Source organism: Carassius carassius, chromosome 7 (assembly GCF_963082965.1).
Source record: "Carassius carassius chromosome 7, fCarCar2.1, whole genome shotgun sequence".
In the NCBI taxonomy this organism is placed as follows: domain Eukaryota; kingdom Metazoa; phylum Chordata; class Actinopteri; order Cypriniformes; family Cyprinidae; genus Carassius; species Carassius carassius.
The window spans coordinates 12,378,021-12,438,968 of NC_081761.1; the positions used below are offsets into that span (position 1 = coordinate 12,378,021).

At 36.4% G+C, this 60,948-nt stretch overlaps 4 protein-coding genes across 5 annotated transcripts; 3 read left to right on the plus strand and 1 right to left on the minus strand.

Moving 5' to 3' along the window:
• The first annotated feature begins 7,343 nt into the window (after positions 1-7,343).
• Positions 7,344-9,574, plus strand: LOC132143042 (clarin-2). Its single transcript, XM_059553206.1, has 3 exons — positions 7,344-7,883; positions 8,607-8,786; positions 8,941-9,574. The coding sequence occupies exons 1-3, from the start codon at positions 7,631-7,633 to the stop codon at positions 9,207-9,209; spliced, it is 702 nt and encodes a 233-aa protein (XP_059409189.1). The 5' UTR covers positions 7,344-7,630; the 3' UTR covers positions 9,210-9,574.
• Positions 9,575-15,545: 5,971 nt separating this feature from the next.
• LOC132143043 (exocyst complex component 1-like) lies at positions 15,546-17,184 on the plus strand. Its single transcript, XM_059553207.1, has 3 exons — positions 15,546-15,708; positions 16,056-16,219; positions 16,388-17,184. Exons 1-3 carry the CDS (start codon positions 15,588-15,590, stop codon positions 16,652-16,654), a joined length of 552 nt encoding a protein of 183 aa, XP_059409190.1. The 5' UTR covers positions 15,546-15,587; the 3' UTR covers positions 16,655-17,184.
• Positions 17,185-17,865: 681 nt separating this feature from the next.
• On the plus strand, positions 17,866-31,914 carry LOC132143549 (structural maintenance of chromosomes protein 2-like). Its single transcript, XM_059553870.1, has 24 exons — positions 17,866-18,145; positions 18,474-18,623; positions 18,708-18,830; positions 19,054-19,092; positions 19,273-19,383; positions 19,496-19,540; positions 19,874-20,107; positions 21,396-21,545; positions 23,369-23,602; positions 24,231-24,390; positions 24,568-24,685; positions 24,790-24,928; positions 25,013-25,132; positions 25,233-25,437; positions 26,225-26,360; positions 26,459-26,583; positions 26,735-26,928; positions 28,715-28,858; positions 29,175-29,369; positions 29,445-29,645; positions 30,707-30,823; positions 30,929-31,089; positions 31,288-31,435; positions 31,521-31,914. The coding sequence occupies exons 1-24, from the start codon at positions 17,978-17,980 to the stop codon at positions 31,701-31,703; spliced, it is 3,600 nt and encodes a 1,199-aa protein (XP_059409853.1). The 5' UTR covers positions 17,866-17,977; the 3' UTR covers positions 31,704-31,914.
• A 714-nt stretch (positions 31,915-32,628) lies between these two features.
• LOC132143554 (proteasome adapter and scaffold protein ECM29-like) lies at positions 32,629-56,055 on the minus strand. 2 transcript variants are annotated; one of them, XM_059553884.1, is made up of 49 exons: positions 55,940-56,055; positions 55,034-55,164; positions 54,024-54,140; positions 53,771-53,889; positions 48,713-48,859; positions 48,458-48,629; positions 48,159-48,298; positions 47,996-48,074; positions 47,796-47,915; positions 47,573-47,658; positions 47,327-47,402; positions 47,174-47,223; positions 46,984-47,050; positions 46,767-46,895; positions 46,469-46,572; positions 46,260-46,383; positions 45,890-45,970; positions 45,573-45,792; positions 45,294-45,385; positions 44,521-44,655; positions 44,272-44,413; positions 43,939-44,111; positions 43,680-43,781; positions 42,433-42,556; positions 42,161-42,306; positions 42,012-42,066; positions 41,778-41,892; positions 41,447-41,515; positions 41,175-41,292; positions 40,910-41,077; positions 40,727-40,806; positions 40,538-40,643; positions 40,386-40,433; positions 40,178-40,296; positions 39,933-40,083; positions 38,579-38,644; positions 38,360-38,449; positions 38,214-38,280; positions 38,035-38,126; positions 37,882-37,948; positions 37,454-37,645; positions 36,158-36,369; positions 35,942-35,985; positions 34,927-35,119; positions 34,639-34,777; positions 34,459-34,564; positions 34,171-34,259; positions 33,836-33,907; positions 32,629-33,626 (listed from the first exon to the last, which is right to left on the minus strand). In XM_059553884.1, exons 1-49 carry the CDS (start codon positions 55,959-55,961, stop codon positions 33,487-33,489), a joined length of 5,496 nt encoding a protein of 1,831 aa, XP_059409867.1. In that variant the 5' UTR covers positions 55,962-56,055; the 3' UTR covers positions 32,629-33,486. The 2 variants fall into 2 exon arrangements, with proteins under 2 accessions (XP_059409867.1, XP_059409868.1); XM_059553885.1 differs by lacking the exon at positions 40,910-41,077.
• Between the last annotated feature and the right edge of the window lie 4,893 nt (positions 56,056-60,948).

A 60,948-nucleotide genomic window follows, 5' to 3' on the forward strand; every position in this document is an offset into this window, starting at 1 on the left:
AGTTGGAGAAAATGATCCACGAATGCTGCAATTTTCTCTGTTAGAGACCCAATGGCTGCCACAATGGGCCGTCCTGGGGGTACATTTTTGTAGGTTTTATGGATTTTGGGGAGAGTGTACAAAACTGGAGTGACAGGAAAGTCTACTACCATGAAAGCATGTTCTTGTTTTGTAATTTCTCCAATTTGTAGGAGGGAATCCAACTTCCCCCTTATACGCTGTTTGAACTCCTGTGTGGGATTACGATTTAGTTTATTATAGAAGATCGTATTGCTCAACTGTCTCTGAATTTCCATATCATATGCTGTCCGGTCCATGATGACAATAGCACCACCCTTATCTGCACTTTGGATCACCACTGACTTATCGTTTTTTATAGAGTTCAATTCCATCCTCTGATCCTTAGACAAGTTATTGGCTACCCTGTAATCCCTCTTTTTGCCTAATAGGAGGGAAACATCCTTCTCCACTAGTCTGCAGTAAGTATCTATTGATGCATTTCTTTTATGAGGGGGAATAAAGGTGCTTTTACCTCTAAAAGGAGTCCTTGGTCCAGCAGAAAGCCTGGAGCTTAATTCACTCTCCCGTTCTTTTACCATTTTGTCATGGACTACATTTCCCATCCTATTATGATCTATGTGTCATTCATTAGTTTGGTGCTCTCTATGTAAGTCGTGTGTTTTAATCAGTCAGTGTAAGTTGTAAGTATTTGTTGTTTTCATTCCTGCTCACTGTCAGGATTGTTTCCTGTTCCTGGTTGGATTATCTTTGTCTGTTTTTCTTTAATAAATTTTTGCTGCATTTTGGTCCTCGCCTTATCTCACCCTTGCCACCATCATAACACTTTGGTATCCTGTCCTGAAGATACTCTTAAAATATAGTCTTGAAGGTACTGATGTTTTAGTGCAGCGCCACTTCGTGGCATGATGCTATTTCAAAATATATTTATAGCTTTTGATCAGTTTTATCTATTGTCATGACAGATTCCTTGGATCTCTTTGAGAACATTGGAACCAGTTGTGCCATAATCAGTCAAATCATCTGCCATTTTTATTTTCTTTGAAAAACGACTTTTTTGAAACTCCTCATGAATCAGTGGTCTGATTTTCACCAAATTCAACTCAGATCATCATCAGACCATGCTGGCAATTTGTTATTGAAACTTTGAACTTCAGTTTCATTTTCCACATTAATGCATTTGATGGTATGATGCTAAACTGCATCAGCTATATCTCTGCAAAGATTTTATATATTAACACCAAACTTTATGTGTCATTGTAACCTTGCAATGACCACACCACATCAATTTGGTTGCAGCCATTACAACATCACAACAATTATACCATATTACTGGAGAATGTATTTATGATTTTTCAGCAATCTTAACAAAAATTATTTTAAAATGTCTTTAATAACTTATTGTTGCAGTTGCTCTGATGCTATGCTTAGCTCCTCATTTTGCCTCTGTTGGGCTTGGCACCCTAATAGCTGAGACTACAACATTTAAGTATTTGTATTAGAGAGTACAGTGTAATTTAGTTTTTTGTTTGTTTGTTTGGCCACAGAGTACAGTGAATTGTGTTTGTGTGTGTGTGTGTGTGTGTGTGTCCACAGATTACACTAGATTTGACTACAACTGTTACAAATAGAGTTTTGTTTTGTCCACTACAGTGCAGCAAAAGGTCATTCCATTAGTCCATTAGTTATGGGCAGCTCTGGTCCTGTAGATCTTAGCCCCATCCTTGAAGTCTCTTAAAATTCTTATCAAAGTCTTCAGGATTACTTGAAATGAACAGGAAAATGTGTTTGATTAGGGTTGGAGCTAAATTTTCCAGGACAGTGGACCTCCAGGACCAGAGCTGACCATCCCTGATGTATACTGTAGTGAACACATAGCATTTCTTTCATAACACAATGTTCACAATCTGTAAATCAGTTGAACATCTTAATGTCTTGTGATGCATAGGTTTGCTTGTTTAATAAATCAATAAACAGCAAACTCTGATGGTATCTTTTAGAGGGCAATGTCATTCTATAGACAGACATGACAGGAATGCATGTTTAACTTATTTGTGAGAATTCTAAGTCAGTCTGAAAATTATGGAATAGTCCTGACTGTTTTCCAGAAAAAAAAGAGATTAAGAAATGTTAAGATCCTAAACTGAGTGTCTAATCGAAATGATGAAAATGATTAACTGGGTTACAGAGTATTTTAAATCTTATTAATCTTACTGGTGTTGTGAAGAAAGCAAAAACAGAATGAGAAAGAAGAAAGAGAAAATGTGAGGCAGAGAACTGAAGAGAAAGATCGGATTTAGTAAAAGAGAATGCAGACAGATTTAAAATAATGAAGTTAGACTGAGCAGAAAATGATAAATACTTTAAAAGAAATATGGATGGACAATTATATATTAGTAGAGCAGAAAGAATGATCAAGATTCCATAGAAAAACATGTTTACATTAATAAAGGCAGCTGTCATAACTCAAGTCCAATCATAACTGCATTATAAACATTTAAAACATTCCAGAATGCATTAAGTCTATAAGCCTGTCCAAAACCACAATAGTAGTCATTTGATATTCACAGTTGCCTCAGTGAGCATCGCTGCAGTTTAGCTGGTCAATATTCTTCTTCCATTCTTCAATCAATATGACAAGACTCTTTGACCACAAGGAACATATATTGTATATGTGCCTGACACTAAAGCTAACATTTTGTTTGAACAGCAAATTTGTGTTCTTCACAAGATGTTTTCATCAATACATTTCAGTATGGATGGAAGACGTGTTTTGAGACGGAAAGATCTGTGTAACTGTTCTTTCTCTCAGCATCAGTCATATTGAATAGAATTGTTAGTACTGCCTATAATATCATAACATCTGTTAAATCTTAAAATCCTTAGCATTTTAAAGAGAAATCATTAAGACAAATCAAGCGGGTTTACTGACACCCTATTTTGTTTTGTGTTTGTTTATGTGAGTATTTAAAATAATATAAGAGATAAAAGGGGAATGAGTGAATAAAATTGCATTAGGATTAAATAGTCACATAATAATATTTAGGAAGATGAATATGCATACTAATCATGATATGGTTGGATGTCCCCAATCCCCAAAAGTTTTTATAATTTCATCAGAACATAATCATTTGTAAGATTTAGTCAGTTGGAACAGTTAATTAAACTGAAGTCAGTTGAGGTTTACTGATCTGTGTCTCTGGAAAATAATCATCTATGCAATTGTATTATGCTAAATATGCTGATTTTGTTTCATCTACTTGTTAAGAATTTTGGGTAAATATATTTGTGCAGTAATTATATATATATATATATTGTCACGATTATTAGATGGAGTGCCCATGAACTTCATTAGAGGGCACTCCACTCAGGACCATTCCACCCATCAACCACCAGATGTCACTTGGACACTAGCACCTCTCATACTGTTGCACCACACCCGAACTACATTACCCATGAGTCACTGCATCACAATCACCCTGCCACACCTGCACCTCATTCATCAGCCAATTTCCTTGCCACACCTGCACCTCATTTACACACACACATAAAAGCAGCACATTCACTCTCACTCACGGCGAGGTCTTGTTTAGCCAGTCTGACATTTCCGAGCGTTTTTCCCTGTGTTTGTTTTTCCTGTGTTTTGACCTTGGGACTGTGTATCCCGACTCTGATTCTCTGCTGCCTGTCCCGATCTCTGCTTGTTTTTGGTTTCGACTCTGGTTATCCCTGACACACCTGACGCCATTCCTGATTTCTGCCTGTTTGACCATTCTTTAATAAAGCGCTGCATTTGGATCCGAACGCCTCCGACTCCTTGTTACAGAAGACTTCGCCACTCAGGATCCAGCAGCTTTTTGTGTGGACACTGGTCAGGTATGGAGATGGCAAGCCTATTAGCCCTCAAGCAGGGCACTGGATCACTCGAGGACTATGTACAAGAGTACTTAGGCCTCACCTTTTTCTCTGATCTGCCGGATTTTGTGCTGATTGACTTTTTTTGTGATGGGCTAAATGAACCACTAAGGTCACGAGTGATCAGTGAGGGTCCCCGCTCATCTCTTAGTCAGTTTCTGGACTATGCACTGCTGATTGTTGGCTCAACATTCACTGTGGGTGTCGCAGAGGCACACGACCCTGGACTCACTCACGTCATGGCCGCCAGCCCAGCGCCGCTGCACAAGATGGCCGCCAGCCCAGCGCCGCTGCACAAGATGGCCGCCAGCCCAGCGCCGCTGCACAAGATGGCCGCCAGCCCAGCGCCGCTGCACAAGATGGCCGCCAGCCCAGCGCCGCTGCACAAGATGGCCGCCAGCCCAGCGCCACTGCACAAGATGGCCGCCAGCCCAACACCGCTGCACAAGATGGCCGCCTCAGTTGAATTTCCAGAGTCAAGTCAGGTCCCCGTCGACTTTCCAGAGTCAGGTCAAGTCTCCACTGACCGTCCAGAACAAGAGTCCAATCAGGTCACTGTTGACCATCCAGAGTCAGGTCAAGTCTTCGCTGACCTTCCAGAGTCAGGGTTAGTTCCTGTTGGCCTTCCAGAGTCGAGTCAGTTGACCGTTGAATTTTCAGAGTCGAGTCAGGTTCCAGTGAACTCTCCAGAGTCGAGTCAGGTTCCAGTGAACTCTCCAGAGTCGAGTCAGGTTCCAGTGAACTCTCCAGAGTCGAGTCAGGTTCCAGTGAACTCTCCAGAGTCGAGTCAGGTTCCAGTGAACTCTCCAGAGTCAGGGCTAGTCACCATGGACTCTCCAGAGTCAGGGCTAGTCACCATGGACTCTCCAGAGTCAGGGCTAGTCACCATGGACTCTCCAGAGTCAGGGCTAGTCACCATGGACTCTCCAGAGTCAGGGCTAGTCACCATGGACTCTCCAGAGTCAGGGCTAGTCACCATGGACTCTCCAGAGTCAGGGCTAGTCACCATGGACTCTCCAGAGTCAGGGCTAGTCACCATGGACTCTCCAGAGTCAGGGCTAGTCACCATGGACTCTCCAGAGTCAGGGCTAGTCACCATGGACTCTCCAGAGTCAGGGCTAGTCACCATGGACTCTCCAGAGTCAGGGCTAGTCACCATGGACTCTCCAGAGTCAGGGCTAGTCACCATGGACTCTCCAGAGTCAGGGCTAGTCACCATGGACTCTCCAGAGCCAGGGCTAGTCACCATGGACTCTCCAGAGCCAGGGCTAGTCACCATGGACTCTCCAGAGCCAGGGCTAGTCACCATGGACTCTCCAGAGCCAGGGCTAGTCACCATGGACTCTCCAGAGCCAGGGCTAGTCACCATGGACTCTCCAGAGCCAGGGCTAGTCACCATGGACTCTCCAGAGCCAGGGCTAGTCACCATGGACTCTCCAGAGCCAGGGCTAGTCACCATGGACTCTCCAGAGCCAGGGCTAGTCACCATGGACTCTCCAGAGCCAGGGCTAGTCACCATGGACTCTCCAGAGTCAGGGCTAGTCACCATCATCAGTCTGTCTGGAATAACATGAAGAAACAGAACAAACTGAGACAGACTTCATCCAGAGGAACTGTGGCAATGTCTCCAAGATGCTTCAAGAGCCTACCTACCTGCCTGGATTCTTGTAACCTACGTACCTGCAAAGCTACCAGAAAAACTATGTGGAAGTGCACCTAGGACAAAAGCTGCTTTAAATGCAAAGGATGGTCACACCAAATGTTGATTTAATTTAGTTAATTAATAAATAGAATCTATTTCTGACATTATTTTGACAGCATCCTCATTTTACAGCATTTTTTTTTACAAGTGCCTAAAACATTTGACAGTACTGTAGCTTTCCAGGTAGGTCTCTTGAAGCATCTTGGAGATGTTGCCACATTTCTTCTGGATTGAGTCTGTCTCAGTTTGTTCTGTTTCTTCATGTTATTTCAGACAGACTGGATGAAGATGAGATCAGATCTTTCTCTGGAGCAAACAAAATCTCACTGGATTATTACAATTTATGGCAAAATGAACGTTTGTAAATGTAAACTGACATTTCCTACTGACACAATACAGGAAAAGATAGAAATAACTAACTTAATTTTTTATTGGTGAAAATACTAGTGACCTAAGACTTTCACACAGTATTGTATATATTGAATTAAAAATTAGACTTTTGTGGTAATATAGGTTTTCATTCAAATATATAGGCTTTGTTTGGCTTATATGGCTATAGGCTTTATTTATTATGTAATTTCACATATTTTTATATTATTTGGATGTAATATTGATGTGGCATAATGCAGACAAGCAGAGCGATGCAGTGAACAGCAGTGAACAAATTAACATCCCTGTGCTTTTAAAATAAATACCAACAATTTGTAAATGCCACTTGGTCAATAAAATTCTATGAACTGAAATCTCTCTCTCTCTCTCTTCTTCAACTGCTCCTGCTAGATGTCACCACAGCAGAATTATCAACACAACCATTTTGGCACAGCTTTTACACATGCCCTTCCTGACACAAACCAGCACTAAGAGTGCACTAACAAGTGAAACCCCAGTGCCAAGACACAATAAATTTGAGGACCAGTGCTAACCGTTGTATAATCAACTTATGTAGAAATAACTATAGGTAATTAATGCTACAATTTAATTAGCCTAGTACTTTTATTTGTTCGTTTGTTTTTGTTTTATTTATGTTTTGTGTAATTGTCACAAGTGTATTTGAGTGGCACTGAGCTCAACTCAATGAAACAGTACGATATCTCCATCTTGTGGATTAAATTAGCACCGTTTACAGCGCATCAGAATTCTTGAACGGGTTGAGCTGTCCATGGTTCTGAACCAAAGCGGGCTGCTGTCCATGGTTCTGAAGTCTGTTTCAGGTTCATCCTAAGGGCAAAATAAAGGCGTGGTTCTTTTATGCGACCCCCAGTTCTGCACCAAATAAAACAGAATCGAAGCAGGTTGATATTTCCAAGACATTTGCCAATTTCATGCTACAGTGACTTAAATCGTTTCTATCAAACCCTCCTTTTTCTTTCTTTGTTTTAATGCTCAATGACCCAGTATAGTCTCGGCAGAAGTGACATTTAAAAATTTTAACCACTAATTTTTATGACCTATAAGATTCTGATGTTAAGACGCCGGCAATGTCTGATTAACTGTTATAGCAATAAATAACATACAATAAAAATTCGGGTTACAGTACCTTGATTTATGAGTGTGAGTACAAGACTTGACAATTCGCTTGCACTAGATGAACTGTGTGTGTGTGTGTGTGTGTGTGTGTGTGTGTGTGTGTGTGTGTGTGTGTGCACGCGCGGACACCTCTGGCAACCAAACCAAGCGAAGGCAAGTAAACTGTATAAGGTTTCGTTAGGTGGTAAAGGAGATCCAGCTGACCGCTTTATATCTGGTTTCCTGTTTTTTCCCTATCGCTGTCTACCTCGCGTTCCTTCAGTTGAGTTTAGTATTGGGGTGTTTAGCTTATATTGTGGCACTTACCGCAAATATACTGCAAACCGGTAGGCTGTTTGTGATGAAGTTTTAAACTCCATCGTACGTTACCGCAGAGTTGGCTCGCGGTAGTGGAGAGAGGCGGACGCCGCGAGGTGTCGTGTTACTTTGCGTCTTGCTTTTTATAGGAGGAATGGGGTGAGAAGTGAAATGCCAACTCTCTGGAAACAGATCGTGTTCTCCTTCGCTTCTGTACTCAGCATCGGTTCTGTGGTACTTCTGGTTGTGGCGCTGGCCACGGAACGCTGGATCACCGGAACCACACTGTGTCAGACAGGAGTGGATCTGGTGAACGCGTCTAGTCCAGAGTTCGAGCAGTTCACGGGACACATTTACTACGGGCTCTTTCAGGGAGGGAAAACACGAAGATGCGGGCTCGGGATCCGCCGCTCCAAAATATACAGTAAGAGCACTAACGTGTAGAATAGTTAAACATTCATTGTGTACCTATATTATACCAAAACACAGTTGTATAATGCACTGTATGGTTAGAACAGGTACAGTAGCTATAGCCTATGCCTCTGTTTTGTTGTTTATGTCATTGTTTTTAGACATTTCTTAAACTTTGGTATTTATGTGTTTATGTTTGTTTGTGTTTTTTTTTTTTTTTTTGGTTTGCCATAACAAAGCTCTCTGACATACTACAGGCCTGTACTCTACTGTTTATAAGTCTGAGGTCAGGAATATTTTTTAAAGATCTTAATTTAGGTATTATATGTGTCATACAACTGATCAAAACATACTGTAAATTTATGTTACATTAATATTACAAGATTTCCATTTCAACTAGTATTGACATGTTTTTTGAATGAATTGAATGAATGGATTAAAAAATATTATTTTAAAATATATTAAAAATATTTACAATTGTATTAAACAATATTATAACAGTATTACATTTTGATTAACAATTTTGATTAAAAAATACAGCTTAAATGAACATTAGAAAAAAATCATAAAATCTTACCAACCTCACACCTTTGAACAGTGGTGCATGCATATACATAGTACAGTTTACATATCTCTTTACATATATTATTAATCTATGCTTTTATAAAAAAGTATAATTTCCAATTTTGTGAGATCTAATCTCTGCCTCTCTGTCTCTTTTTTACAAATTCTGCAGTTTTCCCAAAGCTCATCAAAAAAATCAACAGTGCTCTTCACATGATCATTATTTTCTTCCTTTTCATTGCTATTAGCTTTGCAGTACTCAGTTTAGCTTTCTGTATATATAATGCCAGAAAAGTTCCTTACCAGTCTATTAAAGGACCTTTTGGCCTCTACATCTGGAATTTCATTGCAGGTAAATCAACATAACACATAATCTAAAATACAATGTTCTGCCCATGCCTTTGGACAATCAGCCCTGTATCAACAATATTAACAAGAACAAACTGTGATTCATTACTTCTTTTGATTTCTAATCATATATCCACTCTTTCAATCCCTTCTCTCAGCTCTGTTCAGTGCAATGGGCTTTGCATGTTTCCTTGCAGCAATCCAGTGCCATCGGCTCACAGAACATGTGGCTAACTACCGTGAGAGCCTTTTTACCCTTGTGATCCTTGAGGAGAATCTTGGTTTCTCCTTCTGGTTGTGTGTTGCCAGCGCTGTAACACACGGAGTTAACATTCTTGTAGTAGCCTCCAGTAAAATTCATCTGCCTAAAATACAGACTAAGAAACCAGAGGAACCCACAGCCACTGGAGATGACTTTCTCTACTGAAGAAGATGAGCTGAATGCAGGTCAGAAAGGAGGCTGTGCATATGAGCCAAACAGAGTGTTTCTGTGACCCTACATCTACTATACCTGAAGTGATTCATTAGGTGATATGATGTTATGACTACAGATTGTGGTAGTCATACTGAATCTGTGGTTTCTATTAGACAGCTTTATTATGTGGCATATACTTAAAAGAAAAATCACTTGAATATGCTGTTTGTTGTGGAGGACAACAAAATGTTTTTGACTGACACAGGTTATGGACAACTGCATGTTTTTCAAACTGAAATGTGACACTGTGTATGTATTTTAAAGTGTAAAAATGTAAAAATTATATATTTATCTTAATTTATTGTACAAGAAATATACAATATGTAATAAGGCATCATTACTGTCTGATATGTAAGAATAAATTACTTGATGTTTAAAATGTTCCCTTTTGGGCAATGAACACTCTAAACATTTATTATCAGCCACTAATCTGTATAATGTTCTCTATTATAGATCAGTGATCACAACAAAGTATGTAATAAACAATAACCAAATTATATATATATATATATGTATATATATATATATATATATATATATATATATATATATATATATATATGTATGTATATATATATATATATATATATATATATATATATATATATGTATGTATATATATATATATATATATATATATATATATATATATATATATATATGTATGTATATATATATATATGTATATATATATATATATCTTTAAATATATATATATATATATATATATATATATATATATATATATATATATATATATATATATATATATATATATATATATATATATATATATCTTTAAATGTATTGAATTAAATACAAACCAATATATATTTAATTCAATACATTTGAAGAGAGAAATTTGACAGCAGTGCAAAAAAAATAATACTGATAATCTTGGCAGATGGATCATAAGTGAATCTTGATCAGTTAGATTCCTTTGAATCTGCACGTTTTGCGATAATAAACAAATCTTCATTCAAATCTGTCTAACCAGCTCACAAACAGGTCAGAATGATACATTTACCAAATCACAAATATGTCTAATTCTCAAGAAAAACACCAACTAGGGTTAAGGACCCCAGATCGTAACCACTTTTCTATTACTATATTTCCAAAAACTAATATAGACTCAAGTTCACATTCTTCACCCTTTACATTATACATGTCACATAAAAATAATAATAATAATAATTTTTTACCAAAAAGTGGCATGGTATTGCAAAGTGGTTTTATCATCCTATATGTACCATGGTATTACCATCTGACCCATCACTGTGACTGCACTATACTGCCACAGTACTTTTTTGTGAGGGATATATAATCTTCCTTCATTATTTAGTTCATTATATATAACTTATATTTTATCAATAGCCTACATATTTCTCTCTGCTTGTAGATTTATAGTGATTACTCTAGAGATGTCATAAAATAAATGATGGTAAATATCATAAACTGATTTTTGTCTGGATATTAGGCAACTACAAACTTCTATAGTAATGATATACAGTATTTATATTTCCCCATTGTAAACATTGCGTTTTACATTCTGTTGTTGGTTTGTTTACTCCTGGGCTTGGGGTCGTTGTCCTGTCACATCACTTAGCTTCTGTTGAGCTTCAGTTGGTGAAAAGATGAACTTTACATAAGCTGCAGAATGTCCTGATAATCGTAGGAATACATTTTTCTGTCTATGATACCAAGCTGCCCTCTAATAGCAGTTTGTTGCCCTTATGTGAACTACACGTTTTGACCAACAGATTGTACCATTGTATAGTTTCAACAAATGCAGGCCTGACTCATATTATTGTGCCATATCCTCCTGACTACAAGCTATGGAGTTTTGTCCTCTGTGGAAGACATCATTTTTTAACGATTTCTATGAGATCTTACATGTCACAGTTCTAACTCTGGATGTCCTGTAAAGAGAAACCAAATGTTTGGAATTTTCACTATGATCACTCTCCTCGATCTTTATAAATGGGTGACATTAATTTATTGATCAAATTTAACACCCTTATGGAAATATGATAACATTTTGTAATGATAATTTAAATCAGACAAATTTTCAGATTGTTTGTTATAAATCAGCATCATAATGTTATGTTGTTTAAAAAAAAAAAACTTTCTGTCATAAAACAGGAAATCGATTTCATACATATCCACTGTAGAGGACACCAGGACATATTAGTATTCCTATGAAATATTAGATATTATTATGAAAATCTTGCCAGTTACTCCCATTCTTTTTTCATCATTACATGTTTCATTGCATGTTATAGCTTATAGATACATTGTATATAATAGGAAATATATATATAAATATATATATATATAATAATATATATATAAATATATATATATATAATATATATATAATAAATATATATAAATAAATATATATATATATATACAGTACAGACCAAAAGTTTGGACACACCTTCTCATTCAAAGAGTTTTCTTTATTTTCATGACTATGAAAATTGTAGAGTCACACTGAAGGTCAGTACTGTATATGTATGTATATATACAGTAGTCACCACTTGAAGTGAACCAAATCCTTTCATTGAAGTTGTCCTAAAACCTAAAACCAAAATGTGCTCTTAACTTTGATAAACTTTTTTGATCCACCTCAAATTTCGATTACTGCATAAATATAAAAAAGAAGTGGTATTATGGGTGAGGGTTAACGGAAATTACAGTTGGCAAATTGGTAAATATTGCACGTGTTATGACGTTTGGATGCATTTTTGTGGGGAGAAGTGGATGGAAACCTCAGTGTATGTGTGTGGGTGGGACACAGGATATCTATCCCACAGCACTCAACCATTAGCATCACACTCACATAAACGTGAAAAATCTAATAGAACTGTTCCCTGGACATAAAGTAGTTCCTTTGTGTCAGTTATTGACTTTTACTCATTGGAAATTATTGATCACATTCTTTCCAGAAAAAGACAAACAGAGTAAATATGTGTGCAAGTGAATTCCACACACAGACATTATGAATATAAGATGAAAACTGTGGCTTGTTTCATGAATCCCTAAATGTGCAAGCAGTCTCTCCAGTGATCAAAAAGTCTCTAGAGATTTTGAAAGGAAATAAATCCTTATCTTCATGATCCTTTATGCAAACTGTTGCTTTTTGAGGGCTTTTCAGCCTTTTGCTGTTTAAAATAATATTAGAATAAAGGTTTCATTTTACAAATGTTATATACAATATATTAAAGTTTATGTCTTTACTTGACCTAACACCTTAATTTTTTTTTAAATGTGAGCTTGGAGCGAAAATTCCTTAACAATTATTGTTTTGAAGTAAAACAATAAGTGCATTGCTGTTTTAATGTGCTTTAATGTGTTTTGAAGGTAAAAAAGTATTGTTGAAGCCGTTTCTGAAAAAAAATTCCACAGAATTAAAAAGATACGTATAATAATAGATATTTGCGATGTTTTAATCTTAAATCTCAATCTTACTATTCATACAGAAAAGAATTGCTAGATATAAACTTGAAATTCCAAGAAAAAATGGCAGAATTACAAGATATAAACTCTTATATCTGACTTTTTTGTGGATTTATATCTCACAAGTCGGACTTTTTCTCAGAATTGCAAAATGTTGACTCAGAAGAACTGCAAGAAATGTCTGTATTGTGAAGTAAATGGCAATTGTGAGAGAAAAAAGTTGTGAAATAAAAAGCTGCAATTACCTTTTTTATAGATTTTTTATTCCATGGCAAAAAAGGGGAATCCATGTAGGATTAGAGAGAAAAATTTTATACATGTTTTATTGAGACAAAATACTGGATGTTGTGAAGTTATGACCATAATATGCATATTTTTGGACTGTAAATTCTTTAGTTTTGCGAAGGAAACTCACTTTGTTTTAGTTCATTGACTATGATTTAGAGTACATTTGGACAATCCTTGGACTCATTCCCGGCACAGTTTATTGGACATTGTAAAAATAAATGAAGTATATCTTGTTTTTAACCAGATTAAGACAGATGTGGTCTTCAGCACACAAAACTTAGTGAAGATGAAGTACTGGAAAAGGGGTTTATCTGTGGTTTGGTGTTCTGAGACACTATAATATGGATAGAAAAGCACTATAGACAGGATGTACACAGCCATTTAGCTGAGCTTTTATCTAAAGTGACTTTAAAAAAACAACAACAACAACTATACAGTAGACGTCAGTGGTAATCAAAACTATTTGGTTACCAACATTCTTCAAAATATCTTCTTTTGTATTCCACAGAAGTCATACAGGTTTGGAATGACATTATGGTGAATGTCATTTTTGGCTGAACTTTCAAGACTTAAGGAAATGCACATGGGAGCATAAAAAAAAATTCTACCTCATGACCATCCTTTAGAACTGACTGTAACAGCAGCCACAAACTAAGCCTCAAAGACCACCTAAAAGCTACTTTGAAGACCAAAAGCAGAGGTCATTTCCTCTATTTGGACTGGGTAAATTGTGCCTGAGTGTATAGGCTCAGACAGCTGTAATTGGTCCATGATTAATCTGTTATCCTTCTGAAAACACAGATGGATATCAAGAAGGCCTCTATGGCCACCAAAAGGTCTTTATCAGATGCAGTCAGAACACTTGTTTGTATGAACGTGTTTTGTGACTATAAATTATGCATCTGTAGATCAGTTGGATATCAAATGTTTGTAGGTTGGTAAGGCCATAGTCAATACATGGGCTGTCCCTGTAGAGATTATAATAGGTTCTAACTGCACCTCTTATGATGGAGATTGAAGAGGGAAATGTGTTTTCATAACTAATGATGTATTCTCCCTCAAGATCGTTTTAGTACTATCAGTCAGACATGGCTCATCTAAACCTGGAGTGAGTTTGTTAGTGCATGATCAGGTTATAAATCATTAAAAGCATTCATATGTGGCTTAAGAAAAAGGAGGAGAGAGAATTTAATAAAGAACAGAGATGAAAAGAAGAGGAAAGAATATGTGAGTCCACACATGATTTCAAGCTTGTATTGTTGGGGTACTGTATCATTGTGAGAAAAGCAAACAAAAACAAATTTCATAAAATGCATAAAATATTATTTGGTGGGTGAAAATGCTCAAATATTTATGTGTATATTTATAAGCAGGAAATCTAATGTAAAGACGAATATTGATACAACATTTGCTAATTTATTGTTTTTTGAATCCATCGCATAATACAATAGTCCAAAAATATATTATCAGTTATTACTTTGTTTTAATATACCCTGAGTGATTTTATTCTGAAAAATATTGAACAAAATTATGTAAAATAATAATAATAATTGTGGCAATACATAAAGTACATAAATTACATCTAAAGGAATGGTTTACCCAAAAATGAAAATTTGCTGAAAATGTAAATGTCCAAGATGTAGATGAGTTTATTTCTTCATCAGAACAGATTTGGAGAAATTTGGATCCTCTGGAGTGAATGGGTGCCGTCAGAATGAGAGTCCAAACAGCTGATAAAAACATCACAATAATCAAATAATACACATGACTCCAGTCCATCAGTTAACATCTGGTGAGCCAAAAAGCTGTGCGTTTGTAAAAAACAAATCCATCAAGGTGTTGTTTTTTTACTTTTTAACTGTGAACTGTTGCTTATTAAATAATAATGCTTCATCCAGTAAAAAATATTTCCCTGCTGTCATCTAACATCAAAATCCTCTGACATATTTGTTAAGAATATTTTCCGCTTGTTAATGCTAATTGATCTGTACATATTTCTCTTCTCCATGGGGCGACTTTATCTACAGAGATAAACCAATATAGATATTTTAGCATTATTTTATTTTATTAATGGTTTGAAGTTAAAAACATCTTAAAGACTGATATGTTTTTAACTGAATGACAGTGGAATACTTGTGGATTTTTGTGATATTGATCCATTAGTGAGCAAGTGATGTAATGCTAAATTTCTCAGTTTTGAAAAAACTTATAACTCATCTACATCTTGGATCATCTGATTTTAAGTGTACTATTCTTTTATAGATGATTCCTGACATATCCATTAAAAGCTTAAAAAATGACATTTCAAACAGCTTTCGAAGACATGGATTTCGAAGAGGAAAATTTTTAAAAAGTGTAACTGAATTTATAAAGTAAAACCTCTTTTGAAGAAGATACAGTTTCATCTGTCGACTGAGAGAGAGAGAGATAGAGAGGGAGAGAGAGAGACAGAGAGAGAGAGAGAGGGGAGGGTGATAAACCCTATAAACCAGATCCACCTCAAGAAAGCATTTTATCCCTTATACTGCTCTTGCTCTCTCTCACACTTCAATTAATTTTCTCTCTCTTTTTCTGCCTGAGATGTCGTCTCTGTTGAGGGAGGAGATGGACAGAGTCTTGTTCAGACCGGAGGGACAAAGCCTGGAGGAGTTTATAGAAATAGAGGAGCAACAGCAGGGGCGACATTTTCTCTGCGTTTCTAGTAAGAAATTTTTTTTGCTCAATTATTTTTTAGTTATATAGACCAAATTATTTTAGAAAATGGATGAGATACTAAAATTCTAAAAAAAATATATATATTTATATATATATATATATATATATATATATATATATATATATATATATATATATATATATATATATATATATATATATATATAAATAAATATGTGAGTTCATCTGGGGACAGAGTCAGAAATTGTTTGTGAAGGAGGAAGAATGTAAAAAAAAAACAAAAAAAAAACAACAGACCTAAATTTGTTTATGGTTGATATGGTTTGATGAAGGGGTGTAATAAAAATACAAAACCAATGTGTGTTTGGTTAGTAACTAAGGATAAAGAAGCTCAGATCTCAGTTGTCCTGTGTCGGAGAGTTAAGCATTCACGGACCAATAAGCTGCAGAAATATGGGCTGGAGGACAGTTATGAAAGAACAGAGACTTGGGCCCTGGAGGACCTGCTGATTCTGGACGGTAGAGATCCAGACACTGTGAGTAGAGTTTAGCATTCATCCTCCTCCAACTTGAGAATATACATGCTACTTTCAGTAACTGCTGTTTAAATTATTAACGGTGCTGATGAGTTGTAATATAATAGGAAGCAGAAGCTCTTACTTTTCATTGAAAGATGTTTAGTTTGCATATCTCTGCTGTGTTAGGATGATCCCTGTTTCTTGATGCATTTCGACTCGGTGCGGTCCATAAGAGCAGTGAGCTGTGCTGCGAAATACACACTGGCCCGCTGTCTGCTGTCCCTGAGCAAGACACATCACCAAACGGCACTAAAACTTAAGAACTATGACTGGACGTACATTCAGCCCACTGCAATGTATTCAGATCGTGGTGACTGTGTTGTCCTTGCGCAGATCTGTTTCTATGCCTTTAATCTGGTTTGTCTTTCATTGTGTCCTGTGCCTCTGGCATAGAGTCATTTTGATTAGTCTTCTCATTTGAGGAATTTCTTTTGAACTGGTCCTAAAATCTCAACTCTTGATGTTGACAATAAAAGTTCATTTAAGTGTAATCTATAATGCCCTTAGGGAGTGTACAAAGACCAAGCTTTGTGATTTGAGCACTTAGCCATGCTTTGAGTAACTGTAACATAACTCCACGGTTTAGTGAAATCCAATTTGTGCTTGTGCAAAGGAAATGCATAAGGGTGTTTCTGATGTGTAATCCTGTGACTTGATTGTTAAGAGTGTGTATTTATTTAAAAGTGTTATAAATTGTGTGACATGTTTTGCTTGTGTTTTAGCTGATTCATTAGTTAAGCTATACTAATATATTTAATCATTTCGAAAAGCGAAACTGTGAGACAAATTAGTGAATATTACAGCATACACTAATAACATTAATAATCTTGTCATCTGGTGAAAAATCCAATGTTTTCTAGTTTCCTCTGCAGTGTGCTTTACTGAATTAAATACTGTTGACATCCACAAGTTGTTTAAGCACAATTTTAATAAATTAAACCTATGGAAAGTTTTAAAAATATGTGTCACTGTGTGCAAGACCGCTTTAATTGTTTGCATGCAAAATATTGTTGGTACGAAAGGATTTGCATCTTGTGATGCATTCAATATTAGGGAAATGAATAACATATTTACGACGAAATGTACAACAACTTACCGATTAAGTATATAAATGGTAATAAAATATTTGAATTGTGATTAAAAGTTTTTATTTCGTAAAAAGAAACAGAGTTGGAGATAGCAGAGCTATGTAGCAAATATAGTTTACCGGTCATTACACAGAAATAGAATACCACGACTGCCCAAAATCAATTATTCCATTTAGTCGAGAAATAAAATATCATTATAATATGATATAACATGTAACAGGTTAAAGTTGCACTACACTAACGTTTTGAATTTAGCCAAACCGCCATGCTGACGTCATAAATGCTTCAATGTTTTTGGTCCATCAATTGGGTGGCTAAAAAAGTCGCCTGAATCAAAATAATAAATTTATTTAACTTCAAATGGCTATGCCTTGTTTGTAATAAACCTGAATTCTTGCAAAATGAACTATCATTTTATCTAAATATATTCAGGATTAGAGTGGATTAATTTGTTTGTAGTTTAACTAGTTACTTAAATCTGGTCATAAAGGCGCAGCGGAGACACGCCTGGCGCCAAATTTCAAGTGTGGATGGTTGAACTGAAAGCAACGTCGACGTTAATTTTAGGTACAACTATAGCAGCGTATAGCGGTTTTATTTCATTTTACGCATACGGTGGTTTATCGAAATGTACATTAAGTCTATTGTACTAGAGGGCTTCAAGTCCTACGCCGAAAGGACGGAGATTAACGGATTTGATCCGTTTTTTAACGCCATCACCGGACTGAACGGTAGTGGGAAGTCAAATATACTGGACTCCATCTGCTTTCTGCTGGGGATATCTAATCTATCACAGGTCAGTTTTAATACATCAAATATCATATAACTCGTAGACGTATGTCTAAATCTGGCAGCTTTGTGATTGCAGATGTTTGTTTATTTTGTTCAATTGTTTTTGCTTATTTAATAAACACAACGATTTTCAAATGTTCTGTTCTCTAAACCACTTGTATTACAAAAACAAAATGCTAAAACAAAAATGGTGTATAAATAAAACTTAAATCGGAATAGATTTTTCAGTTTAATATGGATACAGAGCAATGATTAATTAAGTATGGAAGTGGCTTACGGAGTTTAAAAGTTAAAATGTAATCCTGCTTGTTTTGGTTTTTCGACCTTTGTAGGTTCGTGCCACTAATCTCCAAGATCTGGTGTACAAAAATGGTCTGGCTGGGATCACCAAAGCAACTGTCTCCATCACCTTCGACAACTCCAACAAGAAACAGAGTCCACTCGGGTTTGAGACACATGATGAGATTACTATAACACGACAGGTATTCACCTTAAGATCAGTGTCTGCTCCACTCTCACTGATGGCTCGAGGTACACAGCTTGTGATGTAACCGTTTGTTGTGCAGGTGGTCATAGGTGGACGCAACAAGTACCTTATCAACGGCGTGAATGCAAACAACTTGCGAGTCCAGGATCTGTTTTGTTCAGTTGGCTTAAATGTCAACAACCCTCACTTTCTTATCATGCAGGTAATTGCCATAATACACTGATTTAAGACTTCTCCTGTTATGTGGCCTGAAAATATTTTTTATAAAGGTATTGGATAATCATATTCTTAACAACCGAATTTTCATATTAAAATGAGTGTGGACGGCCGTTTTTCCATTTAACCTTTTTGGATTTTTACTTGTGTCATATGTAATTAGCTTATTGTTCATATTCCCTATCACCCCACCTGTATGTTTATTTCAGGGGAGAATCACCAAGGTCTTAAACATGAAGCCTCCTGAGGTAAGATGTTTGTCATTTGAATATACTTGGCTGTGATCTACTCACATTTTGATTTGTAGTAATAAAGCTTCTGCAATTGATTTGCTCTTTGCTGGTGGATGAAATGATACAAACATTTAGTGTTATTGATGCAAGTTTTGGTGAAATTTTAAATAATTACACAATTTTTTTAATTCACAGATTCTGGCCATGATTGAGGAGGCGGCAGGTACCAGGATGTATGAATGCAAGAAGATCAGTGCTCAGAAAACTATTGAGAAGAAGGATGCAAAGCTGAAAGAGATTCAAACTGTAAGTACATTTATTTCCTTATTACCTTGTTATTTTAATCACCTAACAATTGGAACAACCAGCAATTTCATTTTATGGAGACTTCATCTTTGGATGTTTTTGTGTGAAACAGATCCTGGATGAGGAGATCACTCCTGCTATGGAGAAACTGAAGGAGGTATGTGTTAAAAATAAATAAATTGCTTATTTATAATTTATTGTATATGTGTATATTAGATTCATGCTATTAGAAAATCACTTCTTTTTTTTTTTTTACACCTTTTTTATGTAAATAATGAAGTTGTAAATTATTAATGAATCATGTATAATGGAGAGAGGCTAAACATTACTGTGTGCCAATGGTTCTTTTTATGCAGCTGAGAGCAGCATTTAAGTTTTTTTCGTTTTCTAAAAGCATCAGTTCCTTACTGTGGACCGAATACATATGACTTATAAAAAATATACTTATCATCTTTGTCATATCCTGTCCATCTCCCTTGCTTCTCCTCAGGAACGTGCGTCCTACCTGGAGTACCAGAAGCTCATGCGTGAGATTGAGCACTTGAGTCGACTGTATGTGGCGCACCTGTTTGTGTGCGCCGAGGAGACCAAGCTGAAGTCTAATGAACACCTGCAGGAGATGCAGAGCTCTATCGCACAGCTGCAGGAGAACATGAAGCAGAACGAGGCCAAAGTGAAGGAGCTGAGCACCGAGATACAGGAGCTGGAGCGAATGAGGGACAAGGTAAGCAGCAGAGCAGGGAACAGGAGCAAGAAGCAACAGTGTATTTGTTTGGTAACATTCATAGTGCAGTTTCAGCCTTTGAGGGCTATTTGTTTTTAATTGTTTCTTGCTGTAATAGTTTCTACCTTTTTCTCCTTTCTTTCTTGTCAAGTGCTTTGTGACCACCTACATTAGACATTTCATGTGCATGTCAAAAGCATATTATAATGTATAAATGTGAAATGCAAGCCACATGATATTTACACAGATGTTCAAAATGTTGGTTTTTAGATAGATATATTAAACTGGAAAACTCTTTTGACAGCTCCAGGTTTTTATTTGTATTTTTGATCAAATAAATGCAGTCTTGTTGAGCATAAAAGACAAATACCTTTTAATATAAAAAAAAATCTAACCTAACCAACGTTTGTACAGGATTGGGTATTTATATAATTACATTTGCAAAAGTAAAAAATTTTATTTTTTTTTTGTAATCCATCAAGAATGGTATTTTATAGTTAATTTACCCAAATTGTTTTTGTTTTTTTTTTTTTTTTTCTCTAAGAGGACCACTTTAAGCTTAAATTTCAAATCTTTTGTCAGCCCTGTATGAGAATCAACAAATAGTTATTACCGTATTTTCCAGACTTCAAGTTGCACTTTTTTTTTCATAGTTTGGCTGGTCCTGTGATTTATAGTCAGGTGCGACTTATCAAAATTAATTTGACAAGAACCAAGAGAAAACATTATCGTCTACAGCCGCGAGAGCTGTAGACGGCAATGCGTTCTCTTGGTTATAAATAAATGCGACTTATAGTCTGAAAAATACGGTAAAAGTTTTCCTCCATTTATTTTTCTTGTGTTCTTGTTAACATGGTGTGTTAATTTGGCTGAATCCACTGGGTAGCTTTTTCAGTGTGAAAATGGCCTAACTGTTCTGTGTGCAGAAAAAAAACTGTTTCTAATTTATTAGAAATGACTTGTGGTCCTGTTGGAACACATTTAAGGTCCAGAATCGGACCACGGTCTGTTAAATGGTGTGGTGACCTAGGTATGATAGGTAGGGTTTCTTTTACCTGTACAGGTTGGTAAACATGTACTTGTCCTGTGGAGACTGAAGGTCTGTAATAGAGAGAGGAATGGTGGGTAATGGACTGGCAAAAGTATTAAAGTCTTTGTACGGGAAAATATTTTTAAATTTATGATGCAAATTGATACCTGTTCGAAAAGTGTGTGGCTGATTGATTAAATATTTCTGTCTCCTGTTGTATTCCATTAGCATGTCTCATTTCTGTGTCTGTCTCTCTAGGAGGTTGGGGGGGTTTTGAAGACTCTGGAAGAGACCTTGTCTGAAGCGCAAAGAGTGGACACAAAGGCCCAAAGCGCTCTGGACCTGAAGAAGCAAAATCTGAAAGATGAGACCAAGAAGAGAAAAGAGCTGGTCAAAAACATGGAGGAGGTATAACAGGAATAAAAGAAACTTTTATTTGTGAAAGCTTGCAATAAAGTTACTAATAGATTTAATACACAAATGAAACCTTAATAGAAATAATAATATACAGGTCCTTCTAAAAAAAATAGCATATTGTGATAAAGTTCATTATTTTCCATAATGTAATGATAAAAATTAAACTTTCATATATTTTAGATTCATTGCACACCAACTGAAATATTTCAGGTCTTTTATTGTTTTAATACTGATGATTTTGGCATACAGCTCATGAAAACCCAAAATTCCTATCTCAAAAAATTAGCATATCATGGAAAGGTTCTCTAAACAAGCTATTAACCTAATCATCTGAATCAACTAATTAACTCTAAACACCTGCAAAAGATTCATGAGGCTTTTAAAAACTCCCAGCCTGGTTCATTACTCAAAACCGCAATCATGGATAAGACTGCTGACCTGAAGGCCATCATTGACACCCTCAAGCAAGAGGGTAAGACACAGAAAGAAATTTCTGAACGAATAGGCTGTTCCCAGAGTGCTGTATCAAGGCACCTTAGTGGGAAGTCTGTGGGAAGGAAAAAGTGTGGCAAAAAACGCTGCACAACGAGAAGAGGTGACCGGACCCTGAGGAAGATTGTGGAGAAGGACCAATTCCAGACCTTGGGGGCTTGCGGAAGCAGTGGACTGAGTCTGGAGTAGAAACATCCAGAGCCACCGTGCACAGGCGTGTGCAGGAAATGGGCTACAGGTGCCGCATTCCCCAGGTCAAGCCACTTTTGAACCAGAAACAGCGGCAGAAGCGCCTGACCTGGGCTACAGAGAAGCAGCACTGGACTTTTGGACAAATTTTGCATGTCATTAGGAAATCAAGGTGCCAGAGTCTGGAGGAAGACTGGGGAGAAGGAAATGCCAAAATACCTGAAGTCCAGTGTCAGGTACCCATAGTCAGTGATAGTCTGGGGTGCCATGTCAGCTGCTGGTGTTGGTCCACTGTGTTTTATCAAGGGCAGGGTAAACTCAGCTAGCTATCAGGAGATTTTGGAGCACTTCATGCTTCCATCTGCTGAAAAGATTTATGGAGATGAAGATTTCATTTTTCAGCACGACCTGGCACCTGCTCACAGTGCCAAAGCCACTGGTAAATGGTTTACTGACCATGGTATTACTGTGCTCAATTGGCCTGCCAACTCTCCTGACCTGAACCCCATAGAGAATCTGTGGGATGTTGTGAAGAGTAAGTTGAGAGACGCAAGACCCAACACTCTGGGTGAGCTTAAGGCCGCTATCGAAGCATCGTGGGCCTCCATAACACCTCAGCAGTGCCACAGGCTGATTGCCTCCATGCCACGCCGCATTGAAGCAGTCATTTCTGCAAAAGGATTCCCGACCAAGTATTGAGTGCATAACTGAACATAATTATTTGAAGGTTGACTTTTTTTGTATTAAAAACGCTTTTCTTTTATTGGTCGGATGAAATATGCTAATTTTTTGAGACAGGCATTTTGGGTTTTCATGAGCTGTATGCCAAAATCATCAGTATTAAAACAATAAAAGACCTGAAATATTTCACTTGGTGTGCAATGAATCTAAAATACATGAAAGTTTAATTTTTATCATTACATTATGGAAATTAATGAACTTTATCACAATATGCTAATTTTTTGAGAAGGATCTGTAATTTAAAGATAAGTATGCCTGTAGGGTTGTATGTGATTATATTTCAAGATATTGCCAGAAATTCATGTCTTTTCATAAATGAACGAATGAATTTTACATAAATTAGTCAACAATTATTTACAATCATAATTAAATGTTAACTTTATTTGAACTAGGATAAGAAGATGATGTCAGCTAAAGAAGTGGAGGTTGCCAAGGCTGTGGATCGGCTGAAGGCCGTGCAGGAGGAAGGGCAGAAGGATGCAGAAGCGCTGGAGGCGGCTCAACAGCATTTTAAGGCAGTGTCAGCTGGTCTCTCTGCCAATGAAGATGGAGCTGAAGCCACACTTAGTGGCCAGATGATGACCTGCAAGAATGACATGAGTAAAGCTGAGACCGAGGCCAAACAGGTGACCTTTTTGACCTCTAACATCTGTCAATAAGTCCAGTAATGACAGTGATGTAGGATTGTTTGTCCAATGTATACTTTAAAAATGTTGTTCACTGTCCATACTGTTATTACTCAGATCAGCAATGTCTAAAAAAATACACTACCATTCAAAATTTATATATATAATTTTTTTTTTTTTTGAAGATTATTTTATTGTCTACCAAGGTTCTGTTTATTTGTTTAGCAACAATTGTTATAAAGAATTAGAATTGTTATACTTTGTTACAATTTATAATTACTACAGTCTTCAGCCATTACTTGATCCATAAGAAATCATTCTAATATTCTGATTTGGTGCTCAAGAAACATTTCTCATTATTATCAGTGTTAAAAACCATTGCGGATTAATATTTATATTATATTATGTTAGTCTTTTTTATGATTCTTTGATTTGAGAACAGAATTCATTTGAAAAAAGTCCTTTGTAACATTATAAATGTCTTTACTGTCACTTAAGCAGTTTAATGCATTTATGTAAAAGTATTAATTCAAAAACACTTTTGAAAGGTATTATGTTGGTACATTTTATTCTATTTTATGGTGTTGTTTTTTAAAGACCGATTGTAATGGTCTCTTCTGACTCTTAGGCTCAGATGAAACTGAAACATGCTCAGCAGGAGCTAAAGACTAAGCAGGCTCAGGTCAAGAAGATGGACAGTGGCTACAAAAAAGACCAGGACACATTTGAGGCTGTGAAGAAATGCATAGAAAAGCTACAGGCCGAAATGAAGAAACTCAACTATGAAGGTACTGAATACATTTAGAATGTGATTGTGGTTATTTATTAGGTGACATTAAATGAAGCCTAAAAATGTGAAATATTAAACTTTAAAGCTTAATACAAAATTAAAGTTTCATATTGGTCTTTAAGACATTGCTTTAAAAAGTTTTTCTTTTTTAAAGAAGATTGACTTGTGTGTTCAGATGGACGAGAGGAGCTTCTGTTGGAGCAGAAGAGGCAGTGTTCACGGGACGTCAGTCAGCTCAGAGAAACCTACGAGTCCTTCGTGGGCCAGTTCCCCAACCTGCGCTTCGAGTACACGTGAGAACATGCAAACCATTTCCATTTAGACTCATTTCTTATTTGTGGTTTATACACTTCATTCATTCATTCATTGACTGCATTGGTACTATGCGTGTATGTAGGGACCCAGAGAAGAATTGGGACCGCTGTAAGGTGAAAGGTTTGGTGGCAAATCTTTTCACTGTGACTGATGTGTCAAATGCTACAGCTCTGGAGGTGGTTGCTGGTGGTCGACTCTATAACATAGTGGTGGACAATGAGGTGAGTTTTACTTAATGAAACATTAAGGGGTCCTCAAACTTTTCTGAAAATAGTTGTTTTGGTTTTAAACTTGTCTGTTTGCAGGTTACTGGGAAAAAGCTTCTGGAAAAGGGTGAACTGAGACGCAGATACACCATCATTCCTCTGAACAAAATCTCAGCACGTACCCTCAATGACAAAGTAGTGCGCACTGCCAAAAACTTGGTAAGAACTCTGCCAAGTTGTTGATTTGATTATGATGATATATTTTATTCTCAGTGGAATTCTATTTAAGGAAAGGATACCCATGTATTTTGTGTTGCAGGTTGGGCCAGATAACGTGCACGCCGCTCTGTCGTTGGTAGGTTATGAATCGGAGCTGAGGAAGGCCATGGAGTATGTTTTTGGAACTACGCTAGTCTGTGACAGTTTGGACAATGCTAAAAAAGTTGCCTTTGACAAAGGTGTGAGCACCAAAACTGTTACGCTGGGAGGAGACGTGTTTGATCCTCAGGGAACATTGACTGGAGGTTAGTGTGGTTATAACTGCACAATATATAGAGCCTCACAAAAGTATTCAGACCCATTATAAGTTCTCCGTTTACTAGATTATTGCTCGGACTTGTTCTGAGATGTAATTTCATCAATCTGATGTAATCAGATTCTTATTCAATTCTGATTGCTATATTACAAATAATGTTTTGAGAATGTTGGACAAATTGTAAGGGGGAAAAATCTTTATAATACAATATGATATAATGTGAAAATACCTTTCTACTATATTCTCCCAAGAAAACCTTTTTTCCCCTTTTATTACTGTTAAATGTTTATTTAAATTTTTTTGTACTCTTGTCACCAGTTACCAGTTAGTTTTTCATCTTTTTTACCTTTTATTATGATAGATAGATAAGTAAGTTGAAGTAAATTTTGGGTTTAATGCAGCATTCAATCTCCACAAAATAGCACAGAGCAATTAAAACTTTTAAGTGTTAGAGCGCAGTATGTTATAGATTCAACTGAATTGTGCATATATAACATGTGTTTGGCTAATTCTTTATTACACTATTTGCTAATATATATAGAACTTGTCAGTTTATGCATAGTCTGGGAATGGACCCATTTGCTGTTTGAGCTACAGGAACCATAGATACTTTGTGATCATTAAACTGTACTGTGTCCTTTAGACAAGCCCCCAAATTTGATACCTGTGGGCATTTTATCCAGAAGGCAGATGAGTTTATGATCTCAAAACATTTACAGGGGACAGAAGAACATTGTGTTCTCTAATAACGGGTGTGTGTGTGTGTGTGTGTGTAGGTGCACGTGCTCAGACGGCCTCTGTTTTGTCTAAATTGGCTGAGGTGAAGGACATCCAGGACAGTCTGAGGGCTAAAGAGGCAGAACTCGCCGCGCTAGAGTCTGAGCTCAGCAGCCTCAAGGGAACAGCTGAGAAGTGAGTCTCTGTCCAAAATACAACTTCTCAAAATCCTCACTGACCAATCAAGACAAAAGCCCAAGGCAGAAGACTGAAATTTTGCTGCTTTCTTTTAGATATCGTCAGCTGAAGCAGCAGTTGGACCTGAAGACTGAAGAGGCCCGGATCCTGGAGACCAAACTTCAGCAGAGCTCCTTCCACAAACAACAAGAGGAGCTGGAGAACCTGCGCAAGACCATCGGTACACACAAATACCACTCTTTGGCGAAATGTTGGTTCTCTTTCTGAAAGCGCTGCTCTGTATAAGAGTTGCAATAAATACACTACTACGCCGTATAGGTCATTGCTGGTTTTGCTGGTCTTTTAACTATCGGGGTGTTCTGTTTCTTTAGAGGAGTGTGAGGAAACTCTGCAGAAGACAAAGGAGGTTCAGAAGAAGGCAGAAGAGAAGTACAAAGTTCTGGAGAACAAGATGAAGAATGCAGAGGCAGAGAGAGAGAAAGAACTGAAAGCAGCTCAGCAGAAACTCAACCAGGCCAAGAGCAAAGCAGATGCTTACAACAAGAGACTGAAAGAGAAACAGCAGGTACTTTCCCATTATGATGCAATGTATCAGGTCTAGACTGACAAAGTTCCACTGTTTACAATGATTAGCAACCCTCTACATTGCGAGTAAATCACTCGCATATGCGACTAAATTTTAATCTGGTCGACTAAATTATGTCTATTGTTAGCCATTGGCTAATAAATTCTTAAATTTTACTCGCCAGTGTGTGTGTTCAAGGCTATTATATGATTAGCACATTTTAACTCGTTGAACACTGACTGAGCGCTTCAGAGTTTTGCTCTCCATCAAGCGATCTGTACTTTTCAGTTCATCTCAGTGGATGCACAGCGCACCTGTATTTGACGCTCTGTAAACTCTGTGTGGAGGCGCACGAGTCGCCAACGCTTTGCTGATAGCGCTGTTTCTCACACATGCACAGAGAGAGAGCGAGAGTCTTAACATGCTGAATCGACGCGCTGCATGTAAACTATATTCTTTGTTGTCTTCTCCTGTCAAAATAATGGAGTTAATTTAGAATTATTAAACTTTTTCGAACAAGCAGAAGATATTCCGGTTTCTCCGGTAATGTGCAGAGCTAATGCGCAAAAGGCAATTCCATTGGTTGGCGCTGATCTATTAACATCCCTGTTTTGATTTCTGCAAATCAGTTCGACCGAACGCAGAAAACGTGATTAATATTCATGAACCCTGCAGCTCATCAATCCATAGTGCAGAATTAGTAGTAGTATTATCTTTTAATAATAATTAATATGATCTATTTTTTTTTACAGAAACCCTCAATGACCAAAAATATCTTAAGCATCTCCACCAATCTTAATTTCAGTTGACAAATATGCATTTATACATGGTTACCAAGTTTTAGTTCTAATCACTGAAGTTCTATCATTAAATAGTGTTTAATACCATTATGTAATGCTTGACTGACTGATTAAAAAGCTAAGATTTAAGAATGTGTGCCATTTTACAAAGATAAGATGATTAGAATCATATGTGTGTGTAAAATAGTATATCAGTCTGGCAAGTAAACTAAAAATTTTATTAGCCAATGGCGATTATATTGCCAAGGTGTGCGTAGAGGGTTGATTAGGGCCTTTTGCACCACAGGACCCTTTTCATAGTACCAGAACTAAATGTGGAACTACCCAAATTTGGTGTTTTTTCGCACCGCAGAAACTAGGTGCGATTGTTAGTACCGGACTGCCTTTTTCGAGAACCGAATTAGCTCCTACTCCAGAGCAGGCTCTAACCAGCACAACTGGTACTGCCTGTGACATAAGTAGACATTGATTGGCCAGACGTGCTCACCCGCCATTATTTAAAATGCTGTGTAAACATACTGTAAACATTGTGTGAATTTATTTCACAAGTATGATGAACAGTGATAAATGGGCTGAGGTTGAAGTACAGGCATTTGTAGCAAGTTTAGCATTGCCAGTTGTAGATTCCTTCTTTCCGTTTTTTCAATCGATTTACTTATGCGTCAACATCCGATGTACATTATTGTGAAACCCGCGAGTCACAACAAAAGCACAACTCCTATCAGTGTCCTCCATCCTCCTTTTGTTAACGTTGTTCTATGTTAACTTTGTTGAACGCCATGCACAAATGACATCGCTGTCAATCAGCTTACGTCACATCCTAGTACACACTGTCAGTGCAAAATGCAACCCTTTAAATGGTACTTGGAAGTAGTTAGCGTCCCAGTACTTTAGTACTTTACATTTAGTTCTGGAACTAAAGCAGTGTGAAAGGCCCTATTGTGTCACACCACAACAGTTAGAAGCTGAGTACTTTCTTTCTGTAGGAGGCAGATGCATTAGCTCTGGAGTTGGAGGAACTGAAAAGAGAACAGGCTGGATATGAGCAGCAGATTCAGGCTGTAGATGAAGCTTTGAAAGCCATACAGGAGCAGATCGACACCATGACCACCGAGGTTTTGGCCAATAAGGTACAGAGACAACCTCTTTAATACTCCCTTAAAATGAAAATTTGGTTCTTTTTACTTTCCTGTCATTCCAAACCTTTGACTTTCTTCTGTAAAGCACAGAAAATATTTTAAGATGTTGGTAAATAAAACAGTTTTGGTTCCCTTTGACAATGGAATTCATTCAGGACCAAAATTTCAACCTATCTCGTGTTATGTTTCTCAAAACAAAAAGTCATACAGTCTTGGAATGCCATGAGGGTGAGTTTATGGGTGGACTGTCCTTTTAAAAGTGATGCCTTTAGTGCCATAAATGTTAACTGTCGCTCTGTGTGTTTAGGAAGCAGTGCGTGCCGCACAGGAGCAGCTGTCCCAGCAGAAGAAGGTGATTCTGGGACAGGAGAGAGAGATTAAAGGAAAGACCGGAGAAGCAAACCACCTACGAGAGCAAAACAATGATGCTCAGCTCAAAATCAAAGAGCTGGAGCACAACATCAGCAAACACAAGAAAGACAGTGCTGATGCCACTGCCAAGGTCAGAGGAAGTTAATGAGGTCATTAGAGACTGGAGTATTGTAGATTAGACTATCTAATGTTTACATTTGTTTAGGTGGCCCGCATGTTAGCTGAAAATGACTGGATCTCCTCTGAGAAACATCTCTTCGGCCAGCCCAACACTGCTTACGACTTTAAGACCAACAATCCCAAAGAAGCTGGACAGAGGTTGAAAAGACTCGAGGAGACTAAAGACAAGCTGGAGAGAAATGTCAACCGCAGGGCTATGAACATGCTCAGTGAGGCTGAGGAAAGGGTACGTTGATCTCTTTAAGATGTTATTACAAAATGCATCAAACATAGATGAGAGTAAAAGAGCAGAGAATTGTTTTTTTTTTTTTTTTTGTATATATATCTGCTGTCTCTGTAAGGCTATATCTTGAATATACAATTCCTTTCAATGTATGTTTTCAAAAAAAGCTCACCTAAGCTGCATTTTTTTGATAGAGTATTAATTAAAAAGTAATATACAAAAAAAAATATTACAATTTGAAATAACTGAATTCTATATTTATATAGTTTTAAATGCAAAGCTGGCTTTTCAGAAGAAATTTTCCATTCTTACGTGTCACACGATCCTTCTAATATACTGACAAAAATAAAGGTTTCTTGAGCACTAAATTAATTTACTTTTTTTTTTTTTTTTCCAGAATTCTGTTTAATAGAAAGTTCAAAAGCATTTGTATTATAATAATTTTGTGGTTTTACAAATGTCTTCACAGTCACTTAAATCTTATTGACTAACCCCAAAATTTTGAATGATTGTTTATTTGATTATTATTCTTTTATTATTTATTTATTTATTTATTTGTGCCTTGCATGTTTTTGTGAGATTTGGATCAGTTTCTGCTTTATTGGTTTATTATTAGTGGTATCTAATTACTTATTTATTGGTAATGATAATAGCATTTTCTATTAGTCGTGGGAAGTCGTGGCCTAATGGTTATAGAGTCTGACGCAATCGAAAGGTTGTGAGTTCGAGTCTCGGGCCGGCAGGAATTGTAGGTGGGGGGAGTGCATGTACAGTTCTCTCTCCACTTCCAATACCATAACTTAGGTGCCCTTGAGCAAGGCACCGAACCCCTAACTGCTCCCCGGGCGCCGCAGCATAAATGGCTGCCCACTGCTCCGTGTGTGTGTTCACGGTGTGTGTGTGTGTTCACTGCTGTGTGTGTGCACTTTGGATGGCTTAAAAGCAGAGCACAAATTCTGAGTATGGGTCACCATACTTGGCCGTATGTCACGTCGTCACGTCACTTATTAGAAATCATTTATTAGTAGTAGAAAAATGTAATAACACTGTCTGCCTTCTTTTAGTACAATGATCTGAAGAAGAAAAAGAGAATTGTTGAGAATGATAAAGCCAAAATCTTGGAAACTATTGAAGAGTTGGACCAGAAGAAGAATGAGGCTCTCAATGTGGCATGGCAGAAGGTAAAATAAACCACCCATGACCAATTAATTTTTTACAATTACAACTAGTAAGAAAAAGATCACACTCGTGATGAATCTGGTTCAGTAAAATGTGTGTGATTGCAGGTGAATAAGGATTTTGGCTCCATATTCTCCACCTTGTTGCCTGGGGCAAATGCCCGTTTGGCTCCTCCTGAGGGATGTGGTGTCCTGGACGGGTTAGAGTTTAAAGTGGCTCTAGGGAAAACCTGGAAAGAGAACCTGACAGAGCTCAGCGGGGGTCAAAGGTCAGCTTTTGCCAACTCTTTTGCTAAAAGTGGCATATCGCTCTTTCCTAAAATCAATAACCATTTTAGTTATGGCTCTCCAAGCCAACATTTGTAGGCTACAGTTCCATTAGAGCAGAAGATTGTGGACTGGTTACTGCATATTTCCCTGTACATGTGCGGTCCATTGACCATCTGATGTCTTTCTGTGTGTTTCAGGTCTCTGGTGGCACTCTCTCTGATTTTAGCTATGTTGTTGTTCAAACCTGCTCCCATTTACATCCTGGATGAAGTGGATGCCGCTCTTGATCTCTCACATACACAAAACATCGGACAGATGCTGAGGACACACTTCACACACTCACAGGTAATTCATTCATTATGACATTTGTTTTTGATTATATGGCAATTTTCCAGTGTTTCAGTAACGTACGTTTTTTTTTTTTTTGCAGTTTGTTGTGGTGTCTCTAAAAGATGGAATGTTCACCAATGCAAACGTGCTCTTCAAGACCAAATTTGTGGACGGCATCTCCACAGTCACTCGCACAGCTCAAACACATGAGGGAAAGGTTTTGGCCCAGCGCACTCAGGAGAAAGCCAGGGACAAACGGCAGCGACAGATACTGGCTAGTTAAACACACTTGCTATATTGCACAAATATACAGATAGAAGCCAGATATATTAAGCTTTTATTACTTTCAGTTGAGAAAATGAAATGGTATATTTAAAATTGTTAGTACTAAAAGCTTTTTGTACACATCAGATTTGTGCAACTAATGCATGTAGAATTGCTCTGTAAATCAGCATTTTCCATTGCCTATTTTAAAATGCTGTTGGACTCACAAATTTTCTCCACATTATCAATTGACGTTATGGAGTGTCGTTGCTCTACTACTTTTTAAGCCTTTAAGTTTTCTCTTTCTGTGCAATGTATTTCAGTTTATTTGTTTGTAGAATTACCTTTTTGTCTTTTCAAACTTTGCAAGCTGGTTTTATATAAATAAAATGTCAAAAAAAAATGGTAGTGGTTTCAGAAATTGTCACGATGACATCCAGCCCTAATGAACATTTAAGAAACAAGAGCTGAAAAATGCTGATTTAATATTTGATAAAATGTATTTTGCCATTAAATGTAATTGGATGTTACGTAAACACTGAACGATGTCATAGGATAGTAATTTATTGCCACTATCTTGAGGCGCATCTATATATATATATAATTACAATTAAAGAAATATTTGTATAGTATGAAAATATTTGATTAGCCAAGTATTAACTATAAAGCTCTATAGATATATCTAGGATGCACAAATCATGGAAATTAATGTCAGTATGTAGAACTTTGTAATTTTAAAGTTGCAATGTAACAAGTAGCGTAATTTGTATATCTATCTATGGAGGTAGACCTGAATGCCAGTGGGCAGTCAACTGAAAAAAAAGGATGGGGTTTAAGCAGACAAATATATATATATATATTTATTTTTATATATATATATATATATATATATATATATATATATAATTTTTTTTCTGACATTTTGACTAACAAAGACACCCCAAAAATTTGCACAACTTTATTATTAATTTAATGGGCACAAACCACAAAGGGTGAGATGAGACCCAGTATAACATGCCTCTACAAAGATTTCATTTATCCATTATGGAAAATATATTTTCACACATGCAAACATGGATAAAGGCAGGTTTGAATTTCCTTTGTTACAAACTTCCCTTTAATACACACTTGATACCTTTACCCCAATCCTCATTTTAAAAACATTGTTTTAATCAAAAGTTCCCACCTAACCAGTATGATAGATCTTTGTCCCTTCTGCTTGACTTTGTGACACCACCTTTTCTAACAGCACTGAATGAATGAAAGCAAAACATTGACTCAATCAGTATCTTTACTCATCAAGGATGTGGGAAACAAACTGGAGGGGTGTTTACATATAAACCTGCAGTAGTCACACAACCCCTCGAATATAATTCAGTGTATATGGTTCATAAGAGCTGTTCTGGCACTGATCAGTCTCTTGCTAAAACGAGCAGTTTCATGTGCATAACTGCAGAAAGCCTTCTGCTTCACAAACTCCATGATTTCCAGTATCTTGAACACATAACCTAAGATGGAAGGAGTCGAGTGTATTCTCGCACTTGCACATACAGAGGCTTTAACCAGGTTGATGAAAATGTCCAAGCAAAACTGAGGCTTACTGTAGCCAAACGTAGTCTCTGCCTATTGATTAAAGCATCAGGTAAAAGTTCACACATGGAAAAAAGGTTTAGGGCGAACACTGAGCTGTTGGAATGTACAGATAATGGCAAAATATGTATATATGAGACTTGCTGTGAAGATTATTACAGAAATATATTCTTAAATCAACCCTCAGGACAGTGTGAGTTTGGGCAGGTTATTCATGGCAGGGCTTGTATTTTTCTTCTCATCGTCTGGGCTTTGTCCTTCAGGTCTGGACGACTGTCGGTCTCCATTGTAGCTAAAGAACGCTGAAGCTGTTGTCGACTTCTCTCTAACAGACACTCCCACTGATCACTCTCTACAAACATAAAACAGCATCAATTTTATTAGTGAGAAAGGTTTCTATCCAACTTTTCATACCTGCAAAACCATTTTATAAAACTTTATTTCTGTCAAAACTTACATTATTTTTACTGTTAAAATTATTCAATTCATGTTATGGTCATTTTTACAGTTCAAAGACACTATAGTGTCGTTTCAAAACATGTCTGAGCAAAACAATGCTACCTTCAATCCTCTTCAAAAGAAGTTCAACTACCGCCAAGGCTTCTGTCCTTACTGATGAATAGCTTTTGTTTTCTGTAGGAGAAAAATAATTATTCTCATGAGCCAAGTCTGAATAAAAGGTGGATAAAAAAAAAAGTGTCAACCCAATCTAAAATTCTTCTGTGGAAAATAAAAGATACTGTGAGAAATATGTCTATTTCGGATGTCACTAAAACCGTTTGGTAACCAACGTTCTTCATAATGCCGCCTTCTGTTTAGATCTTGAAGGTGACTAAATTTTCATTTTTGGGTAAACTATGCCTTTAATATGTTTAGAAGCTCTTGAGAAACTTCACCTAGTGGTGTTGCCAGGGCAGTGCAGGTGTCAGACAACATCTCCGTCAGAACAGCAGCGCTCTGATGTTCCTTACCCAACAGCAACAATCTAGAACACAAACACCACACTGTCATTACAGCATTCAAAATCTTTTTAATGCATTCGCCAACTATTTTAGCACTTTACTCTTTTACTACCTGCTATTTTAAAAGAAATGCAAATATGCTTTTAAAGAACGCTATCAGAAGACCTTATATTACCCTCAAACAAGGCATCTGTTTACTTAGACGTTTTCAGTATACTATACCTCTCATAGAAGACCTTCAAGCCACGTAGAACTCCCAGTTGGACCCTCCACGTACTCAACTTCAGTCTATCACACATTGTACTACAAACCTCATTCTGGAACTGATCTACAACACAAAACACACTCATTAAACAGCAGCACTCTGCCCCGGTGTGTGTCCAAGACTTGTAACAGACTTACTCTGTGTCTGAATGGTTTTAGGCCAGGTCTTTCCAAGGGTCTCAAATGCACACAACAGAACTTCTGTTTGTAATTCACGAGCTTGAGCATCATCGTCGTCGTCATCGTGTCTCTGGGAGCTGACACTCGCTGGCTGATTCTAAATAAAAAAAAATGTTTTTTAACATTTTTTTAAAAGTACTGAATATGGGGCTCCCAAATCATAAAAACACTTTTAGCAATACTGTTCCACTTTAACCCAATAAGGATGAAATGCCAAAGCTTAAACAGATTTACTATGAGCTGCACCTTTTTAATGAGAGGAAGCACAATGCCTGTGATTTCCTGAAAACGATCCTCCTGCGTCAACTCCAAGATGTCTGCTGCACTGCGTAAGGCTGCCATTTTATAAGGCAGACTCTCTTTCTTACATTCCTTCAGCACCAGATCCAGCACCTCGCTCACCGTTGGCTGACCTGCTGCAGGCTTCTGGAGCTCCACACTACAGACAGAATCACACGTATGTGAAAACTTACTGTATGTACAGTTCAACTCATAGGTTTCATTAACCCGAAAAACAGCAAGAGGTTAATGATTGAGTTTCAGTTTCCCAGCATGCTCTGCACAACTCGCTATAAAAGGCTAAACATAATATTAAGAATCAAAAGTAGGTAAACCTCTGAACAGGACCATTTTCTAAGCACAACATTTAAAGATAGACCATATATTTAAAGGAATAGTTATCCCAATAATAAAAATTGGTTGAAACTTTATTCACCTTCAGGTCATTGAAGATGTAGATGATGGGGTTTCTACATAGCAACAGATTTGGACAAATTTAGCATTACTTGCTTGCCAATGTATACTCTGCAATGAATGGGTGCTGCCATCAAAATGAGTCCAAACAGCTAATAAAACATCACAAGTAATCCACACCACTCCAGTCCATCAACTAACATATTATAAAGCATCAATTAATTTAATAATGTATATGTGATGGTTTAAATTTAAAATAGCTTAATCATGGATTTGTTTCTTACAAACATGCAGGTTTTCACTTCACAAGACAATAAGTGATGGACGAGTCGTATGGATAGTGATGTTTTTATCAGCTGTCTGGACTCTCATTCTGACGGCACCCATTTACTTCAGAGGATGTTATGCTAAATTTCTCCAAATCTGTTCGGATGAAGAAAAACCTCATCTACCATCTTGAACGGGTGTGAAAATATTCAGAATTTTTATTTTTTTGCTAAACCTCTTACAGATCCTGTAAAGCTACAAGCACAACTATAAGTGTGTGAAAGATATAGAAGAGTCTAACCTGCATTTAGACACTACAGATCCAACAGCTTTCAACAGCTCTTCCTGTGGATATACAATACATTAGACTTCAGTGGCCACAAATACAGCGAAGAAAGAAATCAGGTTAAAACAAACCACTGAGCTCATGTTTGTCTGCTTCCAGAGCAGACAGCATTATTAATCCTTGCCCAGGTGCATAAAGTCTGTCCCCCAGCACAGATCGTGTGTATGTTACCTTCCCTGCCCAGGTGCGCCCTGCGAGCCCCTGCAGTAGTGCACTCAACACCATGCCCAGGTGAGGTGCCACCAGTGAGCCTGTTTGTTGCTTAGCAATAGTTGCCATGGCAGAGGCACCCTGAGCCTTCATCTTCCAGGACTGAGACTGCAGAGCCCTCTGAGTAACGGCTATGAGCTCAGTCATGTACAACCGGATTCCACCAAAGCTGCCTAAAAATACACAATAATCCATAATTCATTCTCTCATCCTAGCCCTTAACACACATACTATAATATGTAATAGACTACCTTTTGGGGTCATTCATATTTTTATTAAACAAGGACACATTAAATGAATCAAAAGTGACATTTATAATGCTACAAAAGATTTTGGTTTCATACAAATGCGGTTCTTTTGAACTTTCTATTCAAAATAATTCTGAAAAAAAAATGTATCACAAAAAAAATATTAAGCAAAATAATAAATACTTATTGAACACCAAATCAGAATATTAGATTGATTTCTGAAAGATCATGTGGCATTGCAGACAGGAGTAATGATGCTAAAAAATCTAGTTCTTCAAGGCCTGGGTATTGACTTTTCTAATTAGATACAACTGTCTTCAGTTAGTTACAATGTTGAGTCAAACATAATCTAATACATGCATAATGAAATCAAATAACAATTTTGCTTAAGATCTGAAAAAAAAAAAGTAAACTAATGCTAAAATGTTGAAGTCTAACATAGCAATAGGGCTAGGTGATCAAAAAAAATAAATAAACATTAACAATGATTTTTTTTTATGTTAAGTATAGCAACATGCATAAATTACAGCATAAACAGCCCACCGCAAAATAAAATCTTTACACATCCAAAGAAAAAACAAAAAGACCAGTGAGGGGTTGTTGGTTTTAAGAACTGGCTTCAGGTCGGGGTCAAAAATTAATGGGGGCTTGTAGTAAAAATTCCTAAAATTCAAGATAAAGGGCCACAACTTGCCCCTTCATAATTAAACAAAGCGAGGCTGTCACAATTAACAAAAATACATGTGAAAATGAAATGTCTATGACTGCCTTTTACACATTGTTTTTTTTTTTTGCAGTGTCAATCATTATAACCAATCACACACAGCTTAGGAATGCAAAGGCCAGAGGTGTTCAAATTAGTCTGTAAGAATAAATATGCTCCTAGAAAAAAAAAAAAAAAAAGGCTCCTTGAATGGGAAAGTTAATTTCTGACACTGCCATTCAAAATGTTATGAATTAATCCGCAAAATTACCTTTTCCCCTTCAAACTTTATACATCATAACGTACCGGGTACATGTTCCTGCCAGACCTCAGACCACAGGTTGGCCTCAGCACTTTCTCCTTTCTCTTCCTCAGGCTCCTGATGCATGCCCAGAAACGCCAGCGGCAGAGCCACTCCAGCATGAGCCTTCAACACATCAGGACTGTAGTGACTGATGGCATGAACCACCAGACAACATGAGGACTTGTACAGTGCCTCTGAAAATTACAGAAAACAAAAATCACTTTACAACCTAGACAGCATGAGAATTTACTTTCTTATTTTTCAAGAGAAATCCTCTTCATTAAATGACAGTTCACCCATAAATGAACATGGGGTCATCGTTAATTTGTGTCATCTTTTGTGTTCAACCAAAGAAAGTCAAGTCATATGGGTTTGGAAGGCCATGAGCACATTCATATTCAGCTGAACTATTCCATTAAAATCCTCATACCCTCTTTTTCCAGGTACCAGGTGCTCAGTTTCTGCAGAAGCTTCTCAACACTGCCGTCTTTGGCTGTCTGATGGGGAAAACAAGAGTATTGTTTTGTAACTCTGTAGTTGCTTTAGGTTCAAGTGAAATATACATTCAGGTGTGTTTTCATACCCTGACCAGATGTCCAATGGCAAAGGCAAATGATTTCTGAATGACGCTACTACGGTCATTAATCCCATTTAGGAGTGAACTCATGAGTTTACCTGTGGGACAAAATATGCCCAATCACATATCAGGGAGTACAAATATACAAAACATTGTAACTCCTCTATTCTGTCAGTATGTGTTACCTGAATATGGTGTAAGATCTTGAGGGCACTGTACTGTCAAGGACACAATCACACTGGCACATCCTCCCTACAATTGCACATACAACTGTCAGTCTCTGTGTACATGTGGGGAGATAATACTGACAAAAACGGAGCAGGATGTGTACCTTGGTTCCGAGTCCGATTCCACTCTTTAGTAGCTCACAAAGTTTTGGAACAAGCTCTCCTAACACAGACACATCCAAGTGTTGCAGACACTAAAAACCACAAATGCAGCTCACATAAACTTTGGAGTAAAAAAAAAACCCAACAACATTTAATGCTTATTTAATTACCCATTTGGAAAGCAGCTAATGCATCATTTGGACAAACTTGATGCGTCTTACCATATTAATGGTTTCCATCATAGGAGAAGACTTGGCTGCACTTAATCTTGCGGCATCCATTGCACTCTGACACAGAAAGAAATGTGAAAACAATAAGTTCATTACGTACAAGACGTGTAAAGTCTATACTGCTAATATCACCAAAAGGAATAAAAATAATGACTTTTCAAACGCTCTCAAACTCACACCACTTGCCAAGCAAAATAAAGTCCTTTTTTTATGTTGTTTAATTGTCTATGTGGTGTTTGTAATTAGCTTTTAAACAAACCATGTGCCAATCCATAAAATCACCACCATTGCGGAGTATTTTCTTCTTAAAACTAGTTCACCAAATGCTGTCCTAGAAACACGGTTTGAAACAGCCCTCGGTTTGCTACATCATAAAATTCAATAACCAATCACGTCAAGGGATAGATTCCTATCATTAGCATATCCCTCTCTCCATACAAATGTGGCATGCATAGAGATCACATGCAAAATATACCAATAGGATTACTAGCACAAAACCAAAAATAAAATAGAGCAAAAAAAACATGAAACCGTGGTTTAACTATGCTAATTTGCATATTCATAGATCCGCGTATAGTAAATGAGGCAAGGGTGTATAGTTACCTTCAAGCTATTTACAGGCATGAGAAAATTATTTTCACAAGAAAACACATTTAAATATGTATTTTTTATGCTCAAATCTGATTTTAAGGGATACAATTTTTGACTACAGTGGAACTTTAATGTATTATTTTATTATTATATGCAACTAACATTTTAAATAATTTAAAAACACATTTAAAGAATGTCTATTTATTTGTCACTCTGGATAAATTTGGATAATGATTTACTATTATTTTTTGTTGTTCACATTTCTTATGTACTGTTTACTTTAGTGCAGTCGAATGATTAATCGCGATTAATTGCATACAAGATAAAAGTTTTTGTTGGCATTATATATCTGTGTTCTGTGTATAAATACACAAACATACAGTTTATATTTTGAAAATATTTACATGTATTTACAAGTCTAATTATATACATACAATTTGTATTATAAATAAACATATAAAAATAAAAATTTTCTGAAATGTATACATGCATGCGTATTTATATATACATATATAATAATAAATAGACACAGCACACATACATATGTAAACTAAAACTTATTTTAGATGCGATTAATCATTTAAAAACACTAGTTTATTTAATAATATTTATTTATTTGATGAAGTTTGCATCACTGATTATTTTATGCTTTGCTGCTTTGAAAGGATCTCTATTGTATGAAGCACCATATAAATAAAATAACTTCACACCTAGTTTACTCCATATTGGAGTAGATGATCACAGAGCTGCTCACCTTCTCCTGCTCTGTGGCTCTCAGACTGAGGTAGTTGAGCACCTGTGGTTCCAGCACGCTCAGGGCCTCCAGCAGAGCCGGGATGAGTCGAGGAGCATGGGGCTTTAGACGGCTGCCTGCGGTCTTACTGATCTTCACTAGAGTTTGGATACTAAAACAAAGCAATACTCAGACTTTTACCTTGAATATAAAATTTTATTTAATAGGTTTGTGTGCATGTGGCTGGTAAATTTATGTTTTCTTACCTGAGAGTGCGCACTTCGGTTACATTGCTGACAATGCCTTTGTCCAGTAGAGTTGGCAACAACACAGCCACTGTCTTCTGAGGAGCAGCACCTGTTGATTCACACATGCGCACACACACCTATTGGACAAACACACATGCGTCAGTTATCGGTGCTGTCTCAAGAGTGGAAAATCATTGGGGTATCCAAATTCATTGCTGCAACTCACTTTACTGAGAGTCTTTAGAGTCAGATCTGCTGCCTTACGAACTGACTCCTACAACAGGAAACAAATAAGACAGTCAAATAAAAATAGCTGCAGGTTACAAGCAAAGCACACACAAAGCATTGCAAAACATAGAAAAGCTTTTTATTACTCACCTTTATATCATCCAGAACCCGAAACAGAGTCTCCCAGATTTCTGACAGGCGGTCAATGATTTCATCTGCCTGTCTTCCACGAATCAGATCACTCAAAGCCAAGCAGCTGAAAAAAGGGGGTCTGATGATTTGAACCCAATCTAGACTGGAGGAAATCAAGGTTCTTTTGAGCATATCCAGATACGTTACCTTGACTCCCGCACCCTCCACATGTTACTAGTGAGGTTGGAAATTACATCTTGAAGAATTTCCTTAAAATATTTCTCCACCTGCCAAAAACAGACATAATTTATCTGTAATAACAATACAGTGTCCCTTATATATTTTAAGCGGTGTAAATCATTATTCGGAGTAATAATAATAATATCTTACAATGGTTTTATCTGTTACGAGAGCATCCCAGATGCTAGTCATGGCCTGTCTAATGGCCAGGTTGGGGTCAAACTGGTATCTATAGAGACGGGGAACCAGCTGAGGCAGGAAAGGAGCCAGCTGCTCACCTGCTTTGGCTGCAATAATGTTAAACCCAAATGCTGCTCCCTACAGCACAGGAGGAGTCAATGATCATTGCAAAAAAGGCTCTGAACCATAAGTTACCAAAGTCATAAACAATCACATTATGGTTAATACAGCTTACCTTCCTGGAATTCCACATGGCATGGTGATTGGCAAGATTCATGAACTTGTAAACAAGATCTGGTTGGTTTAGATCACTAGCCAATGCACAGAGCTCCTTGTAGGTGGAGAGTCCTTGTCTACCAAAGTAAAAGATCAAAACAATATACGATGAAAGAAAACATCCACTCTAGTAATCTCATTAAAATGTTTAATTCTCATATCTGTGAATTCGTACTCCCTAAAATGGTTCTAAACAATCTGAAATATAAGTGAACTAAAAGAAGCACATACCCATCAGGTGATTTGCCAAGTGCCTCCCCCTGGAAGACTTCAGTGTCCTCTGAGACGGCATGTTTGGCTCTAAAAACATAAAATCTCACAGATATCAAAAAAATGCACACTGAGCCCACGATATTCTGTTATGTAACTTATTGAAAAATAAAAAATAAATAAAATAAAAATACAAGTTCAGATACTGAACTGAATCTAATTAGTAGTCTATATAGAGTAACTGCTCTATGTTCTGGGGCTTGGTAAATTTGAGTAATACAATATACCACAAACCATAATCCAAAAGTTAATAATAATGAAAGGACCAGGAATAAGATGGTTTTTTTAATACCTTTTACCAGTCATGAGTGTTTCCACAAGGGTCGATACCAATTCCTGTTGATCCTGTTCTCCTCCGAGCTCATAAACCAGCCCGAGTCCTTTAGACGCCACATCTTGGCTGAGTTCTACACACACAGATCATCATCATCAAACCCAAAAGCTCCCTGCCTTTATATAACGGTACTGTCAAATGTGATGTGACCTTTAAAAGAGCATTATCATAAAGGAGCAGTGTGTGACTCACCATCTGGATCAGACAAGACAGAAATAAAGGCTGTCTGTATCTCTTTCAGATGAGACTATCACAGACAAAGAGAGAACATATACTTTGTCATGTCAATGTTTCTTTGTGTATGTAAATGAGACTGGGAGTGCATTTGTGCATGTATTTACCTGGATTTCTTTGTGATGGCTGAGTTTCTTGACTAGAGACAGGAGCCATATGCAGGCAGCCTGCCGAACATGAGGGTTTGGACTTGGTATATACTTTGACAAGACAGAGCTCAACACCCAGGGCACTATATCATTATTCTTCACATCTGAAAAAAATGTAAATAAACATAACAGTTTACTTGCCCAAAACACAAGTTTGCACAAGTAAGACAAGTGTGAAAAAGATTAAAGCCCCATCTAAGCACACAGTTCCCTCTCTCACACATACTTACTGTCAGGAGGGCAGTACTGCTCTTCTGTGCATGTCCACACATCTCGGGCAGCTCCAGAGCAGCTTCCTATAGCAGCATTAGTTAAAGCCTCTCCCACAGTAAACTGTAGCTCCACCTGCTTGGCCTAAAGAAACCCAACACAAACATATTTCAATATGAAATGTGAAGAAATGGGCAAATGTTTTTTTGTTTTCTCCTCATGTTATTTATTTGATATGAATTCACTGAAATATAATGACAAAAGTAGAACTGTCAATTTTAAGTGTTAATTAAGTGTAAAAAATAATAATAAAAAAAGTGTTTAAGTTATTCATGCATTTAACTGCCCAGACCTCTACAGCATCTTTGCATGTTGTTGCTGACAAAATGATACGGGATGATGACCGATTAAGTGATGTAGTCTGTACAAATCCAGTTATATGCCCCTAAAATTCAAGATATGCCTTTGTATTTGATTTTGTCTTCTATTTATATCATATGATATAATGTAGTTTAGCAATATCACACAAGGAATTGTGCGGTTTCCCCTTGAATATCGGCATGATCTCAAACGTCATAGGATTTTAAACAGTTCCCCAAACAAGAAGTTAATATTGTTACATTTTAGACACAATTTTGTCAGTATAGTCTGTTTTTGCTTAAATTTGCCAAATGAAAATAGTTCCAAACAAAGCCACAGCAGAACAGGTCTGTGTGTCGGAGCAACACAGAACTGTTTTTTTTTTTTTTTTACTAAATCAATCCACATTTTGAATGAATTGAGAAAGCCAATTATTCAGTGACTCATTTAAAAAGATATGCTTTATTTGTAAATCAATCAACCGCTTGAATGAATCTGTTGAATGAATGACTGAACGACTTACTCATTAAGGCCATTTTTGTAAAAAACAAAACAAAAAACAAATTCATTATTACAAAAAATTTAATATATATATATATATATATAAAAAATTTTGTAATAATGAATTTACATGATCTTTTGTGGGCTAAATCGCAGACAGAATTGATATGCGATTAATTAAGTGGCAAGCAGATTCATTTGATTAATTAATCGGCACGTCATGTAATTAGAGTAAAAATTATAATCACTTGACAGCCCTAGATAAAAAAAAAACTATAATTAGGCCTATACATAGTAAATAACATGTTATTTATAATCCACAATAAACAGTCTCATTTGTTTGTACTTTATTTTAAACGAATGAAAGTTGTAATGTGACGTGTCATGAAGAGTGTCACAATATTACCTCTACCGAATCCATGAGGCCCTGCAGGATTTTCTTCTGGTGTGGGAATTCACCATCTCCCACTGGCAGGAACCCAAGAGTCTGGATGGCCCGTTCTTTCATCTAACAACACAAACAGCAGATGATCAGTACCATAAAACAAAAAAGCCCTCATTACATTTTAGAAATCGATTTATGCAGAAGAGCTTATTTGGATGAAGAATATGAACATCAATAGTACAATTTTAATAATTCTCTCGTAGTGTGAATTTTGTTATACCTTGCCAGTCTCTTTTCCAGATGGGATTCTGGCAAGCAGATTATCCACTAGACTGAGTTTAGTGAAGCCATTTCCATCCGCTGGTATCAGCAACGCGCTGTTACGCCCAATCTCTCCCAGTGCTGTCACAGCAGCAACAGTCAACAGAGGAGATTCGCTATCCAAAAACAAACCTGCAGACAAACACATTGGTAGCCGTTTGTTTAATTAGGTAAATATACATTGTTTTCATGCGGCAATATTTAACTAATGAAACAAAAGTTCATGGCATTATTCAAGAACCTCCCTATATCATAAGTGTTGTAAGAAAACACTACGTTAAATGGCACATACCGATGGTTTTTGTGGCCATAGCAATTAGTTCGTCATTTTCTTTGGGCATGGGCTCAGTAGGCATTAGGCTCCGCCTCTTATTCATGTATCTGCCCACCATGTAGCCCAGAGCCAAGATGGCACCATGCTGAGTCTCAGGACTCTACATTTAAAAAATAAATAAATGCATAAATTAATAAATACCAAAAAAACCTGAATACATTTCTGTATTAGAAAAAAAAAAATCACAATTTATAATTTTACACATACATGTGTGTCTTTAGTTGTCTTAATCAGGTTTTGTACAGCACTCCTAAGTTCATTTCCAGACATAGTAGAGACAACTACGGCATACAGTTGTGCTGCCAGTTCACGCATGTCTTCTTTATTAGTATTCATGAGACCCTGCAAAGCAAACATAATTAATTAACAAAATGACATTTTTAGTCAGTCTCCATTCCAGAGGATATAATACAAAATACACTGTTAAAAGTCAGGGGTCGGTAAGATTTCTTAGCAGCAGTCTTCAGTATCATGGGATCCTTCAGAAATTATTCTAAATGTGCTGATTTGAGCTCAGACTTCTCTTTTTATTATCAATAGTGAAAAAATTTGAGCTGCCTAAATACTTTTGTGTAAACTGTGACACATTTTTTCAAGATTCTCTGATGAATATTCAAAAGAACATTTATTTGAAATCAAACATATTCGTAACATGTTAAAGCCTTCACTGTCACTTCTGATCAACTTAATGCATTCTTGCTGAACAAAAATAATTGATTCTAAAAATAAATAAATACATTCTGGTAACACTTTATTTTAAGGTGCCATTATTACATGTACCTACTATTATAATAAACTATGCATAATTACATGCAAATAACCCTAAGCCAAACCCTGAACCTAAACATAAACATGTAATAATTGCATATAGTTAATTACTATTACTCAGGTAAAATTAAACTAACAACAACACCTTAAAATAAAGCGTAACCAAAAATCTTACTGACAGTAGTAGAAGTATGATGTAAAATAATAATTACTTTAATCCAGTCGATTTTGTCTACAAAGTTGGGGGTAAGTTTCTCTGGGCACACAGAAACCACTTCCAAGAGACTGTACATCACTGGGATACCTGAATTAGCGAATAAGGCCACATCTTCAGATCACAACAAAATAAATAAGACAATCCAATTCATCCATTTCCTGCAGATTAGGTTCTACATATTAAATAGATTACATATATAAAGTATACCATATAGCATATGTAAATAATCTTACTGCCCAACCATCTTAAAAACCATAATTTGTAAACTCTTCACCTCCTACAGCTGACAGCAGCTGTTGCAGTAAGTTCATGTATACATGAACTGAACTGGCCTCTCCTCTTTTAGTGGCTGAGGAAGAAGAAGCTTCAGTGGACAATAACGACTGAACATAACGTCCAATAAGAGGAGCATCATCTTGCATGTCCATCAGGCTCTGAGATGTGGATGTGGCACCAGCACTATTAGCTAAACACATTCTCAGATAAAAAACTATCTGTGGAAAGAAAAGAGCATATGTTCAAGTGAAAATACATGCTGTATGTAAACACAATATTGAAAGAATTCTTACAATTAAAGACTTGTCAATTTACCTCTCCAAATGTGGCAGGATTAAAAGGCAACGTGGAAGCTCCAACAATGTATTTCGCAGGAGTCTTCAATCTCTGTGCAGCCTATGACACAAAATAACAAAGGGTCAGCCTCTATTATTAAATACGATTGTAGTTCTCACCTAGTTTGCCAATAAAATCACTACACAAAACACAGTAGGATCAGCAAAAAAACACATTAATGCAAACAAACCCATATTTATTTGTAGACTGGGTCATAACTGGGATGCGTAACGATGCGTGATTATATAATTACTTGCATTAAATTATTTGCATTTAGCATCAGAACTGACCTGGAGACTCATTTGAGGTCATGAGACACCTCAGTCATTAACAAATCAAAACACCACACCTTTTCTTGGATGTAGCTGACCATCTCAGGGAATGACGGCATGGGCCTCGATCCCTCTTTCTCTGTCTTTGTAGAGGGGAGAGACCTAAGTGCTCGCCGAGCCTCCCCAGACACCTCCTCACGACTGGAGACACAGGCCATATGATGTACATCTTTCATGACAATGCTTACTTGAATACTTGAACTGCAGGAAGTGTAAAAATACTTACGGATCACCTGCAGCAAGCAGTAAGAGATATCTAGAGGCTACATGATCAGGAGCAAACACTGTGCTGGCAAATTTCATCGCTACTTGGCGTACCTGTACCTCCGGCTAACACAAAGCCATACACAATAGGACATTACACACTGTAAATTATTATTATTTGATATTTATTCATAGACTCAAAATTGGATTTAATAACTTGTTGTATCAAAGATGAATTGTGTCATTTCATATTTAGTGTTGACATTTTTGTTTATTCCTTCTAGATGCTTGTAATAAGGCAGCTTGCAATAATAACAAACCTTTGTGATATATGCAGCCACAAGTGCTTCCATTAGGTTCAGAAGTGCCCCCTGAAGATTAGCATACGCTCCCACCATCATCGACAAGGCCTCCTGAATGGCCAATCGAACATCAGCATCCTCCTGTTTCTATTGTGAGAAAGATTTTTTTTTTTTTTACAACAGGTCACATAGTGATAACTGGATAACTACTCTATAAAATGTATATTAAACAAACCTTGCACATGGACTCAAAAAACTGCTGTACCAATGCAATGTCTTTTGTGAAAAGCTGAGGCATTCGACTATTATGGCAATGAGGAAAAAGGGAAAAATATATTTGACATTTTAATTACTATTAAACTTACATTATATAAAATTACATTTTAATATATTATTTACAGAAATATATTAAGTTATCAAATTACCTTGAAAGTTTTCCAACAGCAGAATATGCCAGACATAGTAGTTTGGGGTCCTTATAATAAAATAAGAAATTAAGGTCACTTTGACGGATACTTCTGAAAAAGCCAAAATTTGAGTTACAACTAAAATCGAAATTGTTCAGCATGCGTTCACACCTCTTTATGTTCATTGATAAGCTTGGTAAGTCCATTCAGCAGCATCAAACCCAAAGGTTTGTTGGTATCAGGGCACCTTCAGATTAAACACACAATTATTTTCACCTCATCTGATGCAAATGCACACAAAATAGGAAAAGCACTTCAACTACTGGTTTTATACATGGCTCTAATATAGCAACCTATTCAACATTATTTGTATAGTAGTAAATTTGATTTTCCATGTGATTTTCACTTGACACTTACACCATACAGATATGATGTACAAACTGCAGAGTGAGGGACAGAAGTTTGTTGTTGGTGTTTGCTCCAAAAAGTCCATCATAGACAACCTAAACAAACAGACAATCACTGTAACGAACAACCTTTGAACAAGTTAGGATATTTTACTTGCCTGCCCCTATTAGTCTCTTTCAACATGCATCTCAGCTGCATTCAATTTCATTCTGTCAAATGTTATCTCTCTGACCTGTATGTTAGAAGGAAAGCACTCAGCAGCCAGTCTAGAGCGGAGAAAATGAGGCAGAATCTTCATCTTGACTCTAGTGCTGACTGGCTCATGCTTTAGCTCCTGTTTGACTGTGGCATTCTGGGTAAAAACACACACATTATGTAGAACACCTTACTTGATATAAAAGTCGATTGCTTTATATGTATGAATATACTTACTTTAGTTTTGAGTGGAATATCACCCAGGTAAACTTTATACATTTTGTTGATAATGAGTGGATTGTTCCAGTCAATAATGCTGCAGTATGAAACGACACAAAAGATGAGTTTCAATATCAAGACCTCGTGATTTTATTTGACATACCAGTACAGAAAGCCTCACCTCTGCTTGCTTTTCAGTTCAAGATCAGCCGCTGTGGCGACACTGTGTCTGGTGTCACTTGAAGCCACAACTAAGTGAATGACTGTTTCAACCTCAGGCACCTGCTCTGCCTCTATGAACTTCACAATTCCCAATTTACACTGCAAACACAATGATGAAGAGGTTACTCAGTGAAGAATCAGAAAGGGTAAACTGGTCATTTCAGTTCATTCAATTTTGAACAGCGGACAGAAATAAAGCAAAACATCTCCCATTAAAAACAACAAATATGCTCCAACATATTTTCTTGGCAACATCACCTGCTCCAGTTGCTCGGGACTCCACTGAGCTTCTCCAATGATTCTTTTAACTGCATAAACACTCATTCCTGGAGGAGGCTGAGGGAGACCTTGAGCTGACGCGGCTCCTGCTCCAGATCCCCCTTGTGGAGATGAAGGTGCCGGACGACTTGGAGGCTCGTTTAACACAAACCTTGATACAATTTGAAAGATAGGGTTAATGGGAATTACAAAAACAGCATTAACATTACCAATTACAATTACCACATCACATACCCATATGGCATCAGAAGAACATCAAGCATGAACTCTAAGAGGAGTTGTACAGTTTTGGGCCTCTCCGTCAGGACAAATGGGGAAGCTTTAGATGGCTCTGATGGATATTTCATGTGAAACAGTGTAGGGATCAGCAGGTGCATTAGACTAGAGGGAGAAGGCAAAGACATAACATTTAATGCATGTGTAAATATTAATATAGAATTATGTATATATACACTTTTTAATGCTTTTATTCAATTTATAATACTTGTATTATTTTTCTTAAACAAAATTCTATTTCTAGAATTCTATAAGAACTATGTTGTAAATATATATATATCACTGGCTCTGAAAACACATACAGACAAATCATGGGTCACAGGAGGGGATGCTGCCAATCAAATTATTTAGGCTTAGCATCAACATTCACAAACCACTGTCCACTGTTACTTTTAACAGAAAAGAATGTAATGAGCTCGCAATCATGACTTTATAAGTTGGAAATAGAGAAGTTTCTAAGCTTTAAAGATTTATTGCTTTTGCCGCTCAGAAATATTCACGCAATCATGCAGTATGTATCAGAAGATCTGCACTCCGGCGCTCACACTCACTGATCTACAGGTGCTGGTCATATAATTAGAATATCATGAAAAAGTTGATTTATTTCACTAATTCCATTCAAAAAGTGAAACTTGTATATTATATTCATTCATTACACACAGACTGATATATTTCAAACAATTTGAATATTACTTGTCTTGCATACGTCTGTGCATAGTGGTTCTTGAAGCACTGACTCCAGCTGCAGTCCACTCTTTGTAAATCTCCCCCACATTTTTGAATGGGTTTTGTTTCACAATCCTCTCCAGGCTGTGGTTATACCTATTGCTTGTACACTTTTTTTCTACTACATCTTTTCCTTCCCTTCGCCTCTCTATAATGTGCTTGGACACAGAGCTCTGTGAATAGCCAGCCTCTTTTGCAAAGACCTTTTGGACAACTGTCAAGTCAGCAGTCTTCCCCATGATTGTGTAGCCTACAGAACTAGACTGAGAGACCATTTAAAGGCCTTTGCAGATGTTTTGAGTTAATTAGCTGATTAGAGTGTGGCACTAGGTGTCTTCAATATTGAACCTTTTCACAATATTCAAATTTTCTGAGATACTGAATTTGGTGATATTTTTTGATGATATTCCATTTATATGACCAGCACCTGTATATCTCTTCCAACCGAGCCAGGCACTGCTAAACGGAACTATCACAGTAGTCAAAAGAACCAGACTTTAGGGGTTAAACACCCTCCGTCATGGTTAAGATTGCCTAGTGTGAGCACAGCCTAATTATTCTCCCACATGCTGCACACACAAGTCTCTACCTGCACATCAAGCATTGTCCCGCACCGCACTCTGCTGTGATGGGTCCCACAATGATGCAGGTCTCTAATAGTAAGGTGCCTGTTATAATATTATGATCAAGGGTCTGGACACGGAGCATAACTTGTTTTTCTATAAACTATAATATATTTTATAGAAAAACATTAATGTCTTGGCAGTGACAAATAGCTTGTTTCATATTAAATTTAATTACATTAATGTTATAATTTAAGATTTAGGCTTACAATAAATATTTTAATTGCTACTATGTGAAAGGAACATTGCTGTAAAAAGCACCTTATTTGTTTCAAGTGTTTGCAAACCAAAAGTTATTAAACTTTTGTTCGTATAGCAGTAGGTTTACTTTATATAAAAAAAAAGGGGAAAAAAAAGAGCACAATACACTACTTTTGAATGCAATATTAGTTTTGTGCATGAAAATGCGATTGAATCTGATTAATCGCAGACAATAATGCAATTAATCGTGATTAAAGATTTTTAGCGTTGCCCAGCACTAAAAAAAATATATACATCATGGTTTCCAAAAAATTCAGCAGCTATTTTCACCATTGATAATAATACGATTTTTTTTTTTTTTTTTTTACATACCACATTAGTACTGCCCTTCAGTTTCAGGGAAGATACATTATAATTTACCCAGACCATTCTGTAAAAAAAAAAAAAAAAAAGGTCTACACTGTTTGACTTTGGTAAAGATCAGGGCCCGTATTCATGAAAAGTCTTCGAGCTAAGTGTTGCTCCTAGTAAGAAAATTCTTAAAAACGTGTGTGATTCCTCCTAAAAGAAAACGAGGACTTTTAAGATGCTTAAGAGTTTCTTTAGCAGTGGAGAAAATGGACGAAACATGAAGAGTGAAATGTGTTGCACACAATGCATGACAGTGAGTTAATAAGATGCTACACATTAAATTGTGCAGGGATTATGTTTGTGACTGATCTTATAGACACGCTAACATCTTGGACACTGAACCACTGCAGAAATGCTATAGTGCCAGAAATGGAAGTAATCACTACATTAACATATCTGACAACTGGAAAAATGCAACTATGCAGCAGTGATGATTTGGGTCTGTCACAACCTTCTATAAGCAAAGTGATCACACAAACAATTACTTTATGGTGTCACCATTCATTTCCTATTAAATACGTTAAGTTAGGGCTGGACGATTATGGCCTAAAATCAAAACCTCGATTAATTGAACATTTTACCTCGATTACGATTAATGAAAGATTATTTTGTTTCTGTTTTCTGTTTTTCTCATAGTTCACTGACAAGGTTTGTACTGTAAGCAGGGCCGTAGCTGGGGTCAGCGGGGCCCCGGTGCAGGTTGTACCAGTGGGCCCTGTTTGAAAGTGTTTAATTTGTATGTTCGTTCTGTTTATTTGTTTGTGCTATTTACACAGTGTTTTTTCAAGTTTGTAAGTGTCCAGGTACAGAAACCGAATAAATAAATGTAAAATAGCACTGTAAAAAATAAACATACGTACAGTCAAACCAAAATTTATTCAGACACCTTCAACATTTCTCACATTATCAGTTTATTTGCTATAGTTTAGAAAATGGTAATAAAATATGACAAGAACTCAGAGTTAAACTGTCAGAACAAATTCATCTTGATAATTTCAGATCATTTCAATCATGGATTTGATTGTAATCCATTACATATCTTTCTATCAAACAAAACTTCAGACAACAGTCAATACTCTGTTGGCCAATTACCAAGCAATGATTAATTGTGTTCAGTCTGTGGTGTGAAAAGGTTGCATTAGCAATTCCGCTAAGGAGAGCTCAGTTCAGTGTTACCGTCTCTCTGTTACTCTCCGTTACTCTCTCTCTCGTGCGCACCGAGCACAGCGCGAGTAACCAGCTGCTCAGTTCAGCTTTTCCGCGTCTTGTGTTTGAATGCTTTAAAGTTTTTGGAATGGTTAAATTAGCAAGTGGCAAGGCTTAATAACACGTGAAAATGATACGCTTTCATGACGACACACAGCAGCATTCTGTCAACTGTCCTGAGCGTCTTTTTAGACTGGCCTCAGTCTGACGGTTGAGATCGACTAGTAAAGGTGGGATATTTTTTCCTATTGAAAGCGCGATCTGACATCATAGCTCACTATCAGCAGTTATTTTATCTATGTTCGTAACATTTCTTGTAGATTATTGCTCGGTGTAAGAGATAAATAAAGATCAGATAAAGATAAATTGGCACTAGTACCAGTACGAGTGATGGCGTGTGTGAATTAGTCATACTGTCTCTATATTATTGTGAAGCTGTGGGTTGTAAATAGCCTAGTTCCTTCAAAAGTAGAAAAATATGCTACAATAAGTTTTGAGATTCTAAGCTACTTTAGTAATCACAGGACAGCGCTGACAACTCCGTTCCTCTGTGCGCGTGATCTTCACAGCTGTTTATATGAGTGTTCTTGTCACAATGCAGCTGCACGAACATGGTAGCTCGATATAATAATACACATCCGATAATCTAATCGCTTGAATGTCCAAACCATAAAACAAATACAACTGACAAAGTTTAGTGAAGACTCAAGGCTCACCGCTCGCACGCCATCACTAGGTGTCACCTCCGTGTTTTGCTTTTATGCCACTGACTGTATGGGGCAGAGTCATGTGGCTACACATGCGGTAGTATGCTTTTAAGGGGGAAGTATTAACAGGATTAAAAAAACGAAATAACCGACATGGGAAAATTAAGTCGGTTAGAGCTTCTGAATTTCGGTTTTGATTACTTTTCGATGAATCATCCAGCCCTACGTTAAGTACAACATTAAAAGCATGGTAAATAAAAAATAAAGAATATATAAACTTATACAAAGTGTCTGTGAAAGGGAGTAGAGACAAACAGGAAAAATAACGCCTGTAATTTCAAAGTGAAGGCTTATAACAGACCCTTCACTTAAAAGCGCTCTTTTATTTCTTTCTTGGTTAACCAACCAATCGATCACAGTCTTCAAAAGACTGTGTCATATCTAGCAATGGGGTCAGCCCCGCCTCCTCAATAAGATGAAAGTTTTTGTTTTGCTCACTCAGAGATGCTCTGAGATTGGTCCTGAATCATCACTCTTATCCTAAGACTCCTACATAGAAATACTACGCTAAATTAGGAGCATTCTTGGAGGAATCTTAGAAGCTTTAAGAATAGAGGCCCAAGTGACCTTTTATGATCAATTAATGCAGAAAACCAACCGGTTAACAGACTTTAAAAAAAAAGTTAATTAAAATGTCAGAAATGCAAGAAATCTTATTTATATAAATTCTCTCCAATTAAAATTAAAATCCTGATTCTTCACTACATCACCAAATCTGTATATTCTGAAGGATCATGTGACACTGAAGAGTTGAGTAATGCTGAAAAATAGGCTTTGCCTTCACAGGAATCAATTAAATATCAATGGAATTAGAAAATATAATAGTATTCCACAATAATACTGTTTTTACTGCGTTTTTAATCAAATAAATGCAGCCTTGCTGAGCATAAGAAACTTATTTAAAAAAATATTACAAATTCTTTCCGAACCCAAACTTTTAAATAGTTGTGTATATATTTAATAATAAATACATTTCATTAGACAATATTTTATCATATACTATTAATGTGTTTATAACCAGCTACGTTTTACCTTAATAATGAAAACAACATTGTTTCATTTCAAATGAAGCTGAAACTAACCTGTCCTGTTGGGGCTGAGGCTTGCCCTCCATGGCTGTGAGTAGAGTAGGTGCAAGCTCACACTGTTTGGATACCTCCAACCTAGGATAGCCCATCTTAATGTAGATGATTGTGAAGTTCTGCAAGGACAAACATAGTCATGACAATAAAGTTAAGGTTCTTATTTCATAATATGGGAATATATTCAGCATGAAATGGTGACATCTCAAGGTACTGGCAGTGGGGATAGTAACATGTGGGGATATGAACATACCGTGACAAAAGATGCAGCAGCAGGGTCCTGATACTGAACCAACAGTGTCTCTACAGGAAGCTGAATCTTGGGTCGACTCTTTATCCTTTTGTTTAGGTGTACCAGCAACTCCATAACCTGGAGAGGGCAATAACAAAATCCAGTTCTTTAATAGATCTTCTTTGAAATTATTCTCATGGGTCCTATTAGGCATCCCTAGAGTTTTTACTTGCATCTCTCACATAAACACAAAAAGGCATTCATTTCTTCTTTTATCGTTGCATTGGTCTTCAACCGTAACAAACTTCCATTAAAAACAATTAATAATTTTCACAAATTTTGTACTACGCAAAAGTTCATTCTGTATAGACCTTATGTGAGCAGTCATCTTTAGAATTTTGTCTTTGAACTTCCGTTTTTGTAGTAGCTCTATTCTATAGCATCACTGTAATTAGCTCGTGAAGTAGATTTACTTAGTGTAGAGTAAACGAAAGTTATCATGTGCCTTGTAATGTTCGAAGCAGATGTAATAACAAATGTCAATAAACTGCAAAGATTATTAAAACGAGCAGTTCATTCATAAATTTGTACGACCAAACCTGCGCGCTACGGAAATAAAAACCGGAATACAGAAAACAACAAGTGCAGCACTCAAAAGGGCAGGGCTACATCTATATTTGAACCATTTACAACATGTGAATGCATGATTTTAAGATCCATCTTTTCACACTGATGGCAACAGATATAGTTATGTGCAACAACTACAAAGACTAAAAACATTTCACATTTATTCAAGAAAACAATGCATGAAGAATTTTTGGACAGGGTGATATGCAAGTTTTTTCTTATAATATTTAAATGTTTTTTTCCTTTCAGAACCGCTCTCCAGAAGCTACAGATTCTGATTCAAAGAAGATTAGAATAAGAAGTGTCAGAAATGGAATAATATTATTTCATATGTACTTTATTTCACAAAATGGAAAATTCTGTTTCTTTGTTTTGAACAGTTTTCTTTTTCCTCACACACTTACTTTCTTGCGAACCCCCTCTTGCACGCTGGATAGTTTGAGGAGGACAGGAGGCAGGAATTTGGATATAATATCCTGCAACTGCTCATCTGTTTCTGCATGACCCAAGCGTAAAAACACACGCTCCAACTGGTCTATAATGGACAACAAAGAAAAGCAGGAACGTAAGTTGCAGATACAGGGTTCAAAATAAGAAGGGCTAAATTATCTATTTTCAAATTGATTTGAATGGAAAAAATCTCACATACTTCCTACATGATCATAGGTCAATTATAAGAAGCTTATATTTTTGTTAAATCGATTTATTAAATTGACACTGAGAATTACTGCAATGCATCCATGTCCCTTGCATAAGTGCATTTCACCGGCTCTCGATAAAGCAGTTTACACTAAAAATATTTAACAAGCTTGCAATGAAGAACAGAAGATAAGAATTATTGTAAATACATATGAAGGGTAAATTTAAACGCTATAATCGCTCACGTTAGTTGGTTAGCCTGTGATCTGAATAGCCTCACTGCTAACCGGCGTAACGGTTATCATCTACTACATACTGATTTCTCACGATGTCAATAATTGACAACCAGACCAGGACCACTATGACATTTAGATAACGCTATTTTCACGGTAAAAATAGGTTGCAGTGTCCGCTAAATTAGAAAACCCCAAAAGAGGTACTTTCATTTTGGAGCATGACTGAGCATTGGGCCTCTGTAAGCAAATACTAGCCGGCTAACTTAGCTGCCAAACTGATATTCTCTTTACAAATATTAACCTATGTAGCTACAGATAGACAAACAGACAGCACTGTGAACTCAATCTTCATAGGAGTGACAAATAATGAAGAGGGTATTGAAAACAAGTATGCAGTAATGAAGAAATAACGCATGTAAAATTAGATAAACTTACTTAGCTCGTCCTGTGCAGCCATGTTTGAACTGAAGTCACCACCAACAGCAGCACTGCCACTCCTATAGAGACAACACCTCTCTCTCTCTCTCTCTCTCTCTCTCTCTCTCTCTCTCTCTCTCTCTCTCTCTCTCTCTCTCTCTCTCTCTCTCTCTCTCTCTCTCAATCTTTTCAGTTCTATTAAGCTTTATTAGCATGACTGTTTAACACAATGCTGCCAAAGCATTAACATATTTAAAACAACCGATAATAAAATCATCACTCTCTTGTTGAAATTCATTTCATTACTATTTTTAAAAGCTGATTAACTTCATGCTATGAAAAATGGTACAAAGCAAATAAAACAGTTTTCTAAATTAAGGAGATAAACACATTTGACAAAGGACCTACATTTATTATGCAATATAATTATTATACAAAGATTTAAACAAATTATAAACTATATTTTTAGCTTATTTTACCCCTGTATGGTCTACTTTATCATAATCAATCCATAAAGTTCAAATTGCAACCTCTAAATTATTAACATCATCAAATCTCTGCTGAAAAATCTGTAAAAATCCGCTATGTGCATTCTGCCTGGGATTGTTTGTTTATACTTGTTTAGAAAAATATCTTTTAGTATCATTCTAAAAATGGTCCACCTTTAGGTTGTGGTAACGTAAGAATCAGAATCTGAATCAGAATCAGGTTTATTGCCAGGTATGTTTACACATACAAGGAATTTGTTTTAGTAACAAGCTCCACAGTGCAATAAAAAGACAGTGACAAGACAAGACACAGAGATAAAAAAAAAAAGAATAATATACAAATAGACAAAATAGACAATGTACAAAATAAACAATTTTGTATGTACAGGTATGTTATGTGCAAATTTGAAATGTAAATAAGTATGTGTGTTAAATGTACAATAGTGTTATGTGTTCCATGTTTCAAGAATATATTTTATATTTTTATTTCAAGAACAATATCAATTTAATGAACTGAAGCAACTTTACATTATTAACCATACATCATTTTAGGAAAAAAAGACTTTTGCAGTTTATTTGTAATTCTCAGTCATTACTGTTTTGCACTGAATGGTTTGCACTCCAGTGCAGAGCTTTTATTATAAAACTAAGCAAAAATATAATCTTACTAAGATATATTTTTTGGAAATATAGTGACAAGTTGATAACTGATATATATTAGCATTTTATGTAAGTCTGCAGTACTGTTATACTACAAATCTCTTTGCTTTACGTTATAAGCTACCTGTATTTCATCTATTTAGACATATTATTTCATCTTTTTGGATAAGTTCCATAATTCTTCCATAATTTAGCTCAGTTTGTGCCTCTGAATTTTTTTTCTTTCATGAGAATGACCACTAATTTCTAATTATATCATAATACTAAATGGGCCACAAAACCCTAATGTGTCAAACACAAAACATGAAACATACACAAACTTTCCCAAATGTGATTAAGTGTGGTCAAAAGTTTCAAAAAACTGTTACATTAAAAATATATTTTTTTTCTATTCTTTACTTTTAGACTATTACTTCAAAAATAATTGTTCTTAAAATATACAAAAAATTACAGAGGGACCCTCTGTAATTCTGTAAGTCTATAAATTGCCATCACAAATTCAATTTAATTCAATTCAAGTTTATTTGTATAGTGCTTTTTACAAAACAAATCATTACAAAGCAACTTTACAGAAAATTAAGTTTCTACAATATTTAGTAGTAGCTTATAAGTGGTCACTGTCAGTTTATGTGCATATGACAGGATTTTTCAGAAAAATTAATACAAGAAATAGTCAGACAGACGATGAACATTATTAACAGCAGTTATTATATGATGCAGTCACACTTTTTTGTTAGCAATATTTGTAATATTTGTTAGTTCTGTTTGTTGATTCAGGGTTAGCATCATCTGGGGTCCTCTGAGGGGGTCAGCATCATCTCTTCTCAGGTGTTCTCCAGACTGGAGCTTGTGTAAATCCTAGTTACCACAGGATGTAAATCATCAAAACATAGAAACAAATAGAGACATCATTAGCATAGCTGCTGTTCCAACAAAGTAAAATTAATTAGTTTAACCCAAGCTAAAGAATAAGAATGTGCATTTGATCAGATGCAACTGCAGTCACAATTTAAGAGATGCATTATTCGAATGCTTGGCGAAAGAGATGCGTTTTTAATTTTAATCTAGATTTAAACAGAGAGAGTGTGTCTGAACCCCGAACATTATCAGGAAGGCTATTCCAGAGTTTGGGAGCCAAATGTGAAAAAGCTCTACCTCCTTTAGTGGATTTTGCTATCCTAGGAACTACCAAAAGTCCAGCGTTTTGTGACCTTAGGGAGCGTGATGGATTGTTACGTGGTAGAAGGCTAGTTAGGTACGCAGGAGCTAAACCATTTAGGGCCTTATAGGTAAGTAATGATAATTTGTAACTGATACGGAACTTAATAGGTAGCCATTGCAGAGACTATAAAATTGGGGTAATATGATCATATTTTCTTGACCTGGTAAGGACTGTAGCCGCTGCATTTTGGACTATGTGTAGCTTGTTTATTGAAGATGCAGGACAACCACCTAGAAGTGCATTACAATAGTACAGTCTTGAGGTAATGTATGCTATGGGTTTAAAGAGTATGAGGGAAGCTCTCTTCTTTCTTCCTGAAATGGGGATGTTTAGTAGATGGTGGAATGTGGGAGACAAACGGGGAAAGGCAAGAGAAGATTACAAGATACAAAAAAGCAATTCAAACAGACATGTAACTGTTAGTATTCTCCAAATAGGAAAGGGAGTTTTCCCCACTGCTGGCATGTCTGTTTGACATATTTCACTCCTGTAATTTAATTAATCACACTTATAAAGGAAATGCAATTCTGTCACATTTATATAAAAACGTAATTCAAAATTCAAAACAGCTTTTTATGCTTTTACTGCAATGCTCTACTGATTGACAAGGACTTTTAATTTGAACGAGAAACGTTTTCCTTTCCTGTGCATGCATTAATTGGAGAGATTTAATAAGATCATTTTTAACTAGTGGAATACATAGGTACGTTTGGTTGCAGACGATTTGAGTTGACATGGAAGTGTAGATGAATTGAAAAATTTATTTTTACTAATCATGTAAAAGCCCTTGTAAAAACATCAATTTGTACAACCATGTAAAAACAATTAATATATTTTGCAAATAAATAATTAAATGTAGGCTATTCAGGAGGGTATAATGTATTCTGCAAGTCTAATCACAAGACACGCACAATTGTTTTTGATCATCAGCTTTGCTAACAACAAATGTTGCGCGCGCATGACTTGCATAAAGTTGGCTTGACGTTGGACGTTCTATATTCGCAAATCCAGGGACCGTCTCTAAAGTTACATGAGAAACTACTATACATTCTCTAACGTCAATGGCATGCAAGGAGAATTACTAACAGTCATGAAAACACCTGTTAACTGTTCATCCAGGTGTCAACTATAATGCACACCTTTTATATTTTTTGATAATTATTAAAATAAACTGTAAATCATATGGAAAACAATACTTTTCATTACCGAATGGACTTAAACACAAATTTAAAGCTCAATAGCATTTGAACAGAATGACTCACATTCATAAAACATACTGTAAAGTGTTCATCTAGGTGTCAGCTATAATGCACACCTTTTATATTTTTCATAATTATTCAAATAAACTGTGAATCAAATGTAAAAATTGCTACTTTTCATTACCGAATGGGTTCAAATGTAAGATATGCCATAATTTAAAGCTAACTAGCATTTGAAAAGAATGACTCAAATTCATAAAACATACTGTAAAGTGTTCATCTAGGTGTCAACTATAATGCACACCATTCAGATTTTTCCCATTTTTATAATCATATTACCTTTTCCATCATCTAGTGCTGTACTTACTGGCAGTTACTATAAAAAATGATCCAATGCAACAATAATACTTTATTATTAACCATAACACTGTTAAATGTAATATTTATAATGTAAATGTATATAATGTATATAAATGTATATATATAATGAATATTTAGCATATCTCAAAATGAATAGCCATTTTAGTACTGGACAAATTCAGTTGTAGCATTTAAAATGATGCATTTTTCATTTCAATTTGAACAAAATAGTATATAATTTTAATACTGTCATTAATCCATCATCAGACAAAAAATGAAAATATTTAATCACCAGCCATATTCATAACATGTAACAAAAAAATACATCATTTAATTTTATTTCGTGCTGCTTGTAGCACAAAAATCACACACACACAACAGATTTAATAATATTGCAATGTCATGAAATATTTTCTGTTATGTTTCTTATCTTTTATCTTCTTTTCATGCAACCAGAGTTCATGTTTTGGTCATGACATTGTATAATTATGTGTTTTGCAGGGAACAGAGTTTGTGGGGTGTGGGTAATGCCATCTAGTCTACTTCACCTCATTGGAAACCATATTACTCATAACCGCATGTATGGGCTGGCCGTGTTCTGCCGGTAGGACACAGAGTCTGCTGTGAGCCGAGAGGGCTATCGCTCTTTACAGGAAAGAGAGAGAGGAGTCGGGGTTGGAAAGAGGAACAGAGGAGGTCCTGAGAACTTCAATGAGGAAGGAGAACTGATGGCATGGGAAAGTGATATCGATAGCAAAGATGAATGCTTTTCCTCTCGACGGCCAATCACAGTTGCCCTAGTGGAAAACAACTGCATTAGCCACAACGGAGGTGAGTTGTTGTCAAATATAATTTCTGTGAGCTATAGACTACAGACTTTACAAAGGGTAGTACTGTAGAAAATTATTAATTCACATAATTCTTATGTCAAAATATGATGCTACCCTGGTCTATATATTATGTAAGTGTATTGTATGTATGCAGCTAATGTTAAATATAATGTATATCAAACTTTATATAGAGAGATTGACATAAAAAAGTTTACCTCTTCATATTAGATTGACATCTTAAACAATTCTGTCTCCTTTTTTCCCCTCT

Bases quoted from the DNA above. Each gene is read 5' to 3' on its own strand.
- LOC132143043 (XM_059553207.1), top strand. From the start codon at position 15,588: ATGTCGTCTCTGTTGAGGGAGGAGATGGACAGAGTCTTGTTCAGACCG. The intron at 15,709-16,055 runs GTAAGAAATTTT...GTGTTTGGTTAG, and splicing joins ACATTTTCTCTGCGTTTCTA to TAACTAAGGATAAAGAAGCT. The intron at 16,220-16,387 runs GTGAGTAGAGTT...CTGCTGTGTTAG, and splicing joins ACGGTAGAGATCCAGACACT to GATGATCCCTGTTTCTTGAT.
- LOC132143549 (XM_059553870.1), top strand. From the start codon at position 17,978: ATGTACATTAAGTCTATTGTACTAGAGGGCTTCAAGTCCTACGCCGAA. The intron at 19,384-19,495 runs GTAAGTACATTT...TGTGTGAAACAG, and splicing joins AGCTGAAAGAGATTCAAACT to ATCCTGGATGAGGAGATCAC. The intron at 28,859-29,174 runs GTACAGAGACAA...CTGTGTGTTTAG, and splicing joins CCGAGGTTTTGGCCAATAAG to GAAGCAGTGCGTGCCGCACA.
- LOC132143554 (XM_059553884.1), bottom strand. From the start codon at position 55,961: ATGGCTGCACAGGACGAGCTAA. The intron at 48,630-48,712 runs GTATGTGATGTG...AATTGTATCAAG, and splicing joins GTTCTTCTGATGCCATATGG to GTTTGTGTTAAACGAGCCTC. The intron at 37,646-37,881 runs GTATGAGGATTT...TGTAATTTTCAG, and splicing joins CTGGTACCTGGAAAAAGAGG to AGGCACTGTACAAGTCCTCA.
- LOC132143042 (XM_059553206.1), top strand. From the start codon at position 7,631: ATGCCAACTCTCTGGAAACAGATCGTGTTCTCCTTCGCTTCTGTACTC. The intron at 7,884-8,606 runs GTAAGAGCACTA...CAAATTCTGCAG, and splicing joins CCGCCGCTCCAAAATATACA to TTTTCCCAAAGCTCATCAAA. The intron at 8,787-8,940 runs GTAAATCAACAT...CCCTTCTCTCAG, and splicing joins CATCTGGAATTTCATTGCAG to CTCTGTTCAGTGCAATGGGC.